At 36.2% G+C, this 72,089-nt stretch overlaps 1 protein-coding gene across 1 annotated transcript; it reads left to right on the top strand.

The window, feature by feature from the left end:
- Positions 1 to 26,890: 26,890 nt before the first annotated feature.
- On the top strand, positions 26,891 to 29,323 carry LOC125861877 (squamosa promoter-binding-like protein 6). The gene is made up of 3 exons (XM_049541784.1): positions 26,891 to 27,569; positions 27,707 to 27,843; positions 28,468 to 29,323. Exons 1-3 carry the CDS (start codon positions 27,127 to 27,129, stop codon positions 29,256 to 29,258), a joined length of 1,371 nt encoding a protein of 456 aa, XP_049397741.1. The 5' UTR covers positions 26,891 to 27,126; the 3' UTR covers positions 29,259 to 29,323.
- Positions 29,324 to 72,089: the final 42,766 nt, after the last annotated feature.

Raw genomic sequence — 72,089 nt, 5'->3', positions numbered from 1 at the left:
ATGAAGTTTGAAACCATGTATGACGAGGAAGTAAATTTCCTAGCTAACCAAGGCGGGGGCAACCGTTCAAACTACCCAAGGCAGGGTGGTAATCAAGGATGGGTTAGAGACAACGGCTGGAAGGATCGAGATCGTGAATGGAGGGACCGTAATCCAAATTGGAAGGAAGGGGAAAAGGATAGATTTGTGCCTCCCCACGAGCGTCAGAAGCGAAAGGATTCGGAAGGTGGTAGGTCTGAGGATATGCTCTTGCGTATCCTAAACAAAGTTGAAGGGTCAGACAAAATGCTAAAAGGTATGAAAGAAGACGTGTCTACCCTTAGCCAGACTGTCACCTCTCATTTAGTTTCAATCAAACAGTCAGAGACCCAAATGGGTCATATCTCGTCTCATCTCAATACGAGACAACAAGGGGGTTTGCCTAGTGATATTATGGCTAACCCCAAGAGTGAGGTCTAAAGGTTAACTTGCGTCGTGCCGCGATGTTAACTAAGGCACTGTTTGGGAGGCAACCCAAAACCATTTACTCGCCTTTTGTTATCTTGATAAAATAATAGTGTATTGTTTGTACAAATTGAGTAAGGAAAGTGCTTGAAAATATGTATGGAGGCGAGCAATAGTTCAGTTTGGCGGATCGCCAACAAGTTCGGCGTACCCAATTATTCCCACCATTTGATGCAATATATCTTAAAGGTTGAGTCTGTAAAACTCGACGGAGTATGAATTTTGTCGGTGCACCAATTGGCGATCTCGATAAAGACCGCCAATGCATTGCGCACCTGAACTGAAAACTCTATTATATACAGCAAGGACATTAGATATTCGGCGTTTCGCTGAGTGATTGAGCGAGATCGACTAACATCGTTGAATGAGCAGAAACTGGACGATCACAAGCCACTGGTTTAAAAGTTCCATTTCATTCACTTTCTTTCACTTTATCCCTTTTCACAAACTCACACTCGCACTTTAGCAGTTATATTTCTCACACTTTTAGAGTATTTTACATGTCGAATTGTGCTCGGATTAGGATCGCATTGCTGCCTAGCAATCCAGTACTATGTAATTTGGCATCAAAGGTTGGTGATCAAATTCCTCAGTTATTTGATCAAAAATTTTACTCATTTGCATAATTACTGAGAGTATAAATTCTCTGTTGAGTCTTTGAGTTACTGGGATTGTATATATTATTAATTAAGACTTGATATTTTCTGCATGATTTAAGGGACTACCACTTAACTTTGCTTTGAGTTGAACTGTTAAGTGGTAGGAATAGAAGTTTTTTTGGGTTTTCATTGAAATTCAGTTATATAAGCGTAAGTTGCATTATCTGGGATTGCGGGGTGAAATTTGAAAGGATGGGCTGAAATTGGACACGTTGAGCTGATCGGCGAGATGAACAAAATCCACCGAACTGCTCGGCGATTCGCCTAACATCCCCATTCCGTCTCAAACTGAATACTTTATGTACTGATCGATCTGTGATTTTTGATGGTCAATTTAATTCGCAAAATGCACTCGGAGACTCTCTGAAGGATCCCTTGCTCGCCCTTTGTCTGTGCCCTTGTATTTGTTGTACATCACTTTCAACGATTGGCCTAACAGGATAAGTACTTCGCCAACTAGCTTGGAGAAGAGACTCCACACCCAGAAACACCATTTTTCTCCTATTTAAAGTGTTATCTAACTTATCCTCGAAGTCTTTGCAGTAATGGCTAGATCAAAAGTCGTAGGGAGAAATGATCCACCCAGGCACATAAGAGCATGAGAGTTTAAGAAAGACGAAAAGAAAGCAGAGCTAGCCAGACAAAGGAAATAGACCAATGAAGCCAGAGCAAAGAGACGAATTCCCATCGACCCTAATATGCCTTCATGGGCTCGAAGTTTTGTTAATGCAATACGGGCCTTCGGAGCAGCTCAGGAGATAGATCAGATGATTGTAGCTAATCTTGTTGCAGAGGCCACGACAAAGGAAAACAATAAGGACTAAAACAACAATACTCCAGGAACCATGGTTTTACTTCAGGGAAATGCATCGAATGCCCCGACAGATAGAGAGGCTGCATAGACAAGACTCTTCTTGACCTCTTTCTATATCTTATCTTTCTTAAACTATGAGTACTATCATTATTCACATTTGAGGACAAACGCTTTTATTTGTGGTGGGCTGAGGCCCACCTTGTTTTGGTGTACATTTGGGTTATCTGTTTTTAATTGTGTTTTTAAAAAACTGATATGCAATTGTTTGAGCTTGTGGCTCCACTTATTCTTAATTGTAAACAATTTTTTACCCTTCCAAAAAAATTTTGAATTTTTCACACATTTTTTCCACCCTTCGTGAGTTGAATGTAGTTGTTCTTTCGCAAAAATTTGAGTCTCGGTTTCGATCAATACCGATGACTTGAATAGTGCTCTCAATTGAACGAACATGAATGTACAGCTACGATGAGGCCAAATGAAGTTGCATAGACAATATGTGAATTCTTTGCTTCTCGTTGTGATTAGCCATTTATCGAATTGATTCTATTGTAATGACCGTTGCACAATAGCGAAAGTGTGTAGTCTTGTTTGACTTAAGTGTCAATGCCTCGTGTGATTAGCTTGCTTTGAAACTTGTATGAATAAACTTAGAATTTGCCTTGTTAGTCTGATTAATTTAGAAAGGTGTCCTCTTGAGATGATCTTACGCAACTTTAAAGAGTGTGAGCCAAATTTGACATATACCTCTTTTGTGGCCTAACCATGAGTGTGTGAAACTCTTCTGAACACCCTTTAAGTCTTACCTTTCTTTGGAAGAACCTTGATGAACCCTAGACCTTACTTGAACCACTACCTACAATCCTCTTGAGTTATGGTTTAGCGAATAACCAACTTAGGCTTTTGGCCTAAGTTGGAGGTGTGGTGAAAGGGAAAATGAGAAGTCAGGAGGTGCAAGAAAAGTCCCCCTTAACCTATGGTATTGCATAAAAATGGAACCCCTTCAATTCAATTCAATTTAAAAAAAATGTAGAATAAAGTACAAAGAGAATCGGGTTTCAAGCAATCCATGGAGGAGAATAAAAAAAAGGTGACTTAGAAGCACTAGAAAAATAATTGATAAAGGAAAAGAAGAGAATGCCTTGAGAATACCGCATCCCACGAGGAAGGAGCCACTGAGCCTAAATGACCATACCTTTGCACTCATCCCCATTACAAGCCTTAGAAAAACCTTTTTGATCTTTAGTAAACCAAATCGAAAGTGGATTGGAAAATAAGGGCAAACCTATGGGTGAAAACATGCATTGTGTTCCTCTTTTTGAGTGTGAGCGTGCATCGGATTCCTGATCTTGAATTGATTAACCTATGTGTGTGAATATGGAATCATTCTTCATGTGAGGGCATTTAGACACTTTTTGTTGAGTTTGAACTTGCACAAGTAGCAAGTTTTGCGAGCATGAGAATCTATGATAATGGTGTGTCACAACTAGAATCTTTGAGTACACAATTGATCCTTGCATAAGGAATTTGAGTCTTGTTGTGTGCACTCATGATTGAGTCTTGTGTAGCACTGTTTGAGACACCCTTTTTGAACGGCTGAACTCAAGTTTGCTTGAGGACAAGCAAAAGTTTAAGTTGGGGGTGTTGATGAGTCCACAAACTGGACTCATTTAGGGATATATTTTGATAGAAATAGTGTCCCCGAATGCTTATTTTGTCTCAATATCTGATGAAAACTCTTAAGCTTCAGGTATTTGAAGTTTAGTGGAAGCATGGACACTTAGGCGCAAAAAAGTATTAAAAAGGCTGAAAAGAACGAAGAAGCTGAAGCATGAGCATTGCCAAGAACTTTGGCGATTCGCCAAAAGGACAGACTCCGCTCTTTGTTCCAGTATGCGAAGCCCTGAAGGAAGAGGATAAAAAAGGCGATGAAAGGAGCAGTCGGCGCTTCACCGAATAGCTCCACGAAGCAGTACTATACCACCCAATAGTCCAGAATGTGAAGATGCTGAAGGAAATCATGAAACGGCGATGAAACAGAAGAAGGGCGAGTCACCGAGTCATTCGGCAGCATCGACTAACTTCGCCGAAATATCCGCCAGCGCTATTTTCTGAAGTTTATAAATACTAAACTTGTTATTAATCTTATAGGTCTGAACCATTACTATTAATTTCAGAATAGAATAGTATGTTTTTAGATATTTTCTCTCAAGTTTGGAGAGGGTTTTGTGGGAGACTTGAAGAGAGAAGGATTTCATCCTCCCCAAGTTGGAAGTGGGTCTTCTCCATTCTTCTTCCTTTTCTTAAATCAAGGTTTAATTTCTTATACCCATTTGATTTTAGTATCATTTTAGGTGTATTTTGTTATTTCTTGATGTGTGTCTAAAAACCTCCATTCTTGGGGTGTGATTTAGCAAATATGTGTTGATATTGTTGTTGGGTTTTGCTTGTTGATAGGGTAGATGTATTTTAATGGTGATTTCACCTAGTGGTTGTGGTTTAGTTTAATGGGTTTGTAGTTGCAAATACAAAGTCACCCATGTGTTTTCGTCTTGCCTGAGAGGGAGGTCGCGAAACCAAAACCACTAGACTGATGGCCTAAGGAGTGGGTCGACATGAGATTCAGCCCGAGAGGGTGAACCCTAGTCCCATATCCTAACACTTAGCTCGAGAGAGTGAGTGGGGTAAGACGTAGGCTTCTCTTCATGCGGCAAATGAGTGTCTGAGAGGAACCCATTTGAAACGGGGTAAGTTGCCCGAGAAGGAACTTATTTCCATCTAAAGCTTAGCCTAGTCACTATTATCTTGCAAATTTCCTATTGAAAGCATGTACCCAACGATTTATCTCAACTTGTATTGCGGTCACACCCCAAGAACACTTCCCCATACTTGATTTTCTTGTTAATTTTTGTTGTTTTTACTACTTGTGACAAAACCCCCAAATTGATATTTGACACTTTCGTGTCACCCCCTTTAATTTACTATGTTTTTGTTCATAAATGTCTTTAGCTACGACTAGTTAGAGCTTAATTTTATTTTTCTATCAATTCTCAAAACCACTCCCTTGGGACTCGACCCCAACCTTTAGTTGGGTTACTATACTATCGACGATTGTAGACACTCATGCCGTAGGTTAGTGTCATTGGTCATGATAAGCATCAAGATGCAATGACCAAGATAAAACATCAGATAAATAGTTAGAAAACATGAGTCATAATATATGGTCAATGTACATAGTCATCATCTAAACATGTATGAGATACTTCCTTGAAGTAAACTTAGTTCATCATAGCTTGATTGTAGGAAGTAGCCTTAACTGACATATAATACTATGTGAGTTATTTACATGGAATCCAGTGTCTCCTATGCCAAAAGAGGTTGTCCTACTTACCAAGGTAAGGACCATTAACTTCTAGCTTATGTGGATCCACTAGTTAATTGCTATCTAGAGAATCATATGTTGGCACATAGTTTATAGGACACGGGTAATCACCACTTGTCCTCTCGGTACTAAGCTTAACTTCCGTGAAGTAGTTCTTAATCATATTCATCTTAGCTCTTGAAAGAACATAGGTAATTGCCTCTTGTCCTAACATCATGTGACATAGGTAATTGTCTTTTGTCTTTCAATTAGAGAGCATGGGTAATCGCCTCTTGCCTCAACATTAGAATGGCTCCTTAACATTGGTTCATTTTAGGTGAGAAAACCTTTCAACCATAAAAACCCTTATTATGTGAGAAAAACCTTTCAATATTCATTCATGAGGTAATTATGTGAGAAATCCTTTCACAAAATTAACAACAACAATCAAATACATCAATAGTTAAAGGAACCCATGGCATGGAAGAAAACCCTAACTCAATTGGGGAATTCGATTTTTATAAATTGGAGAATTTGGGAACTCCATGGAGGAAAGGGCTCCATGGATGAAAACGATCATATCTCAATGCCAAAAGCATGCCTTAAATGGAGCAATTGGAGGCTTGACTTGAAACCTTAGGTTGAATCCTTCTTCTTCAAGCTTTCTAAAGAGAGAAATATTTTAGAGGAAGACTTGTTCTTATATTCAGTAATTTTTGAGAGAATTACTTGAATGGGTTGATTTTGGGATTAAAAATGTTTATATAGGGGTTCTAGGTAAGGATAAAAATGACATAGTATCAAGATAGAATAATTAGAAAAAGACCCAAAAGACCTTGACTTAAAAGTGATGCAACCCTTTCATGTGAGCCACCACGGCTCGTCTAAGGGGCCACGAGCAGTCTTAGCACTCCTTGGAACAATGACTAGGGAGGACCCTTCTTGCCCAGGTCCTCCTCATGACCAGCTTCACGGATCGTTTTAACCTTCACGACCCGTCTAGAGGCCCGTGGGAAGAGGATGGCTTTGAGATGGGTTTTGCCTCCCCTACACGGGCATCATGATGCCCCGTATGCCTCCCCACGGGTCGTCAAGGCCCTCGTGGGAGGGATTCCTGCCTAGCATACCACTAGAGGACTTACCACGGGCCACCACACGAACCGTGGTCCCCTCCACGACCCGTCCGGTGGAGGGTCCCTAGTCCAGGTGTTGGCCTATGTGTCTTTCCCTTTATCCCCTTTTTGTCCTTTCTCTAATTTGAGGTATTACATTATCTCCTCCTTGGAATCATTTTTCCTCGAATGAGATTCAGGAAATCATAAGGAGGGTAGGAACTTAAACCTAACAACCCACATACATTCAATCACATAAATGCACATATCCAAGCAACTCCAAGCTAAAGCATGTTCAGAACACCATATCATGATGTCTATGTGCAGTCCATACTTAAATGCACATAAACATGTAGAAATCAATCAAGTTGACTCATTTTCTCAAAACTTAAGCTTTTCATGAACATGCATAAATGAGGAAATCATGGGAATATCTAAGACACATGACACAAAAAGAGTAAACCATGAGGGACTAGATACCTCAAGCTTGAGTAGGTATGGAGGAAAAGTTATGAGGATATCAGGACATCATATCGGCCTCGGCCTCGGCCTCTCAAGTATCAGTCTCAACCAGCTAATTCCTCCAAAGAACTTTTACGAAAGAAACTTCTTTATTTCTCAACTTCTTCACTTGCCGGTCTAAAATCTCAATCGAAACTTCCTTGTATGAAAGATTCTCTTTAACTTCCAAACCATCTAAGGAAATTATAGATGTCGGATCTCTGACACATTTCTTCAACAAAGAGACATGGAAAACCAAATGCACCGATGCCAAGTCACTAGGAAAATCAATTCATAAGCAACCTTGCCAATATGCCTCAAAATCTGATATGGGTCCATATATCGGTGACTAAGCTTTCCTTTCTTACCAAACCTCATTACACCTTTTATGGGTAAGATTTTCAAAAAAACCCAATCATTAACATTAAACTCAAGATCTTTTCTTCTAACGTTAGCATAGGACTTATGCCGACTTTGAGCCATTTTCAACCTTTCTCTAATAAGTCGAACTTTCTCCATAGCATCGTGTACCAAATTTGGGCCTATCAAAGCAACTTCGCCCACTTCAAACCAACCTACAGGATATCTACACCTCCTACCATACAATGCTTCAAATGGAGCCATACCAATACTTAAGTGATAACTATTATTATATGAAAACTCAATCAAAGGCAAGTGATCATCCCAATTACCCTTGAAATCAATCACACGAGCTCCCAACATATCTTCCAAAGTTTGGATAGTACGCTCCGCTTGCCCATCAGTTTGTGGGTGAAAGGTCGTACTGAGATTAACACAAGTACCAAGAACTATTTGAAAAGATTTCCTAAAGTGAGAAGTGAATTGGGTACCACTTCGGAGATAATGGATAAGGGCACTCCATTCAACCTCACCATTTCCTTCAATACAACTTGGCATAGTCCTCTGCCGAATAAGAAATCTTGACGGGAATGAAATGAGCCGATTTTGTGATCCAATCTATAATAACCCAAATCGAGTCATGTTATCGCCGGGTGCGAGCAACCCAATAATGAAGTCCATGTTCAAGTCTTCCGACTTCCAAGTAGGATTGCTAATTTCTTGGGATAAACCTTCCAGATTTTGATGCTCAACTTTCACTTGTTGACAATTGGGGCACTTAGCCACAATTCAGCAATATCTTTCTCCATTCCATTCCACCAATAGATCTCCCACAAGTCACAGTATATCTTGGTGGCTCCCGGGTGTATGGGATATCGAGAACCATGGGCTTCTGAAAAGATTTGTTCTCTCAAGTCATCAACATTAGGAACACACAAGTGACCTTGATATCGAAGTACACCATCTCCCACTTGGGAGAAAGTCTCTATAGACTTTTTAAGCACCGCTTCCTTCAATTCATCAAAGGCTGGATCAAGACCTTGCTTGGCCTTCACATCAGCCACAAAATATGATTCTGACCCATTGTGAACCACAACACCACCCTTGGTAGAGTCAACTAACCGAACACCCAATCAGGCCAATCTATGAACATCTCTAACTAGCTCTTTTTTATCATCTTCGATGTGAGCAACACTACCCATAGATAATTCACTAAAGCATTTGCCACTGCATTTGCCTTACTGGGTGATATAGAACACTCATCTCATAGTCTTTCAACAATTCAAGCCATCTCATTTGGCAAAGATTTAGATCCTTTTTGGTTAAACGCATATTGCAAAATCTTGTGGTCGGTAAAGACATCGACATGAACACCATACAAATAGTGCCTCCAAATCTTTAAGGCAAACACAAACCACTAGTTCCAGGTCATGGGTAGGATAATTCTTCTTATGAGTCTTAAGTTGCCTTGAAGCATAGGCAATAACTTTCCCATTTGCAGAAGTACACATCCTAGCCTAATTCTTGAGGCATTACAATAAACAACAAAACTATTAGTCCCTTCTGGTAAAGTAAACACCGGAGCGGAAGTAAGTCTATCCTTCAATTCCCGAAAACTCTTTTCACATGCTTCAGACCATATGAACTTAGCCTTCTTTTGAGTTAATGTTGTCAATGGAGAGGAAATCGAAGAAAACCCCTCAACAAGCCTCATGTAGTAACCAGCTAGACCCAAAAATCTCCTAATATCCGAAGGGGTTAGAGGTTAGGCCAACTTTTGACCACATCAGTCTTCTTAGGATCCACCTCAATACCCCCACCGAAAATAATATGCCCAATAAAAGCCACAGGCCTTAGCCAAAACTCATATTTGCTCAACTTTGAAAAGAGTTGTTGGTCCTTGCGGACTTGTAACACAATCCTTAAATGATCGGTATGCTCGTCTTCACTCCTCGAATAGACCAATATATCATCAATGAAGAGTGTCACAAATATGTGAAGGTATTGCTTAAACACCCTATTCATCAAATCCATAAATGTCACTAGAGCATTAGTAAAACCAAACGACATCACTAAAAACTCATATAGACCATACCGAGTTTGAAAAGCTATCTTCGGAATGTCATATTACTTCACGCTCAATTTGTGATAACCCGACCGGAGGTCGATCTTAGAGAAGTAGCTTGCTCCCTGAAGTTGGTGAAACAAATCATCTATCCTTGGGAGAGGGTACTTATTCTTAATAGTTACCTTGTTCAATTGTCAGTAGTCAATATGCATACGGAGCAAACCATTTTTCTTTCTAACAAACAAAGCTGGAGCACCCCATGGAGCGATATTTGATCGAATGAAACCCTTATCCAACAAGTCTTTCAATTGCTCATTTAGTTTCTTAAATTCGTTCAGATCCATACGGTAAGGAGGAATAGAAATAGGTTGCGTATCTGGGAAAAGGTCCATACCGAAGTCTATTTACCTTTCATGAGGAATACCAAGTAAATCATCTAGAAATACTTCCAGAAACTCATTTACAATAGGGATCGACTCAAGAGTAGGGGTCTCGGAATATCCCTCACCCTAACTAGATAATAAATACAACCCTTCAAAATCATCTTTCTAGCTTTAAGACAAGAGACAAACTGACCCTTAGGCATAGAATTTCCCCTTTCCACTCTAGGATAGGTTCATTTGGAAACTGAAACTTGACTACATGGGTTCTACAATCAATAAAAGCATAACATGCATGCAACCAATACATACCAAGGATAACATCAAAATCTAGCATATTAAGCTCTATGAGGTCAACATAAGTAACTCTATGGGGTAAGGAGACTGGACACTTTCTATAGACCCTCTTAGTCACAACAGAATCACCAATAGGAGTAGAGACAGAAAAAGGATCTAACAACACATCTGGAAGAATATCAAACCGCATGGCCACATATGGCGTCACAAAAGACAAGGTAGCACCGGGATCAAGTAAAGCATAAACATCAAGTTGGAAGACTTTCAACATACCGATAACTACATCAGGAGAACCCTCTTGTTCACCACGAGTCTGAAGTGCATAAATTCTATTTTGCTTCTGACTTCCACTAGGACTGATGAAGAATTAGGTTGAGCTCGTCTATGACTATCTCCCCATTCTTAGCAACTGAAGGAAAATCCCTTATTTTGTGGTCCATCTTCCCACAACCAAAGAAAGCATTGGAACCGTCTAGACATTTACCCTCATTCTTCCTTCCACACTTAGAACAAGTAGGCAATGAAGATCCATTACCATTTCCTCCTTGAGCCTTAGGGTTAGACACCCTATCTTTGTTTAAATTAGAAGGAGCATTAGAGGAACCTTGACCAAAAACTGTTTGTCAAAACTTAGAACGACCATACCCATCGGACTTTCAATGTGAGAAGCTACCATAACCGGTCTTAGCCCTCTTTGTCTCCCTAGACTTTTCCTTAAGTTTATCCTCTTCAATTTGTTGAGCATGAACTATGAGATGAGAAATGTCCATATCATTGACAAGCATAGCGGTGTGGCACTCTTTAACCACCATCTCTAACAAACCCGAAACAAACCTACTCATCATTGCCCTAGGGTCGACAATCATAATAGGAGCACACCTAGACAATTGTGTGAACTTAAAGCATATTCATTCACACTCATATTTTCTTGATGAAGGTTGATGAACTCAAGCACCTTTGCCTCTCTCATCTCAAGGGGAAAAAAGCTATCAATGAAAGCAACTTTGAACTTTTTCCAATCAAGAAGACCCACATCTTCTGCTATCCATTCTTTCCATTGGTTGAACCATATTTGGGCGACACCCTTAAGTTGGTAAGTGTCCAATTCCACTTTTTCCACCGGTGTCACTCCTATGATCATCAACACCTTGTAAAACTCATCAATGAACTCTTGAGGGTCTTCCTAAACCTTAGACTCATAAACTCTGGAGGATTCATTCTAGTGAAATCCCTCACTCTAGTTGTCATCGTACCTACGTTTGGGTTCACAGGAGCCATAACCTCCCTATTGGCTTGAGTCGTCATGGCATGAGAGAATAGTTGAAATTAGCCCTAAACTCTGCATTAGTCACTTGTTTGGCCAAAGGATCGACCAAAACTTTAGGAGCTTGAAGAGGAGACTCCTGATTCACATTCTCTTCCGCATTGCTTTTAGCATATACCCTTTGCCTGGCCATATCCAATAAAGCATCGGATAAGGATTAGAAGAGAGACATTATAGAGTTAAACTCTATCTCATGACTTTAGAGTAATGAAAGAAGTGGAGTTTTCCTAAACATTTTATAGACTCTCATTCATAAATGTGGCATGCTTCATACTCATAAACAAGACTCTACTTGACATGGCTTATGAGACTTCCTAGAACCTTTCTAAACCTTTTGCTCTGATACTAAGTTTGTCACGACCCAAGGTATCCCCTAGGCGTAACATTGCGTATAAGACCCCGAGAGGCCCTATACAAGCCACTTAGATTTCATCATACAAGAGATAGAATAAAGAGATTAAAAGACAGTTTCAACATATAAGAATGAATCTGGGTGTAGCCCGTACATCATGTTCCAAAACAAAAAGTAAAGAAGGACTGACAAAAAAAATGTCCGGTCCTCAAAACATAAGGACTCACCAAAGCTCGAAATCTCCTCAAAGAACTCTAGCCACAGAACTGTAACCCTGACTGTCGGACCCTACATTTAGAGAAATATAGGCAAAAGTATGCGTCACTACTAATATGTACCAAGTACAATAGTTATGCATAATATATTTAAAAATATACTTAAAGAAGATATGTTCATGAGATGCAATGACCAAGCTAAAACATGAGATAAAGAGTAAGAAAACATGAGTCATAAAACATGGTCAATGCACACATTCATCATCTAAACATATATGAGATACCTCTTTAAAGTAACCTTAGTTCATCATACTTAACCGACATATAAGACCATGTGAGTTATTTACAAGGAATCTAGTGTCTTCCACGCCGAAAGGGGTTGTCCTACTTGCCAAGGTAAGGACCATGAACTTCTAGCTTATGTGGATCCACTATCTAATGTCTATCTAGAAAATCCTATGTTTGAACATAGTTTATGGGATACGGGTAATCGCCAATTGTCCTCTCGGTACTAAGCTTAACTTCCACGGAATAGGTCTTAATCATATTCATCTTAGCTCTTGAAGTAACATGGGTAATCGCCTTTTATCCTTACATCATGTGACATGGGTAATCACCTCTTGTCTTTCAATTAGAGAGCATGGGTAATCGCCTATTGCCTCAACATTAGATTAGCTACTTAACATTGGTTCATTTTAAGTGAGAAAATCTTTCAACCCTAAGAACTCTTATTATGTGATAAAAACCTTTCACATTCATGTATGATGTAATTATGTGAGAAATCATTTCACATCAATTTACAACAACAATCAAATACATCAATAATTAAAGGAACCCATGACATGGAAGAAAACCCTAACTTAATTGGGGAATTCTATCTTTATAAATTGGAGAATTTGGGAACTCCATAAAGGAAAAAGCTCCATGGATGAAAACCATCATACCTCAATGCCAAAAGCCTGCCTTAAATGGAGGAATTGGAGGCCTTACTTGAAACCTTAGGTTGAAGCCTTCTTATTCAAGCTTTCTAGAGAGAGAAATATTTTAGAGGAAGGCTTGTTCTTCTTTTTGGTAATGTTTGAGAGAATGACTTGAATGGGTTGATTTTGGGGTTAAAAACACTTATATAGGGGTTCTAGGTAATGATAAAATGACATAGTATCATGATAGGATAATTAGGAAAATACCCAAAACACCCTAACTTAAAGTTGATACAAACCTTTCACGTGAGCCACCACGACTCGTCTAAGGGACCACGAGGCGTCCTGGTGTATGTGGTCATTGGACCAGTGTCTATAGAGGACCCTTCTTTCCCTAGCCCTCCTCACGACCAGCTTCACAGGTCGTTTGACCGTTCACGGCCCATTTATAGGTTCATGGGAAGAGGCTGGCTTTGAGGTGGGCTCTGTCTTCCCTACACGGGCATCATGACGCCTCGTATGCCTCCTCATAGGCCGTTAAGGCCCTTGTGGGAGGGGTACCTTCCCAGCATGCCCTTGGAGGACTTTCCACGGGCCACCACACGGACCGTGGTCCCCTACACGGCTGGTCTGGGGCTCCGTGGAGGTCCCTGGTCCAGGTGTTAGCCTATGTGTCTTTCCCCTAGCCCCTCTTTGGGCTTGCTCGAATTCGAGGTGTTACAATTTTTGTCTTAATAGTTTCACCTCAAACCGGTTCTGCAATATCAATTCCCGCTGGGTCCTTAGGCGGAGGCCTCTCCTCAGCAAATTCAAAGCAGAACAGTCATAACTAGAGCTCCTGTCTGATTCATCCCTCTCTTAAACAAGAAGGATACGTATTACTTCCTTGATATAGCTCTAGTCATGGGCCTAGGTACAACCACCTGGACATCCGTCTCAGAGTTAGTGGGCTCATCTTGTGATTATTGAGTTGATCTCTTTGGTATAACCCCACAGTTTGGTTTTAGTTTGGAGGCATAAATACCTATAGACCAACATATTAGTACACAAAGACATGGTAAACAATAAGACAAAATTATCTTTGAAATCTTCATGAAAGATCATGATCATGGCGGCTAATGTCTCGACTATGAACCTCTCCTCTATATATGCCTCATCAACTTCCTCTTTAGCTATATCAATCACCAGCACCACACTCATATCTCTTAGTTGTTTCATCGACTGGCACACATTGAACTTCACCTTTTCACTGTTCAACATGAATTTGAGCTCACCACTCTCTATGTCTACTAATGCTCTATCTAGGCAAAAAATGGCCTCCCTTAAATTATGGGGACCTCAAAGTCCACATCACAATCTAATATCACAAAATCTGCTAGAAAGATTAAACTCTCCACTTTTACCAGTACATCACAAAGAATTCCCACAGGCCTTCTTACTGACCTATCAGCCATCAACAACCAATAGTGGTCAGTTTGGGGGCACCCAAGTCCAACTGCTTGTAAATGGCTAGTGGCATGAGGTTTATGTTTGCGAATTCAAATGCACCAATTGTGAAAAGAATAGTGAATGCACCTGGGTCTTCTATATTTTGGACCAGAGATCTTGTTGAAATGGCACTACAGTGATGTAAGTTATCTACCGACTTAAAACTGATTGTCGTCTACTTTGTGATCAAATCCTTTATGAACTTGGCATACCCTGACATTTTCTCCAAAGCTTCCACCAAAGGGATATTTACTGAAATTTGGCGAATCACAGATATGAATTTCAAAAACTTATCGTCTTCAATTTTCTTCTTCAACCTCCACGGGAATGGAGGTTATGGCCTAGGAATTTGTGGCAAAGGCTATGATACCTCTGTTATTGGCTTATATGTTCCCTTAATCCCTTCTGCCTCTTTAGGACTAACCTCTACATCATCTTTCTTACCAAAATCAACCATATGGCTCATCAAAATCAACAAAGACTTCTTCATCAACCTCCTTCTCAGCTTGATTATCAGTTTCAACTTCAACATCTCCGTCCTTCTCAATACTTGTAAGTACTGTTCCTGGAAGTGATTTATCACTCTTAGTAGTAATACTCGTACATTTCCCATCCTTCTTTGGGTTCTGAACAATATCGTTGGGACGTGTACCATTCTTTATCTTATTTAATAAGGTTGATAGTTGCCCCATATGATGCTCTAACTGTTTGATCGATGTACAGTTTGAATCCATCAGTTGACTCGTGTTGGAGAGATCAATTTTTAACTCCTTAACCTCGGTGTCTGTAGATTACCCCATCGATAACACCTTAGATAACATATCTTCCATCTTGGATCTACCTTATCCATTTCCTGCTCTATCTCTATTACCGGGAGGTACATAGACACCAGTGTGATCACTTTTGAAACTATCTTTGTTCTACAAGTTCCGTTTAACTCGATTTCCAGCATTTTCATCGTAGCCATTTTCCTGAATTATAAGTTCAAAAACTCCCTAGTTGTTCAATATGGTTTCCTCATCACACTCAAAGTCTAGATCACTGTATCAACCTATAGCTGCTACACATTTATTGTATTTTTTTTTTAGTCTTTACTACTCTTCTTGAGATGACATTTGAAAAAGTGTGGAGTGATAGGTGTTCTTGTTCAAATATTTTTGTATTTTTGTTAGTATGGGTGCTTGAAGAAAATTATTAAATCTATTTGAGGGTCTCCATGAGAGCATGAAACTTTTGATAATGCACCTCATATAAACAAGAATTAAGCCTATTCATGAAGTTGAGATGTTTGGTTTGGATATGCACAACTTAAATTATGAGTTGAGTGCAAAGGTTGATCTATTTGACGTAAGGCTAGCAAACGGACAGGACCGGATCAACAGGACCGGTTTTACCGAAATCGGTCCTCGTTAACGGATTTCGTTACCGGAACCGGGTCTTACCGGAACCGGTTTTACCGGAAATTTCCAAAGGTTCCGTCCGGTCCCTTAGTTACCCGATTGGAACCGGTTTGGATTGGACCGGAAACCGGTTCTTACCGGATCATTGTGTACCGGTAATTTTTTTTTTATTTTTATTAACTTTAATTATTATATAATATTATATTATTAATTAATTATATTATATTATTAAAAAACTTCAATTTAAAACTTTAAACTTTAAAGTTTCAATTGAATTTAAGTTTAAACTTTAAACTTTAAAGTTTAAAATTGACTTTAAAGTTTAAAGTTTAAAGTTTATATTGAATTTAAAGTTTAAACCTTAAAATTCAATTTTATATTAAAGTTTAAACTTTAAACTAATATTAAAATAGTTGAAAATTAAATTTCTAAAATGACTTGGATTAAATATAAGAGACCAATTTAAAAGAAAATCAAGGTGAATAGCCGTATATTTATTCAAATAAATAAATTGTACAATACAAATATTAGAAAGAGACAAAGAGTACATAATCTAGGTATTGAATATTAATTATTGTACTAACAATTGAAACTCTTTTTAAAATCTTTTCGTAACTTTTGTATCATTTCAAAAGAAACATTTTTTGGAACTTGTATTTGTCGTTCTTCTTCCATTGCTTCCATACCATCATCACTATTATCACCAAATATTTCATCTATTTCGTCTTCTATTTGGCTATTTAATTGTGGTAGTCCGGTATTTCTTCTTTCGGCATTGACCCAATCTCGAAACAACACCGATATTTCCAAACTATGAATATCGATGATCTCCAATCATAAATCTCGCCGCACTAAAAGCTTGCTCTGAAGCGACTGATGATGCTTGAATCGCTAGCACATCTCGAACAATCCTAGCAAGGGTCGAAAATTGATTTTCACGATTCTTCCACCGTACTAATATTGGAGCTTGAAGTTGTCCTTCTTCATGCCTAATCTTTTCCCCTGCCTGATTGAAATATAAAATCAAAATCATTAGTAGTAGATGATTCAAGCTCAAGATAATCATCCATCCAATCATCCGTATCATCGCTTCTAGGTTTACAAGATGGAGGTTCAACTATTGGAATATTTTTTCCATAGATTTATATGTATTATATAACTCTCTAGCTTTTATATATATGCTACTTTTACAATCTTCAACACTAGGAGTTTCATCATCTTTAATTTCTAAATTTGCATAAATCTTTTCAACCATTCTTTCAACACCTTTTAATTTATAATTTGGGTTGAAAATAGTAGCAGTCAAATAGATTTGAGGAATAGGGAAAAAATATTTTTTGAATTTTTCAATCATAAAAGCAAGGGAATTTTCAAATCGATCTTTTCCTTTATATTTTGCAAATTCAGATGAAATAGCACAAATATTTACTAAAACAGAAGAAATAGTTGGATAAAATTGACCAGAAGCAACATTTGTTGCTTTATAAAAAACACTTAAAAATTCAATAAGTTCTTTTGTATTTTCCCAATCTTCATAGCCAATTCTCAAATTCAGGTCCGCATTATGAGCATTAAAAACTAATTGTACCGGCTCTTGATAAATATAAGCAACTTGAAGCATTTCAAATAAAGAATTTCATCTAGTGCATACTTCTTTTGGAACTTTTCTATATTCAAGTCCACATTCTTTACAACGATTTTTAAATTCTGTAATTCTAGCTTTTATTTTAGCTTTAAAAATCCAATTACAAGCAAGTCTAATTTTTTCACATATTCCATAAAATTGTATAATAGAGCCTATTTTTGTTGCTATATAAGCACCTGTTTTAGTTTCTTCAACATATTTATATCCTAATATTCGTTTTTGCATGTTCCATTCATGGTCAATCCAATGGACAGTAATTATAAAATAATCATTATCATTAGGACTACGTCCCATATCAGAAGTAATAGATAATCTACCATCATAATAAACAAATAAACAACGAAGAAAATGACAATATTCTTTTTGATATTTAAAAAGATCACTTTTAATTGTACTTCTTGGAATACCTTCATAATCTGGGTTATACAACTCCCCAATATACTAAATAAAACCAGGATGTGAAGGAAATGAAAAAGGCAAATCACAAACAGCAACCATTTTAGCTAATTCTCTACGATCTTTTTCTTTACTATATGTGCGGTGTGTGCTTCGGCTAGTCGGGTTAGTCATATTTAATACACTTTGAACCATATTAGAACCTCCAACTCCCATAGAATTTTCAGGTTGAGGTATTCCATTTCTATTAGCCCTTTCTATATCATCTAGGCGAGCAAATTCTTTATTATACTTTCTCAAATGTGTTCTTAGTCGTTCTGTTCCCCCTTGTGTACCCGTAGTTACATGTTTCATGATCAATTTACATTTCGTGCAAGTAACAGTAGTTTTTTCCTCATTTTGTACCAAAAATTTCCATACTAAAGATCTTTTAACACGTACGCGGTCTTTGAAAAAGTAGGTAAAGAGGGGACTTCATCTTGTTTCGGTAATTCGGTAGCCGGACTAGTAGGGGTAGGGGTCTCATCATCTTCCTCATTTATTTCTACTTCCCAATCTAATTCTTCCTCAAAATTAGTAAAACATCTATTTAAAGTTTCATGATCTACTTCATTTTCGGAATTAAATTCAATAGGTCGTGAGTCTCGTGTAAAAGAAGTTTCATCAACATGAGTATAATCATTAGTATTAATTCTAAATCTAGGAGATGGCAAATTTTTAGAATTAGAACTACTTCCTCCTCCCCTATTATTTTTTCTTTTCGACATTGGTCTTTTACCACTATATTTTTCAAAATTCATATTCAAGTTTAAAATAATTAATATTATGAAAAACAAGCAAAGATAATATAAAAAAAAATAACTTAATTAATAAACAAGTAAAAAATTAAAGTTGGAACGAATGTACCGAACGTCTACGTAAAAGTAGACGTATAACCAAAGCCGGAATTGAGAGATGCCAATTGAAGCTTCTGATTTACTTCAAATATATTTTCCGAAATTCGAACTCCAAGTCAATATCACAAAATAATAATTATGAATTTATGAGAGATTGAAAATTAAGAGATTTTATAAGATATTAATGAAATAGTTTGTGAATTTGTGATTTAAATGAAAAAATATGAGTATATTTATAATGTTAAGGGGTATAGAGGGGTGGGGAGCTGTTTGGAGCCGTTTTGGGCCCCAGCCCAACGGCTAAAAGGGCCCAACGGCTCTATAACGTTCAAATTTTTAAAAAAAAATTAAATTGACCGTTGAACCGGACCGGAACCGGTTCTTACCGAACCGGATCAACCGGATAAAAATCTGGGTTCCGTTTCGGTACCGGTTCCTTCTGGTTCAACCGCTAACGGACTTACCGGTACGGGAACGGATCGGAACCGGACCGGACTAGACAAAAACCGGTCCAATTGCCAGCCTTAATTTGACGCCCAACCAAAGTCATCATATTTTCCATAGCGTCATCCCTTTCTTCTGATATAATAATCATATTTGTGGAGGCCATACCCAAAGTCATCTTTGTGTCTCTTGTATGTCATGCCCGGTTAGTCTTAGTTATACGGTCTATCTAGCAACGCTTTGCTAAGTCGAAATTTATGATCCATAAGAGAATCACCCTAAAAATTATTTTCCTTTGACTTGTTGATGAATTTTAATGAACGATAGAAATTTTGTAACAAGACTTTGTCGAGAAATTTATGATTCGTACACATGACTAATTTGTTTTTGAATCCCAACTACACTTCATATAGTGGTTCTCTCGTCATTTGACGAAAGTTGGTGATCATGTCATGCAATTGTAATATTTTAGAAGGTGGAAAGAAACGATTAAGGAATGTTTCAGTCAACTCATTTCAAGAAGCAATGGACCCTTGAGTCAATTCTTCTAGCCACATCGTTATTTCTCTTGTGAGGGAAAAGGAAAATAACCTCAGCCTAACAGACTCTTGGCTAATATTTGTATTGTTAAACGACTCACATATCTTCACAGAATTTCTTATATGTCACTGGCATCTTCGTTAACATGCCCGCCAAATAAACTTTCCATTTGAAGGAGATGAAGCATGGTGCTTGTCACGTGAAACAAATGTATTTCCTACCATTGGGGTCATTCCATGGCCAATTGACTCATCTTCCTTGTACATAAATTCGTCTACACTAGCATTCTTGCTAGTGTGCCTCATTGTTCAACCCGCTCAACCAACACAAATTATAAGACAAAGTAAAAGAAAAACAAGATGCCAACAAGTGTAAATTCACAAACAAACAATGACAATCACATTTCTATCCCCGACAAAGACATCATTTTTAATAATGTCCAAGACAACTCTATAATTAAGAAGACGGCTACGGTTGTATGCAAAATAAGTATCCAACAAGAGTTGGAGTCAAATCCCACAAAAATTGAAGGTATGATTTTTCCTAAATTTGTGAATCAATTTGCAAGAGCATCCATATTGTATCAAAAATAAAGGTAAATGGGGGGGGGGGGGGGGGNGGGGGGGGAAGTTGGTTGATATCAACAAACTTATTTCAGATTTCAATGCAAAACAAAACACATATATTGATTCAACAAGATTGGAAAAACTAGGAGTGTGTATTTGATGGGGTGTTAATTTGGTAGATATTAGCTATCTTAGAATGAATTACTACATGGATACCTTCGATCTAAACTACGCTAAAAAAATTTAATATGATGATTGTGTTTCTACTTGAGTTTGCATCTGTGAGATGCAGGTGTGAACTTGCAGCACATAGGTTCCCAACAATCCTCAGCCACTTTTCATTCAATCCTTTCTCCACTAGCACCTGCGAGACGGAGGTACCAACTTGCGACAAGTCTAGATGTAGATAGTAAAGTCTTGTCAGATTTACTTAGCACCTACGATGTGCAGGCACCTTCTTATGGCACGCATGCTTACCGCATTTGCTTCAATACCTTGTTGTTATTTCCAATTCCTTATCATCTTGATTTTCAAGAAATGTCATCTCATAAGAGAACAAAGGCATAAAATCCTTCTAAATAGAAACAATGCAGACTTACGGTTAAGAGATAAATACAATTGTAAAAATACCAACTTATCATGTCTCAATAATTATCGATGCTACTTATATGAAAGATATGAAAACCATATTTCATGATATGATTCAAAAATATAGCAAAGTGTATGTGTACGAAGTCATCATCAAGTCCAATGAGAGTTCGAATCAATTTGATTCACATGAGGATGTTCTTTGATTGACTACAGTAATACAACTTGAAGCTAAACCCTACCAATTGTGCTTTTGGAGTGTCAATTGAGAAGCTATAGGGTTTTATAGTTAGCAGGATATGTATTGATCTTGATCCCTCCAAACTCAAAGCGAGTAAAAAATTACCTCCTCTAAAGACCAAGAAAAATGTAATGAATTTCTTGGTAAGGTTGAATTACATTCGTTGGTTCACGCATAAGTGCTCATCAATACACCTATATGAGACTCCTAATACCCTTAACCCATCACATAGGCAATTACCAATACATACACTTCATAAGAGTCAAGCAAGTCTCGACTACCTTAAAATTAAAATACAAAAAATATTGAATTACGGTCTTTCCCTTCCTTAAAGTCTCAAGGCGATGCCAATCTAGTCAAATGTGTAATCTACGTAAGGATATGAATTTGTGGAAACCCATATTTCTATAGTTTTATTTTTCACCCAAAAAGTCAACCTCAAGCCCTCAATGTCAAAATTGTGGTTTTATTCCAAAATTTATTTACCCATAACACAAGGGCCTCAAGTCTAGAAATTCATTGAAAGTCGAGTCTGAATCGACATTCAAACCAAAGGAAAACATATTTTACTTTCTAGGTATAAACACCTCAATTTCTAACACCCAAAATGCGGATTAAATTATGAAATCTAAGATGGAATTACGGGAATTAGCAAATACAAGGTTAAATTACTATGCACGAGTTAAGTCATGAATTTTCCCTTGAGATCGCCTCAATTGAGCTCCCAAAATCGAGTATAAAGAATAAGTTTGAATTAGGTAATTAAAAGGTTTTTTTCCAAGTATCTTCGCAGAAGTAGACGAACCATCCTAGGTGCGTCCTCACTCTTAAGGAAAAAATCCTACACTGACAAATACCTAAAGCCCAACCCAATATCGCGAGTGTAGAGCATCTTCTGTAGAAGTCAAAAGATGCATTTTGAACCTATTGAAATAATCAAATCGATCAAAAATCATTTTGACCAAATATTGACTGGTCAATTCAAAATGAACTAGAATGCAACTAATGACCCAAATCACTCTCGACCGCCTTGAGATCCCTACAAAATATCCAACCAAATCAAAAATCACCCTCTAGAGCTAATAAAATCAACAAAACTCATTTTTGAATTTGTTAACTCAAAATTTTGACTTTAGTCACACTTTCCAATTACTGAACTTTCAAAACTGAAAATCTTATGCAAAACACATTTGATCACCTCGAGGATGATCTTATTTATCTCTGCAAGTCATAAACAACATAATAAAGCTACATAAAGGAATAAGCCTTATTCCGGGTATCCCAAATTTGTGACACCTGAATGTGACACTACATCCACAAGCCTACCTAGCTCTGAAGCAACGAGATTTGGCATTAAACTATATCGGAATCGCGTAAGGATAAAGCCAGCCGCTATCGGAAAATTTGTAATTTTCCTCTTTATTGTTATGTAATATATGTAGATGTTTGTCAGTGGAAATCTTCATGAAGGCCAAGTTCAAAAGAAGTTGCTCCCTGGGCTTCAACTATAAAGAGTTTTCTAGTTGCTCATAGTAAACCATTTGATATTCATTCACTCACTAGCAATACATTGTTATCTTTTATTATTAAGATTTTAAGATTTATTAGTCATTGCTTTGTTCATTATCAATAACACCAAGCTTGTACGATGACGCTACCAAATTCTAGCATCAGACCCAAGGTCGGAGCCAACATATTGTTAGGAGTTCATATGAACCTCCTTCAGTGGAAAATATTATTATTTATACATGGTTAAAATTATTATTTTTAGATATATATAGTAGATGTTGAACCCCCTTCGATTAATTGGTGTGTTTACTTCTTCAGATTTTGAACCCCCTATTGAAAATCATGGCTCAACCACTGATCAGACCTCAAGTTTTTTTATTCTCTTACTTTATTATTTAATTTATTTTATTACGTGCTTGTTATTAATCTTGTTCGCATTAATTAAGCAAGTTATAATATCTAAAATTACATATTATTGGTCATCTCAATTCAAGTATTCTTGAACCACGTCAACGAATTCAACTATACCATTTTAAGGCTAAACTATTAGGGTCTGTTTGGAAAGCCATCATGTAGTTGGAATTGGTGTAATTACCAATGTAGTAATTATCAGCCTAGTAATTACCCTGAGCCCTCAAGTGAAAATTACAATAATATACTACTTAAGACTTTAATTAACAATATATACACATATTTCTATTTAATTACAAACATAGTTTTAAAATTACAAACATAGCAAAATAATTAAATTTTTGGATTTAATTTAATTTTTTATTTTTGATTTTCTTCTCTCCTCTTTTTGGGATTATTTGTCTAATTTTGGGATGATAATTATGGTATTTAATTTTCCTATATTTTATCTCTTCCAATTACTATTTTTAAGTCACACATTACTTTAAGGTGCCTATCCAATAATATTTTTATTTTTCAAAGTAATCTAAAATCCATTTATTTTACTACCTTTTTGATACAATCCACAAAAAGTAAAAGTTTTTACATCAAAGTAAAACCTTTTTACCTTCCCAACATTTTTATTCATTCAAAACATTAAATATTCCTAATTATTTTGCTAAAAGTTTTCACCCTTCTCTCTTCCATCATCTTCACCATTGTTTCACTTTCAGTTCTTCACTTTCATCTATCCCTTTCACCATTCTTAATTTTGTCTATTTCATATTTTGATTTCTATTAATAGAACGCCTCGAAAAAGTCCTATTTCATATTTTTTTTGTAGCAATTGTGGTTTGTATATATGTGTATTTGATGAGTATGTGTGTCGCGAATATATGAACATATCAATGACAAATTTTTATTCTGAAAATTTTCGATTGAGATATGGAGCATTACTTTGAAATTACGGAAAGAGGAAAATTGTACCGTCAGTGAAAGCGAAGCAACTGAAAAAAATCATCAGTTTTAGAGACAACAACAAAATCTCTAATCGAATCAACGAGTGTGTTGTTATTATCCTCATAATTGGTTGAACAAAATTATCCTCATGACAGCGATTGAGGATGAAATCCCCATTTCTAAAAGATTAAGAGTAAATCAAAATTTATAGTGTGAGTTTGGTTTATAATACCAATGTGTGTGATTGGTAATTTTCCATAGTATTATTACGAAAATGTGTTTTCATTACGTTAATTGTCTATGTTCATTGTTGTTTCAAACTATATATTCGAACTTAAGTAGTTGCTACAGATTGAATGTATGTTGGTATATAATACCAACATTTTTGTCACTATATACAACCATTATTATGACAGACTTTTTTGTATTACTCCAATATTATATCGATCTATTTTTACGTTTAAAATGTGGGTTAATTCTGATATCAAATCAATTTTTTTTACGTTAATTCATTGTTACATTGGTTTTTATATGCAGAATACCAGAATATCAACCAATATATACCTCATCATTTTTATCAATATTTGTGCTTACTCCACCACAAGTATACCAATTGTGTACTTGGTGGTTATGATATACAACCATTATTATTAACATTTTTTATTATTACTCAACTACTATATCAATTTTTTTACGTTAATAATGTGCATTAATTCTAGTTTCAATTCAAACCAAACTCGTGTTTGTGTATTCAATGTTCGTAATACCAAAATATCAGCCACTATATACCCCTAATTTGAACAATCTTTATGATTGTTTCACCAAAAATACACCAAATATGTATGTGCTAGCCATTATAACAACCATTATTATTGATTAATATTTTTTAGTATTACTCAAACATTATACCAAAATATTTAACTGAACATTGTGTAATAATTTTTGTTCCAATTACTCTAAGTAGTTGTTGTTCATATTCAATATTTAAGGTTGGTATTTAATACCAGTCTTTCAATCAAACACGTGAATACCAACGATATGTCAATTAAATCACCAATAATAAGAATACACTAATCAAGAGTAACCAAAGTTGGATAAAATTGCATTCATCATTCTTAAAAAATCCTACAATTTTTGCAAAGAAGCAAGAAAATATTAAGAATTTTTTTCGAAAATAATACATCATTGTTAATTCTGATAAGCAAACTTGGGGCAAGTCCTTTTGTTATGCCCTGATGTACCACATTTACTACAAATGACTTTACTCCTCTTGTATTTTCCTTCGTTGAATCCCTTCTTACGATCGTTACTTGGTGGTCTGCTTGGTTGTTTTCTTGTAATTGATGGTAGCATTGCCTCTTCAAAGTTGATTGTTTTTGGTGGTTTCTACCTGTTTCAAACCAAAACTTATTAGTAGTGCTTCCCGTCAAACAGAATGGTCATTTCAATGTATTCAACTTATATATAATGTTTTAAAGAATGTTTTTTGATGGCATGATAATGCTTAACTCAAATATGGTGTTTACACCATCATTATGTACCAAAATAGAATCAACATGTCCACCATCATCATCTAAAAAAAATATCAACTCTGAATGACACAAAAAATTATAAGAATTACACCAAAATTGAATCAATACGTACACCATCATCATGTACAAATAAATCAACTCCGAACGACACCAAAAAAATCAGAATTACACCAAACTAATACAAAACAATAAATTTCACCAAATCACTTACAAAAACACATAATCACTAAATAAGATTTTTATTATAGATCCCAAAATCATACAAAACAAACCAAAGAATTAAAAACAAAAAAACAATCATCATCATGTACAAAAAAGACAAATCTGAATGACACAAAAAAAATTCAAAATTACACCAAGCTAATTAAAAACAACTCATTTCATCAAATCACTTACCAAAACACATAATCAATAAATATAATTTATATTCTAAACCTCAAAACCATACATAACAAACCAAAGAATTAAAAAAAAATCAAAACACGAAATTGGTGAATAACAACAACAACCTATTTTTCACCATTAATTAAATGACTCATTATTGAAAAAATTCAATTTTATAAAATTGATTTTTAACTTCTTTTTTTTTCAACTGTAAAACAAAAAACCCATATCAAACATGGTATACTACAACAAAATCATAATGATTTTTCAATTAGAAATATCACATAAAAAACAAAAATTACATATTGAATTATCAATAAAACCTGATGTGTCCCAATGTCTTTTATGTTGAATTAGAATTGAATAATAGTTGGTATCCATGATTGAACAATCAACTAGAATGAGTAGAAAGAGAATTTTATTTTTGTTAAGAAACCTTTTATGGATAGGAGAGAATATAAATAACCAATTTGAGTAAATCATGGAAGGGTAAAAGATTTGAGGAAAAAAAGGAAAAAGTAGAAATCGTGGAGGACTATTAGACGTTTCTTTAATATTATATATTTTTTTTAATATTAAAACCTAACTTTGAAAAAAACTATTGTTATGTAGGCAAAAAAAAACTATTGCTATATAGTGGTAATTAAGTTAATTAATTTGTATATTTAATTTTTTTCCCTTACTCAATCTAGTAATTATGCTGACCTATTAGTTTGACACAATGTAATTACAAGTATACAATTTGGTTGTACAAGTGTAATCATAAGGTTATATTAAAATTAAAAATAAAAATTAATTATATTAGACAAATAAAGCCTTTATAAATTAAAAAAAGGCGTAGAAATTGGAGTTTCCTCGTTGGTAAGCAAAGTAGCAAAAGCAACACTCACCCACTCTCTGGGGCTACACTTTTATGGTTTTTCCTTGAGTGGTCTCTTCATGAGCTACAAATCACCTCATAATTTGTGGTACCCCCACACTCCCAACCCTCTCTTTTCTATATTAATAACTATGAGTTTGGCAGCTTTCTATTTTGTATTTTTAGTAACTGGACCACTTTTTCACTCACCAACTATAGCTATCCTTACCTTCCATACTTGGTTTGCTTCCATTAAGGAGGCACGTATTTAACTTGTCCACTACTTTCTTCCTCACACCTCTTTCTTTTTCAAGACTCTTGAATGAATTTTCTGCAAAATTTGGTAGTTTATTTGTGAATGTTGTTGACGGATTTGTGGAGTGTATTGGAGTATATGGATCGGAGTTGAAAAATAAAAATAAAAATGGAGTCTTGGAGCTATGTCTCTGGGGTTAAGGGTTTTGTGTCTGAGGAATCTGTTTCTGTTGATGATGGAATCACCCCATGCAGCTGGAGTCAACAAGGAGTGAAAAATCAACAAGTGGGTTCTCAAATTAGAGATGCTTTTGGTGGGGAAGATGAGTCTAGTTCCAATCACTCAAGTTCTACATATTCTAAAGATTCATTACTTATTGATTTGAAGCTTGGTAGAGGCAGATTTCTGGATGCGAAGAATTTCAATTTGTCTTCAACTAAGAGAAATAGAGCTGGAGGTTTGACCTCATTTTGCCAAGTTCAAGGTTGTGGGAAGGATCTTACTTCCTGCAAGGACTACCACAAGAGGCATAAAGTATGTGAGATTCACTCAAAGACTGCTAAGGTCATTGTAAATGGCATTCAACAGAGGTTTTGTCAGCAATGTAGCAGGTTAATCTCTTCTCTTCTAAGTCTTCTAGTGCTAGCGGCCTTTGTCAAAATATTTATGTTCTGTGGCTATTTTCTCTTTTATCAAAAAGATGTTTTCTCACAGCTAATGGATATAATTCTTGGTTCTGAACTTGTAGGTTCCATTTGCTAGCTGAATTTGATGATGGAAAACGCAGCTGCCGCAAGCGACTTGCTGGTCATAATGAGAGGAGAAGGAAGCCTCACACTGGTCTGCACTCTGGCAGAGCAGGAAAGCACTTTCAACCATTTTCTGGTAAAAAAAAAAAAACATCCTATCTTCCTCTCTCTAGGAAGATGCTTGACTATAAAGATTCTACAGGTTTACCTTATTCCATTCAATGTCTCAGATGACGTATCCTGTCATAATATCGTGATCAATGGCTTTACTTACCAGCAATTGCTTCCTAGAAATACATGCTTCTTGTAAGGGAAAAATGTTGAGCTATCTCGATAAGGCATGTTCTTGAAATCATAATTATATGCGTAATAGTTTGTTGTCTTTTATGTTTTAAAATAGGTAAAAATTTGAACAAGGGATGAGTAATTATCTATAGGGCTAAGGTGCTTCTATGGATTCCTCTGCATCACTTGTTTAATGTCTAAAGGGAATTGTCATTGAGGTTTCGAGCTAAAGGAGAATGGGAACTAGTAGTGCAAAGCTGCAAAGAGACCAGGATGCGTCCCTTGATATCTGTACTATTATGTATCATTTGTATTTTAGTTTATTTGTTTCCCACCTCTTACCGTTAGTAATACTTTGGTACTCTTGTGTTTCAAAGGAAAATTTGGTCACACCAGGCTTCTGTGTTTACTTCTGTGACACATTTTGGGGAAAAGTATATGCTGTTTTGGTAACACTCTTTAGGTTCTTCTGCAGGTACAAGGTTTCAAGGTAGTTCCTTTGCAACATCATCCTTCATTTGCCAGGATATACTTGGCAGCAGTCTTCTTCATCAACCAAAACATGATATGCATGACTGGTATAAGAATGTAAAGGTTGAACATTGTTCTGATTACAGTCCTCAACTCACCATGCCTTTTACAAATAAACACTCACAACCTAGACCCCTTTTCACTTCATACCATACTGACAAACACTGTCCAGCTCTCCATGATGAAGGAATAACAACTATAACAAGAAGCAAAAATAATGAAAGTAGCAACTCATATCTGAATGACATTGGAGGCTCAGATTTTGTTTCCCGCTCTCTGTTCCACAGCACCTCAATAGGGAGCGAAGTCTTGAATGTTATGGACTCGGCCTCTCCTTTTCAAGGGATATCAAACTCTGGCTGTGCTCTCTCTCTTCTGTCATCTCAATCACAGGACTCATCAAATTATTCATCTGTAGTTCCTCCTAGTGCTCACCACCTTATTACACCTCGCAGTAACACCCATTACAACATGACACAGACATCTGAATGTTTCCCAGGAGCTAGCCCAAAGGGTTCAACAAGTACAGTGTCCTATATTTATAATTTATCTGAAGTAATTTCTGCAGAGGGTCACCTGGAACAGATGCTAAGAAACAATTGTGGAAGTCTTCAAGGATCAGATTACGTGAACACCAGGAATCTACTTTCTTGTGAAGATGGTACCACTATTGATTTGCTTCAGTTGTCGTCGCAGCTTCATCAAGTGGAGCATCAAAGACATTCCATGAAATGAAGCAGCATGGCCACACTTTTTCCAGCCTCTGAATACTTGAGCAGGTAACTAAATAACGTTGGTACCATAATGAAACTTCTATTATGTTTCCGAGTGAAGTATAAGATTTCCCTTTTGCTGGGTGATAATGTGGAATAGCAGTAACTGAATAAATATCAGGTAAACCACTCAATGGAAGATAGGCCATCCTTGCAGTGCCGTTTCTAATGAGGATGGGTTTAATAGGAGCAAGTTTCTGACTCCTATGCTGAGCAAACAAGGCTGATCAGACTTGCTGCTGATTTACTAAAACTATTTTTGTCGTCTGTTGAGTTTCTTAATGTATGTTTGTAGGCATATCAATGAGAAGAAATGCAACATCAAACGTTTCAGAAAATTCTCTCTGGTTCGGGGGGTCAGGAGTTTACTCTTGTGTGTGAGGAATATGATAGATTTACCACCTGTGGTCAGTAGCTGCATTATATGGACATGCCACAAACCTCTGTTTAACACCTTGTAGGTCTGGATGAAAAGGAATTGTTTAGGCTCAGGGGTGAAGTTTCAGGGCTAATTTTTTCTTGTGAACGTTTATTTCCTGCTTTTAGTGTTGGACATCCCATATAACGGCATGTTCTTTGCGGAAAGAAGACTTGGTCATAGAGTTTAATTACTATGCAGCTAGGGTCTAATTTTTTGTGCAAATTTTCTTGATCTACTTGTTCCTTTCTCTCTCTTTTCCACTTATTTTGCTCAATAATTTATGCTTCCAGGTGGAAAAACAGATTGTTCTAACAACAAATTACATGGGTAATTCAGAATCTCCAGGATATGATGTGATTTTATAGCAATAAATCTTCTTTGCATGAACAACATACCCAATGTGATATCACAAGTGGGGTCTGGGGAGGGTGGGCGTATTCAGACCTTATCCCTTACCTTTGTAGTGTAGGTTGTTATAAATCTGTGTCTGCTAATTTCCACTTGTTCCTTGGGTATTTCATATTCAGCAACTTCGCTCCTTGCAAATTAAATTATATGTCTAAGATCTTCCTGAAAATCTGTCATCTATGTGAAGACCTAGGTTAGCTTGTTATAAAGATTTCTGCCTAATCATGTATTTAGTTCATCACTCGTCCTCCATTTGCTACTGTGCTTTCGGCAGATTGTAACAGATTTGTCTGACAAAAGTTGATATTTGCAGATACAAATGTACGTACAGACTAAAGTTCATATTGAAGTCTCTGCTGATATGCATAGTAACTCAGGCAACAAGCAGTATGCATTTCCAGCTAAGAGATATTGAATTTGTAGGAAGCAAGCTTAAGAACCTTGATGCCTATCGATTTTTTTTTTCTTCATGTGTTGCTGACAACAAGTACTCTCGTTCAATAATGAGTAAATGTATTTCTTTTGTGAGATGAATAGCAAATATAATGATTTGTTGTTAGTCAGGTTTATATATGTATGAGACCGTTCACCCCGTCTACCTTATTTTGTCATGGACTAGTTGATCACAATATTTCATGAACAGGCGAGTAATTAAATGTGTTTATTCATTTCAAACAAGCATATGGATGTGTTGTTGGGCCAAAGTAGCCTCAAGATACTCTTACATGGTGTGATATTGTCTGTTTTGGGTTAAACTTGAACAGTTTTCTCAAAAGAATCTTGCACCTTACATGTAGGTTTTTTTAATTTTTCGATGTGGGAATTAGTTCACACACCCGACAATCTCCTCCTTGAACTAAGTTTTACAAATCATCTTCGTTTATAGGCTAATTTGGAGATCAATTGTGCACCCACAACATCTTCAAAGTATTTAAGGACAACAAAGTTCGCTGCTACTTTGTGGTGTAAGCGTTTTTCAATCTATGTGAAGAGGTATTGTACGAACGTAATAGACGACGGGGAAAGATCATACAACCAAATTCCTACGTCATCATTCTATCATCTTTACTCGTCTCATTGAACCATTGATTTTGATACTAGTTGTTTGGCCAAAATAGCCAATGATATGTAATGACCCCTAAGGTTGTTATGGACAAACCGTGGAAGAAATTCGGTAAGAAAATGTTTGGAGTGATGATTTAAAAATTTTGGGTTGGGCTAGTCTCAGATGAAATCTGAGCTAGATGAGGTCTAGGGAAATCCGAGAATAGATTGGGTAAAATGTCCAAGATTTGGTCAGGTTTTCTAATAGATAAGACATTAAGGAAATCGTAAGGATTTTTGGAATCAAATTCGAGTGAGTAGAACCCTGATATAAAACTTGCCGTGAATGGGTTAGTTTAGAACGGTAGGTTCTAAGGGAGTGTGTTGCGAAATGGGAACTTTTGCAGAGAATTCCGAATTTATATCCCATGTAATCTGCTACAGCGGCTTTCACTCTGCTATATCGAGGATAGTCTCAAGTTTATGCAGAAATTTCCCCTAAACCTAGGATGAATTTCAACCAATTTCCACCAATTTTGTCGATAAGTATAAGTTACTTACTCCCCTATCTAGGTATTGTGGTTTTTAGGCCTTAGAATTCTTGTTGGCTGACCTTAGGGGGGGTTTGACTTGAATTAATGGTGGAAAGACCCTGGTTTGGGTAGGATGATCATGGAAATAGCCTAGGGTTAGGATTTTATTATAATTTGGTATTTTTAGGCCATTATTCATTGATTATGTATTTAGTTGTTATTTTAGACTAAGAAAAAGCTAGAAGTCAAAACACGGGGAATGTTTAGGTACAATAGAACTTCCAAGGCTTGATTCGAGGTAGGTGATGGTTGTTTGTTTTCCCGTTTATGTTATATGTGCTTGTTAACTGCTTCACTAGTATTACATGCATGATATATGATTAGGGAAAAGGAAAGAGTATGATTTGAAATTAAATGTTGTCCATCGCATGCAATGAATGTGCTTATTTGGGTGTACAATTGTGGTTGATACTCATTGTAGTTGTGATTGTGATGTGTGTTTGATGGTTGACTCGGGTGTCACGCCTGGTACATGATATCCCCGTAGGTTGGCTCAGATACCATGCCAGGTATATAGTAATAGTTGGCTCAGGTACCACGTTGGTACACTAACAGTTTGTGTGTGGGTATCGTGAGAAAAACCAGGTTGCCTTGTTGTGTAGTGGTTGTTCATGTTTGTTATGCATATCAACTCAGGGTGAGAACTGGGATTCCAGGCTATGTTATGATTGTGATTTAATTATATGTTATCTGTTTCATTAAGTTGTGTGCATGTTCATATTTTGCATAAGTGGAACTAGCCGATGATCCTGCCAGTACAATGTGGTTGTGTACTGATACCGCATTTGTTATTTCTTTGTTAAGTACATGGCATATTCAGATGGTTGCTTCGATACCTCAACTGTGAGACGCGTGATATTTGAATACAAGGGTAAGTTGCTTCTTCCAGGCTACCATGGATTCCTCTTTATCTTCTTAGTCCATCTCTTCAAACTTACAATTTTTGACTTATGTTTCTTGGTTTTTGGGGTTACATCCTTTTATTCTAAACAATTAGATCTTGTAGACGACTTTCAGTTTCTAGGGGGTTTTCTTCCGCAAATATATGATAAAAATGACTTAAGATTTTATGCAAACTTGGTTTCGAAATTATAAAACTTGTCTTTCATTTTAAAATTGGTTATTTTGATTACTTATAGAGGATTTATTAGTAGTTAGTTGGTTCTCCCATTAGGGGTTAGTGTGGATGCCACTCATGGAGGATCAGGATCGTGACAAATTTGGTATCAGAGTACTAAGTTTGTTGATCTCGTCATATCAAAACAGGTCTAGTAGAGTCTTGCGGAATGGTACAGAGACGTCTGTACTTTTCTTCAGGAGACTACAGGACTTTATGAAATTTCTCTTTTGTCTTCCTTCTTCGTGCTATAACTTAATTTCAGAGCCCTAGGTTCGTTGATCGTACCAAAACATTTCTAATTGAGTTTTGCGAAACGATACGTAGACATCTGTACTTTTCTTCAAGAGGCTACATAAATTTATGAAATTTCTCTTCTTTTTTCCCTTTTTCGTACTATAACTTGATTGCAATTGGTATCTGGCGATCCAAATTGATATCTAACCTTCTTCACTCTTCTGTCCTAGATTATTGATACTAGGTGTAACAACGTCAGAGTACCAGTTCTAGTGGCGGAACCGACAAGCAAAGGCAGAGGTAGAAGTATGAACAAGGGTAGAGGGAGGACGCCCGCCAAGGGTGGAGCTTGAGAAGCGGTTGGGCTAAGGACAACGACCCCTCCCCTACCCCAGAATCGTATTGAGGAAGAAATTTAGGTTCAAATTGAGGAGGATGCTGAGTCGGAGGTGGAAGCACATGTTGAGGGGTACAAGTCTTCCTCCTATGTCTTCTGAGGTGGTTCAACAAGTGCTAGATTTTCTAAGTGGGTTGGTCGATACTGGAGACACTTTTGTTGAACCAATTACTCAAGTCTTAGGTACTCATCCTATTGCTACTACAGCCCCATGAATAGATGAGGCTTCAGGTACAAAGACCTTCTTATGTTCGGTGTTAGGTCCCATTATGACTCGAATTGAGCATGGGACATTAACTAAATTTCACAAATCGAGGCCTCCATATTCCATGGTATAGAGAGTGAGGATGCTTTTGAGTTCATTCTGAATTGTTATGAGAGATTGTGAAAATTGGGTATTGTACATCAACATGGGGTAGAGTTTGTTACCTTCCGGTTGCAGATTGTAAGAAGGATGAGTTTATGGCTCTCGAAAAGGCAGCATGCTAGTAGTAGCATATGAGGTTAAGTTTCATGCCTTGTCTCGTTTCACTAATCAGCTTGTGAGCACCGAGGAGGAAAGGATTTGTTTTTTTGTTAAGGTCCTAAGTTCTGAGATGGAAATGTTGTTAGTGCACATGACTTCGACAAGAAAGAGCTTCAATGATGTGACTAACTATGTAAAGAAACTTGAAGGAGTTAGGAAGATGGGTGGGCTAAAACATTGGCTAAGAGGTCCAAGAATGTGGGAAACTACAGTGGTTCCTATTCTTAGGGTTTTGGTCAGCAAGTGTATTTAGCTCGCCTTATTCAATCCACTTTACCGACTTCTATGGGTGGTTGTTCAAGGGTCACACAATAGTCTTCGGCCTAGGGTGGTCAAAGAGCTTCCTACTTTTTATCCAACAGGTTTTCACTTGACTGAGGATGCTTCAAATGTGGTGAGATGTGTTACTTCAAAAGTGAATGTCCTCATCTTCTAGCAGGTAAGAAAGTACAGCAACAGACTAGAGATGTAGTTCCATCAGGTAGAGGTGGTAATGGCAGAGGACGCCCACGAAGTGGGTGAGGTAAAACTCAAGGATGTCGTCGGGGCAGAGGAAATGGTAATGCTGGGAGAGGAGTGACGTAGCCAGGTCGAGGGTTTGCTCGGAATGATGATAGAGCCCAGTGTTACGCCTTCCCAGACACGACTGAGGCTAAGGCATCAGATGTATTGATAATAGGTAATATTCTTGTTTGTGACAATATGGATTCTATCTTATTTGATCTAGGTCCCACTATTAATATGTGCCTGTTAAATTTGCATTGGGACTTCATTTGACTTGTGATATTCTTGATGCCAATGTTCATGTTTCTTCCCCGGTTTGAGAGTCTATAGTAGTAACCCATGTGTGCCGTTTTTCCTCTGTGATGCTTATGAGTCTTCAAACGTAGGTAGATTTTGTCATTCTGGATATGCTGGACTTTGATGCTATCTTGGGTATGACTTAGTTGTCTCCTTATCATGTTGTTTTGAACTATAATTCTAAGACAATAACTCTAAAGATGATGGGTGGGGATAAATTAGAGTGGGGAGGTGTGTACAGACCCAAGCCAATAAAAATTATATCCTAAGTGGGGACGGGTTGTTTAGCCTACTTAGTTCATCTCTGGGATGTTAGTGGAGAGCCCCCTTCTATTGAGTTAATTCTTATAGTTTCACAATTTCTAGAGGTGTTCCCTACGGATATGTCAAGTATGCTTCCGTAAAGGGATGTTGATTTTTACATAGATTTAGAGCTGAGAACTTGTCCAATTTTTATCCCTCCTTATTGAATGAGGCCGACAGAGTTGAGAGAACTCAAGACTCAGTTTCAAGTGCTTCTAGATAAGTGGTTTGTTCTTCCTAGTTCATCGCCTTGGGGTGCGCCAGTGTTGGTTGAGAAAAAAATGATGGTAGTATGAGGATGTGCATAGACTACTAATAGTTAAAAAGGATTACTATTCAAACTAAGTACTCATTATCTCACATAGATGATCTTTTATACCACTTTCAAGGTGCTTCAGTGTTCTCAAAAATCGATTTGAGGTCAAGGTACCATCAACTAAAGATCAGACTTGAGAACATACCAAAGACAACCTTTAGGACTCGATATGGACATAATACCATGTTTTCAAAGTGTGAATTTGGGCTGACTTCGGTGACCTTCTTAGGACATATGGTTTTGAAAAAAGGGGTGATGGTAGATCCCCAAAAGATCGAAGTAGTTAAGAATTGGGTTCGGCTTTGTTATGTGACTGAGGTTAGGAACTTTGTGGGTCTTGCTACTTGATACCGCAGATTTGTCAAGAACCTTGCTTCCATTCCTACACATCTGTCTAGATTGACTCAAAAAGAGGTGCCTTTTTTGTGGTCTGACCAGTGTAAGAAGTTCTTTGATTACACTCAAATTACTAAAACAATTCGAAGAGTAAGCCTTAGTTAGCAATAAAATTACCCAAAAAGAGAGTTGGGGTCGAATTCCACAAGGGGTGATATAATGCAATGAATTCAATTTGGAAATTAAAAATGCAAACCGATTCATTGTAGTATTTAGAACAAGTGGGTTGATGATTCCACCAAATTTACTAAAAGGATTTTTGGTATCAGTTATCACAATTAAACTAAAAACAAGGATTAAAACAAATAAGACACGATCTAGGGGTGCGGGGATTGGTATTGATGTCAAATAGGAGTACAAGTGTTTTCTCAATAATGCTATATGAACATGGATAAGTTGGGTAATCTTCAATGACACAAATCCTCTTTTGATCTCAAAGCATCATATCATAGAATCTTCTTTCGGTCCCATCTATGTGAATCATAAATAAACCTATTATCTTACTAAATTTTATCTTTTGAGTAGATTTGGAAACTAGGATTGAACTGCAATTTCTCTTTCGATCAAACTATAGAAATCAAACCTAAATTGCATGCATCAAGTTATTTACCCACTTCAATTAATCTCTTTCGGGCATCAATCGTAGATCTAGACTAGGATTAAGTTTGCAACCTTAACCCATAAATTAACCCATGCAAAAAAACTCAAATCCATGGATGTACAACAATAAAATAGAGAAAGACACAAGACCCACTAAATTAAATCAACACCCAATCCCATAATCACACCCCTAGATTTGGGATTTTAGCCGAGCATCATAAAAAGGAAAAAAATTATACCAATGATGTTCTCAGATATTAATGTGTTGATGATAAGCAATAATCTTCAACACCCACTTCAATTTCAACCCTCACTTGTCAATTACAAGAGTGTTTGAAAATCCCAAAACTAAGTAAAGAGTCTATTTCTCAATATCCAAAATGAAGTAAAAAGTGTAGTAGACTAACAATGAATTATGGAAAGATTTCCTCTTTATTTTCTTTTCTCTCTCTTTTGGGATATTTATATTTTCCCCAAAAAATAGTTTGAAATTCCCTGTGCAACGCACGACGAAGTTAGTCGACCTCGCTCTTCTTATTCGGCAGAGCATCTTTTGCTCTTCATCTCACCCTTATTTTGCTTTAGGCTTCATGTGTTTGAACCTTAGTTGTAGAACTCAATTGATTCAATCTTTTACATTCGGTGGATCACCGATTCTTCACCTTGTTTTCCCATTTAGTCTTCATTTTAAGTCAGGAGTCTGTAACCTTCAGCGATGGAACTTTTAGCTCGCCCAATGACTTCACCAAATCGTCGTTCTTACTTTGGTTCGCAGACCTGTCATGAATATTATCAAATGTGCACACTATTACTTTGGGTGAGGTATGGCCTGTTAGGTGATCCGCCCTTTTGGTTAGGCAATTGCCAGCTGGGAGTTTACTTTCCTTTCAACTTTTTTGGGTTCTTTTTCATTAATTCATCCTTGCCTTGTCTTTTAGAGTTCATAGCTTCAAAATATCAAAATATCATTAGATAAGGACATAAATAGTCATTGAGGACACTATTTATTGAAATAAAAAGGCTTCAAATGAGTGGAAATCTACCACTCATCAACACCCCCAACTTAAGATTTTCCTTGTCCTCAAGTAAATCAAGAACACAATTAGTTCAACAAGGGTGTATACACCGTTCTCATATGTACTTCCATCACAAGAATACTACAAAGTATATGCAATATCTAAATTATGCTCAAGAAGCTTCATATGATGACTACCTGGTATCAATACAAGCTCAAGCTCACCCATCCTCTATAATAATGCAACACCATGGTACAACAAAAGTATTTAAGTGTCTTCACATCAAAAACGATTCAATGCTCTCAAAAAGCACATCAACAAAGAAGTTAGGAACCAATACAACACTCACTCTCCTAAAGAGAAATACATGTAAGCTTCATCCTATAGGTTTTCCCATATTTTTAAATCATCACACAACCTAGTTTAAGCAAGATCTCAAGGGTCTTTAGGCTTGTAATGGGGCTGAGGGTAAAGGCATGGTAAATTTGGGTCAGTAATTTCACCTTTTCAAAGCATTGTTGTACTCATCTTCACCTCTTCTCAAGTTCTTTACATTCTTTTCATTCTTTTCATTTAGAGACTCAAACCTCTATTTTTTTCACTCAATTTATTGGAAATCCCTTTTATTTAATCACAACCTTCCTTTTCATGTTTTTTCTCACTTCTTTTTTTATAAGGAGGAGAGGTTGAGTCTCACTTTTCTCATTTCTTTTCACTTGGTTTTCTTTTCTCCTTTCTTTCCACACTCCCAACTTAGGCTTTTGACCTAAGTTGGCTATTCAAACAAGTCAATGCTTAGAAAAGAATTTATGGGTGAGAAGTTAGGAACATATTTGGCTTAAGAGGTTTCAACAAGGTTGACGACAAATGGTTTAGGCTCAAATGGTGCCAAGATAGTTGCACACCCTCACAAGGTAGTCACTAAAGGTATGAAGTTTTTTGTTTTTGGGTTCCCTCTCAAAAGTTTTGCCGAAGATCATTTCTTGCATTTACCAAGGCTAGACAATTAAACTAACGAGGCAAATTCGTCAAAAAACATACTTTCAAGTAGGGCCACACCACACATGACACTTCAAACACAATCATTTAACACAAATCTACAGAATTAAGAAGCTAGTGTGCGATGTTCATTGCAAGGCTCACATCAATACACATCTAGTCAACACAAGAATAAAAATGATCATTCAAAAGTAAAGCAACATTGATTTCCTCTTGCAATGCCAACACAAGACACACCTCTCATCATGAGCACTATCCAAGATAGCGATATTGAACAAAATTGATCCGCGAATATCAACAATGACTTCACAAGCAATAACAATCATCACAACTCCAAAACTCATGGGGCAATGTATATAGAGATTAAGTGAAATTGAAACCAACCAAATATCATAGAGAAAACCAAAATATCTCAAAATACAATTGAAATAATAAAATACAATCAAAATGGGGGAATATAGGCACATTGCCCTCACTCTACCAAAATAATTTAGTAGTGTCCTCAATGCTATCAAAATATAAGTACGGAAGGATAATGAGTAAAAGGTCCCCCTGACAGGCTATGTTTGTGAAGAAATCTGATCCTAAGGCTCATAGGAAATGGCATCATCTCAGGCATCAGTACCCGTCATCTGACACAGAAGACAACATAGTAGCATAACCTGAGGCATAAGTGCTTGGCACATAGGGAGGAGGAATAGTAGAGTCTAAAGAATAGACCCCACTAGTGCCAACCATGGAAGTCTCCAGACAAGAGCTCTCCAAAGTTGTGTGCACTATTAACTCTTTGATATCATGTAGATCTACTAGGGCCTCAGCACTAACCTTCTCATCATCTCTCCAAAACTCATCCTCATTTGTCTCCTCAGCTGTATCATCCTTAACCTCATCATCAAGTGTTGGCTGCTCAGCTACCCCAATAAGTCAATCATCTCTTGGATTAGTAAGAAGCACTGCCTCGGCATCTTGGGCAAGGGAAGATCACACCACAACATCAAAATATCTATGGACTTCTATTGGTCTTTATCCACCCAAAGAGAATCTATGTCGCTCTTCAACTCAGTCAAGTCGATAGAACTACCCTCATACTTCTCTCTCTCTCCTCAACACTAGTTGTAAAGTTGTCCAACCTCTCCCCATACGAAGCTAGAGTGGCCTTGTGGCTCACAACCTCAGCCCTAACAGGGCACATAGTAGCCTCAATCGCCCTAGCAATAATCTTGGGCATCTCTCTCTCATATGATAAATCAAGTTCTGAGTCAATGGAGGCTGAGATGCAGGGGGAGGTGTAGTCAACGTTGATGGTGCAGAAGAAATAGAAGGCACAGACAAGGGCAGAGTGATACCTGAGGGCTCCACCAAAGGAGCGGGATGAGTAGTGTCGCACTTTAGAGTAGTGGGATACACTGCCAGTGTGGTGTTAGGTGGTTGCAGCTTACTTATGGATGCATCATCCCTCAGATAGTCAGCCTCTATCCTCCTAATGTCACTAGATGAGGCTGGGGTCACCCGAACGTCAGATCTCTCTTGGAGTGTCACTCCAGCTGCCTCACAGAGTTGTGTGATCAAAATAGAAAAGTAAAGAAAGTGTGGTCATGTTGTGCTTGCATGAGAATCTCCTCCTATATGATGCCACCAACATGGACATCTTCCTAGTCAATAATATTGCCAACCAATACGACTTTTTGATGCCGGAGGATAGAATCATTCAGGAATGTTACTTAAAACCCGAACCAAAACAGAGCGGCGATGTTGATGTCCATTTTTCAATCCTTGCCCCATTAGCCATCTATTGGGGTGTAATATCAGAGATTAAGGGAGCTAACCATCACTTTAATGCATCCAAGTTGTGCTTCATCCTCAACTTGTACATTTTTCCCTTGTTGCCTTTTGTGCCCAAAATATCATTAATGGCACTCGCATGACATTGCACCTTTTTCCCTCAGACTTTGACTTCCTTAAAGGGTTTTCACACAACACCCTTTATCTTTTTAGGCAACGCCTTTGCATAGGTGTCATAGAACTCTTGAACCTACGACGGGACATATGGGAGTCGAGCTCGAGTGAAACGCTTAAACCCATGAACTTGATTGTGTCCCATATGGCTAGGTAGTCACTTATGACTCCATCTATCGATAAAAGCCTTTCCTCAAGAATAGTCCACTCCCCCGCTACTTTGAGCCTATTGAAAGCTCTTAGATCTATGATCGGGATCACTCTAGAGGCATGTGAATCTGGGTTTTGCAGCTACTTAGATGGGATATATTTCATCTTGTTTTCCACCACTTTCTTAGGTGCTTCACTCTCACGCGTAGAGGCATGCAGAGTGGCCTACTTTCTGCTCAGGAGGCTCATGTATTACTACCCCTATTCCTTTTTTAGAGAAGGAAACTCGTTCTCACAATCAAAGGACACCACTCTTTTTCCTTTAGAATTTCCCATTTATTGCAAGGCACAACATTTCAAAACAAAGATCGAGTGAAGGTTAATTGAACAGAAGTATACAAAAATCACAGTTCAAAAAATGTTCTGAGGCTCGCTGAATGAAAAGGCGATTTGGTTAACAAGTTAGGCGAGCTCAGGTGAGCTCGCCAAAGTTGAAAAAACAAAATGAAATTTCACTCACACATGATAGGCAGTGTTAACTCCAACTGGGTGATCCGCTGGTTGGTTTCGATGTTCTAAGACAAGCCTACCGAATGTGATAGTGCAAAACAAATTAGGACCAGTCATAAGGGAGATGTCAACTCCAACTTGGTGATTTGCTGATTCAGTTTCGGTGAGCTAAGATAAGCTCCATAAATGTGACAAGACCCAAGTCACAAATTCAAACTAAAAAGGCGATTAGGCCTTACTCGGCAATTCACCTAATCAGCTTGGCGAGCTAAGACAAGCCCATTGAATAGGTAATTTCAGCCTAATGCTTATTATTCTAAAATCAAACACAAAAATGCAACACTAGAAATTTTACATGTTACCCAGATACTAATCTGACCCAAGGTACTTAGAATTCCCCAAATTTTCAAAAGTATTGCCAAATCAAAGATTTGCCTTCAAGAAAGACGTCACCCTATCTATCATTGGGGTAGTACAAGTTTAAAGGACAACACTGGGCTAATCAGACTTCACCCAAGCCAAATTCAATACAAACCCATTCAATATAATAATATAATTTCAACTTTTACCTTCATAATAAATTTTAGCAGGTTCAGGCACAAAATCATTTATCCTAGTTCATAGGCATCATTCAATCAACAGAAATTAAGCTACCCATATGATTCTAACAACACAAAATCAATAATAACACTTAACCCAGTCAACATGCATCAATATAAAACAACAGCAACAAAAATAATCTCGAGAACCAACCTTTGACAAGCACAAATAACGACAATGAGGGAGAAAGGGTTTGGGGTTGAGAATCATAGTTACTTACTCACTCCAAGCAAGCCAATCAGCGCACATTGAATACACACTAGTATTTAGGTAAATGATTAAGAGTTTAGGAAGTGAAAATGCACAAAAAGATCAAAAGGCATCTTTTAAAATTTGAAAAGACTTTTGGCCTTTTTATGTTAGGCACATTCGATGGTGTGACACTAACGTTGAAAAACTTGTTCGACAAATTGACGAAGGATCTTAAGCTCACCGATGATGCCCAAACAAATACCACATGTGAAATTCAACTAGACGGACCCGATATAGTTCACCTAGTGTTATTCAATGAATCCCCAAATAGGTCTTTACACGCCGATGTTGACAACATCATTTTACAAAATAATTGGCTCAGAAGGTGAACATGAAAATATCCGCTAAACCATTTTGGTGCATCACCGACCGGGTACTTGCATCTCCCAATACATTATTTTCATGTTTTTGACTTTATCTCAACCTGCACTCGCAACACATGTTATTAAAAGCAATAAAATAAGCTTGGGTTGCCTCCTAAGAAGTGTCTTATTTAACGTCGTGGCACAACACCGTTCTTACTAATCAACAGTTATATTTGGGGTTGGGGATGGTTTTACTAGGCAACGCTCCATTTTGCCTTGGATTTAGATTGGCAGAGATCTGACACATTTAAGTCTCCAACTGCTTGATTGACACGGAATGAAAAGTAATTGTTTGAGTCAAAGTGGAGAAGTCATTTTTCAAATCCTTCAATACTTTTTCGAACCCTTCAACCTTGTTGAAGATCCTTGTTAGCATACCATCAGTTTTGTTTCCCTCCTATCCAGCTTGTTCTTTTGGCTTGGGACGATCATGAGGTGGGATATATCTATCTTTTTTAGCTTCACGATATCTCCAATTACAACTTCGATCTCTCCAATCTTTCAAACCATTATCTCTTTCCTTAACCAACCTTGGTTCCCACCCGATCAAGGATAATTTGGATGAGAACCCCCCCCCCCCCATTTGGTTCCCCATATTCATTGTACAATGCCTCAAATTTGGCATTCTCTAGGAACTACCCACTGCTTGTTCCAACTATGTTTACCATTTTGGATCCACCACCCATGCCATGTTTGGATAACAAATCGAGTTGAGTCACTATCTTGTTCATGTTTTCATCACGCTCATGGTTCTTTTCCATTTGTTCATTACTCATACATCATTGTAGAGGAGATATTTGATCCTCTCTAGTATGCCATGCTCGGTTAATCTTAGTCATATAATCAAGCAACATTGTTGCTACACCAAACTGTTGTCGCATTAGCCCACCTTGGATAAGTTGATCAACTATCCCTTTTTTTACCAAGTCAAGGTTACAATAAAAGTATTGCAACAAAAAAGTTTCTTGAGGAACACTTTGTTTAGTTCCTTTCATGAGTGATAGAATCATTTGGTAGCTCGGCCATCCATTTAGGTGCTTCCCACATTAAAGAGAAAGGGAACAACCTCAACTGAATAGATTCTTGTGAGATGTTCTTAGAGACGAAAGTCCCATAAATATCCATAAAACTTTGGAGATGTTCATGGGTCTTTTCGAGCAAGACGTCCAGACATTCCTCTCGTCTGTAGAAATTGTTACTTAGTTTCGATTACATGGAATATACCGCTCCTAGTAGTAGTAGGTACCTGAATTGCTCATTTTCTTTCAACGACATTCATATGCATGTCGTTCATATCTCTAATGTTATCATTCTGCCCATAGTTACTAGTAGGGGTGTCAAAAATTAGCCCAAACTTAATAACTCGCCCAACCCGCCCATACTTTTATGGGTTGGGTTCAGCATAATTTAGATTTGGGTCAGTTTTCAACTCAATCCAATAAACCTGTTTTAAATTAATTTTGAGTTGAGCCCAATACATTCTCCACTTCAACCCGCTTCTTTAAACCTATGTTCTACAGCTAACCCGCTGCTCTCACTTCTTCACAGAAAGATCACAACAAATTTCATGGAGTTCTTCTTTGATTTTGGTTCCAACCATCTATCTCACTTGGTGTAGTGAAAGTCGAAGACGATTTTTTTAGGTTCGAACCATCTTTCTCTCACTAACAAGATTCAAGCTTTCTCTCACTTTTTCTTTTGGGTTTCAACTACTTCCCATATTCAAGCTTCAATGAGTTTAAATTGATTTTTCTGTGACTTCTATGCTAATTAGAAGTTTTTATACTGTTGTATTCTTGTTAATTTCAATTGGGTTTTCGTTATTTTTTAATGGGTATAAAGTTTAGTACTAGGTTGATAAGGTAGAAGGTAGTACCTAGAAGAATTTGTGTTTTTTTGGTAAACAAGACATTGTTGCAGTAAACTGGACATTGTTATATTGATTTTGTGTTTAATTTTTGTAGGCTTTTAACACTTGTTATGGATCATAATATTGAAACATCTATTGGAGAGGTTCAAGGGAGTGCAACAAGTTCATCAAAACGAAGAAAACAAAGGTGTGAAGCATGGGATTTTTATGAGAAGTTGCCACGGGATATGAATGAACATAACAGATTAAGAGCAAAATGTAAAACATGTGGACTTGTGTTGCTGGCTGACTCGACTTCGGGAACTTCAAATTTAAATCAACATCACTCGATACACCAACAAAAGGCAAACATTCAAGGTACGCCATTAGATCATGAACAATATCGTGAAAAGATAGCTAGGGCTATAGTTAGACATAATTATCCTTTTAACTTTGTGGAGCATGTGAGGAATTAGGGATATTCATTTCTTCTTGAATCCTAATGTTAAAACTCTTTCAAGAAATACCGCAAGAACTGATATGTGTAAGCTGTACGAGAATCATAAAGAAATAATAAAGGATGAACTTGCAAGTATTTTTAGTAGAATATGTTTGACAACTGACTTATGGACTTCAATCACCTATGATGGTTATATGTACGTAACGGCTCATTATGTTGATACAAATTAGATTTTGCAAAAGAGAATTTTGATATTTCGTCACGTGCCTCCTCCTCATAGTGGTCCCGTTCTAGGTCCAAAATTGATCAATATGCTTACAGAATGGGGAATTGAGAAGAAAATATTTTCGATAACCTTAGATAATGCACGTTATAATGAAGGCATTGTAGAGAGGTTGATCGAACATTTTAATTTGATGGATTCTCTACTTTGTGATGGAAAGTTTGTGCATATTCGATGTGCAAATCACATATTAAATTTGATTGTTAAGGCAGGTTTGAAGACAATTGAAACTTTGATATGTAACATTAGAGAAAGCATCAAATATGTTAAAGGTTCAGAGGCAAGAAAAATAAAATTTGTAGAGTGTATTAAGAACCTCGGCTTGAAATTGAATGGGAAGGTACATCAAGATGTATTGACGAGATGGAATTCCACATTTTTTATGCTTAATAGTTCTATTCCCTATTGTCATGCATTTTCTGATTTTAAGGTACTTGATGCTGACTTTAGATGTTGTCCTTCAGAAGAGGACTAGGTTAAAGCTAAAAGGATTTCTAAGTTTTTGAAGCCTTTCTATGAAGTCACTACTTTGTTTTCAAGAAATTACTATCCTACTGCCAATATATGTTTTCATAAAATTTGGAAAATTCATATGATGATAATTGAAGAGAAGCAAAGTGAGGATCCTAATATCAAGGAAATGGCAATTGAAATGGAAACTATGTTTAAAAAATATTGGCAGGAAGACTATAGCCCGATTGTTTCAATGGCAATAGTCCTTGACCCTCGATACAAGTTAAAACTTGTAAACTTTTGCTTCACCAAACTTGATCCACTCACTCGTATTCAAAAGGTCAAAGTTGTTGAGGATAATATGCATGCATTATTCAAAGAGTACTTGAAAATTTCAATTATTGATGTTGATATGGTGGAAAGTAGTAGTGGTAGAGGTGATGTTGAAATGATGGATGATATGGAGGAGTATGATATTTTTGAAAGCCAATGAGAACTTGGTTCAGAAAAGACAGAACTAGATTTCTACTTGGAAGAGCCCGTGTTGGTTGGCAAAGGAAATGAAGATTTGGATGTACTTAAATTTTGGAGAGATAATAGAATTAAATATCCAGAGCTTTCATTGATGGCACGTGATTTGCTAAGCATTCCTATCACCACTGTTGCATCTGAGTCTGCATTTAACATTGGGGGTCGTGTTATTGGTAGATATCAAAGTTCAATATTACCCGAGAATGCAAAAGCAAAGTTGGGTTCGCGAGATTGGATTTATGGTCATCATGGTAAAATCTTGTCAATTGTTTAATGAAACACTTTCTGTATCTTGATAATTTGTCTCTAACATATATATTTGTAGCTTCTATTGACTCTGAAAAGGAAGATGGCATTGCAATAGACGTGGATAAAATTGCGACTAAAATATTTAACTAGTTTGGTGATATGTGCATCCTTCAGGTATATGCTAACTTATTCCTTCTTGTGATTGCTCCTCTAGCTATGTCTATGAGAAATTTATCATTTTTGTGTTGGATGGCTGGCTGCTTGTGTATGTATGTGGCTATTTTGTGTATATAACCAGTGTATGTTGCTTTAAGCCACCAAAAGTATTCAGACACCCCTGATTTCGTAATAGTCTTTCTTTGATTGCTGCAGATTTACTTCAAGTCTTTCTTTTTATTTGTGCACAAAGTAAGGACTTTTGAATTTCTGGTTTTTTAAAATCAGCTATTTGAGTCATTAGTTAAGAGTGGCAGAACTAAGTACTTCTATAAATTCAATAACATATTTGAGCCTTTTCCCTTTATAATTCAATTATTCCGTTTCTCAAAACAGACTCGACATGTTTTGGACTGTTTGTAATTCTTGTCATGTTTAGTATGAGTATCATAGCAAATGGGTGAACAAAAGACTGTCCTGTTAGAACTGTCATGGCCTCATGGCCCCAAAACCAGTACCTATCCATATAGAAAACGGCCATTGTGTACTTGAGAATGGAAATGGAAGCCATGGTTGTAGCGTTACATATGTCTCATCAACGTCTATTTGTTCTGTGAGTAATGATTCTGGACATGTTTCTAGCAGTTGTAAGCTAATGTTTTATCTATGTCTCTATTCTGGCATATATGACTTGCAGTACTATGTTATGAATCAAGATGTAGGAAACTGAAACGATTCTATGACATATTGCTTGTGTACAAGAAGAGCTTAAGCGCGTCTGAAATTCTCGAGTTTGATATCAAGCATAGAGAATATCACATAATCTAGAAAACATAGTACTAAGAATGAAAAACAAAATGAAGAGATGATAAACTATAGACACTTCAACGATGTACTTCAAGTTGACTTGTGTTTTTCAAATGGATCTTGGTATGTCTGTGGATGATTTTCTATATGTATGGATGTGTTTTAGTTTCTAGCTCTGAGGCCTTGCAAAGACAATTGCAACAGCTTTTCCATCAACATGAATCTGGTCTTGATCAAGCTTTTATTGATGCATTACCTGTCTTTGTGTACAAAGAAGTTGTTGATGGTCCTACTAAAGAGCCCTTTGATTGTGTTGTTTGTTTGTGTGAATTTTCTGAAAAGGACAAGTTTAGATTACTCCCAACTTGCAGCCATGCTTTCCATATCAACTGCATAGATACGTGGCTCTTAACAAATTCAACATGCCCCTTATGTAGAGGAACCCTTTTTTATCCCGAATTCTTAACAGGTTTTGATTTTGATTTTGATAGCCTCATAGAAGAAGATGGATGTGCTGGTAATAGAGATCATGTGTTGTCTGCTGCATAGAAAACAATTGACATTGAGGAAGTTGCAGTTGATAAAGCAACCTTTCTTGTTAGACTTGGTAAAGAATTGCAGAAATTGATACACTGAAAAGGAGCGTGCTGGATCAAAGGATTGTTGTTGGTATACCATTTAGTTAGTTCAGTCGTGTTCTTCACTGTGTCCAGCCTTGCCATGGTGAAAAGAATATGTTTCACTGATCCAATTGCAGAACTTGATACATTTTATTTGGAAGCTTTGTTATTGTCACATATACAAACAAATGTAGTATTGTTCTGTGGTTTTAAAGTTCATATAATACCACTTGTTTGCTATTTAATATATTGTTATTGTTTCTACTTAATATCATGTTGTATTGCTACATATATCGTGTTATTATTGCTACTTAATATTGTGTTGTATTGCTTTTTAATGTCGTGTTGTATTATTTTTTAATATCGTGTTGTATTTCTACTTGCTACTTAATATTTTGTTGTATTATTCTAAGGTATTGCTTAGATTAAGCGGGTCATGACCCAACCCGGGTGTTAGCCCATTTGAACCCAACCCATTTGAGCCCAAAGTAAATTTGGGCGGGTTATAACCCAACCCACTTTTTCATGCAGCCCATTTTAACCTCTTTAATTTCAGCCCAACCCGCCTATATGACACCCCTAGTGACTAGCATCGTTACTTCCTTCTTCGCTCATTGTTCCACCAGTGATTAGGGCACAACAACATCACCAAACAACAATCTACTACAAACAAACAAGTCCACAAACTAACTTCACAAACTGAATTCTTAGCCATCATTCCTTGGTAGTGATGCCATTTTTTATAACACTCAAATTACTCTCAAACAATTAGAAGAGTAAGTGTTCGTTAGTAATAAAATTACTCAATAAGAGAGTTGTGGTCGAATCCCACAAGGAGTGATATAATGCAATGACATCAATTAGGAAATTAAGAATGCCAACCAATTTACTGTAGTTATTAGAACAAGTGGGTGGATGACTCCACCAAAAATTTACTAAAAGGGTTTTAGGTATCAGTTATCATAATTAAACTATAAACAAAGAGCCAAACAAGTAAGAGATGATCTAGGGGTGGGGGATTGGTATTAATGTCAAATAGGGGTACAAGTGTTTGTTGAATAATGATAGACCAATATGGATAAGCTGGGTAATCTTCAGTGACACAAATCTTCTTATGATCTCAAAGCATCAAATCAAAGAATCTCCTTCCGGTCTCATCTATGTGAATCAAATCAACCCATTAACTTACGAAAATCTCTCTTTGAAGAAGATTCAACAACTAGAATTGAACCACGATTTCTTTTTCGAGCAAACTATAGAAATCAAATCTAAATTGCATGTATCAAGTTATTTACCCACTTCAATTGATCTCTTTCGAGCATCAATCAAAGATATAAATTAGAATTAAGTTTGCAATCTTAACTCATAAATTAACTCCATGCTATATAACTCAAATTCATGGATGAACAACAATAAAATAGAGCAAGACACAAGACCACTAAATTAAATCAACACCCAACCCCATAGCCACACCTCTAGATTTGGGGTTTTAGCCAAGAATCATAAAAAGGAAAGAAATTATACCTATGATATTTTCAGCCATTAATGTATTGATGATAAGCAATAATCTTCAACACCCACTTCAATTGCAACCCTTAATTGTCAATTACAAGAGTATTTGAAAACCCCAAAACTAAGTAAGGAGTCTATTTCTCAATATCCAAAAAAAAAGTAAAAAGAGCAGTAGACTAACAATGAATTATGGAAAGATTTCATTTTTTTTTCTCTTTTGGACTATGTATAATTTTCACAAAAATTAGTCCAAAATTCTATGTGTGACACACTCGGTGATGTTAGTCGGGATCGCTCTTCTGATTCGATGGATTGTTGTTTGTTCTTCAACTTGCCCTTCATTTGCTTTAGGTTTCATTTGTTTGAACCTCACTTCGAGAACTCAATTGAGTCAACCTTTTCCATTCGGCAGATCGCCAATTTATCACCTTGTTTACCCATTCATCCTTCATTTTAACTTAAGAGTTTGTTACCTTCAGCGATGGAACTTCTAGCTCACTTAATGACTTCGGCAAATCAACATTTCTACTTTGGTTTGCCGATCAACCTTGAATATTTTCAAATGTTCACACTATCACCTTGGGCGAGGTCTATCCTATTGGGCGATCCACTCTTTTGGTTAGGCGATTGTCAGCTGGGAGTTTACAATCCTTTCAATATTTTTGGGATCTTTTTCATCATTCATCTTTGTCTTGTCCTTTAGCCTTCATAGCTACAAAAAATCAAAAATATCATCAAATAAGGACATAAATAAGTATTGAGGATACTATTTATTGAACTAAAAAGACCTCAGATGAGTGGAAATCTACCACTCATCAATCTTTCAATAGATCAAGATACTTTTGACTACGGCTCCTATCCTGTCATTTCCAGTGGAAGAAAAAGACTTTATTCTATTTTTTGATGCTTTTCACATTCAAGTTTGGATGCTCTGTTGATGCAAGACAAAGATATTATGGGGTATGATTAAAGTCAATTGAAGGTCCATGAGAGGAACTACCCAACCTAATTTAGATTTGGCAACAGTAGTGTTTGCACTTTAGATCTGCTTATACTATCTTTATGATGTTAAATGTCAGGTGTTCATAGATTATCATAGTTTAGAAAATGTGTTTACTCAGAAGGACTTAAATTAGAGGCAAGGGAGATTGATTGAGTTGTTAAAATATTATAATGTAACTATTCAGCATAATCTAGGCAAAGCCCATGTGGTGGTAGACGCATTGAGTCGGAAGATAGTTAGCATGAGAAGTTTGGCTTGCTTGGGGTGTTTAAGCAAACCTTAGAAAGATTTAGATTCTAGAATCTATGTTCATGCGGTTGTGGATTTCAGGAAATGGTAACCCTTATCAAGAGAGATTTAGATTCTAGAATGTAAGTTCATGCGGTTGTGGATTTTAAGAAATGGTGGAGTGTTGGCAATATTGAGTTCAAGCCCACATATATAGAGAAAATCAAGGCTAAACTATTTGAGGATGAGAATTTAAGCAGGCCTTAGGACAAGGTGGTGTCTAGGGAGACTCCAGATGCTACACTGGACGTAAGAGGAGTGATTGGCTTCAAAGAGAGGATTTGTGCTCCTCAGATTGAAGACTTGGTCCAAAAGGGTATTCGATTCAACCAAGTGTAACCAAAATGTATCTAGATTTGAGGCAACTTTATTTGTAGTCTGGGATGAAAAATGACATATTTAAATAAGTGTCTAAGTGTAAGAACTGACAGTAGGTAAAGTATGGCTTTAAAGGATGCTCATTCCTGAGTGGAAATGGAAAGGATAGTCATGGACTTTCTGCCGGTCTTCCAAAGATTTTGGAAAATTATGATTCTATCTTGGTTGATTGTTGACAGGTTGACTAAATCGGTCCATTTCATTCTAGTTAAAGTAGACTATAACTCTCAACAGTTGGGTAAGATTTATGTCAAAGAGATAGTAAAGTTGCACGGGGTGCCCCTTTCTATCATCTGAGAAGAGGCGCTCAATTTACTTCTAAATTCAGGGGTAAGTTACACGAAGCACTAAGCACTCAGCTCGTGTTTAGCATAACCTTCCATCCTAAAATAGATGATTAATCAAAGAAGATGATTCATGTATTGGAGGACATGTTGAGAGTGTGAGTGATTGACATCCACAAAGTCACATTCCAAGATTGTCACGCCCTGAGCTACCCCCGAGACGCAGACACGGGACCTAGGATCACAAGTGACCCCAAGCTAACCCTGCTGGCATAATCATGAGCATACTAAAGATAAACTGAGAAATAAAACTATTGTGGAAGCTAATAATAAGTAAATCTGAAATGATAGGGAATACCAATATACTAAAAACTGAATATCAAATCTGAGAGTTTAATACAAAATAATCATCAAACAAAAATACTAAGTTAGATCTAGCTATGTCTGAAAATAGCCTCTAACTGACTAGAAGTGTTGGGACATGCCCCAGCTAAGTCTAGAAAAACGGAAACCAAAAGACTGAAATAATGAAAAGATAGCATGACTGCTGTCCTCGAAGAATGAGGACTCATCACTAATGTTGCTAAACTGGAGATCGGGAACCGATCTAAGCGTATCTGGATGCTGAGAATCTGAACCTACATCACAAGAAGATGTAGAACAGAGTATGCATCAGTACTTGAAAGGTACTGAGCATGTAGGATAGAATAAAGTTGAAATAGCATATAACTTAACAAAGAAATAAAGTAATGATATAATCTGAACATGATATAGATACTGAATACTGAGCTAACTAAATGCAATGACCAATTTATAACATGCTAAAACTGAATACTAAATGTACTGATAAATGGTCAATCAATAGAATATGAATGAACTGTGGGAGCTACTAGTAACCGATAATAAAATCACTTGAGCTAAATGTGGAGTTTGATGTATACGACCCATCGAGAGGACCCAATACACCCGGCCAAAGGTATAGAGGCATACTGGCGTGATCACTAAAATGATGCCCACATAAGGGACTTACAACCTACGTGGCTCGTAGTTCTGGGACTATATGGGTTACTGACCCTAGTCCAACTTGATATTATGCTACTCCCAATGGATTAAGTGATTAACACATTATGACTGAATTACTGTGATATATTGGATAGCTCAAACTGACATGCAAACTGAGAATGCGCATAAATAACTGATAATGACACATTTAAGACTGAGGTATGTATATCTGAAATAATTGAAATATCTAGCCTAACATGTGTAATTCAAGAACTAAAGAACTACATAGCTAGGGTTCTGAAATTCATGCAATAGACTGAATATTAACATACTAATATGATTTTGATCATTCTAACAACTAAGACTCCAATAATCTTAATCATTCAAGAAACCCTAGGTCTAGTCATAATAAGTGAATCAAGAAACTGACTGAAAACTAGGGACCTAATGGGTGAAAGGAACCCACTAGTGAAATCCCACATACCTGGTGACGAATTCCACGGAGAAATCTTTCGATTTCGGGGCTGGAACTGATAGAAACTTGTTGCGTTCTTGAACTAGGGTTGGTCGACCTTTTTCTCCTCTCTTGCTTCTAATTTTCTAAGTTTTGATTAATGATTTGACTTAGGTAAGTTCTAGTTATGTTTCTAGGCTTAATATGACTAAAACCTCATAATTTAAGGTCTAAACGACGTAGTTTAGGGGTCCAATGCATAGTGAAAAGACCAAAACGACACTGACTTAAAAGCTGTCGGAGTGACCGACGGACCGTGGTCCTACCTACGGTCCGTCCTAGTCCTTCGTTGTTTGGCTCAGATACTGGGATCTATGAACCAAGAATTACGGACCGTGGTCCAACCTACGGTCCGTAAGTGCTGGCCATGGGTCGGGATCTTTAGGTTTTCTGGGTACCTTGATCCACGGACCTGGTCCATGGACCGTGGTCCCACCTACAGTCCGTAGGTCCTAGTAGTGGGTCAACCCTTAACTGAAATTTTTGAGGCTCTTGGAGGAGGGTTGCAATGACCATCCACAGACCACCAGCACGGACCATGGGTCACCCTACGGTCCGTAGGTGGTGCCCATAGGTGGCACATGTAGCTTCTGAAATTCTGAATTTTTGTCTGTTTCGAATATGGGGTGTTACAAAGACATAATCAAAATAACAATGTGGAGAAGCCCCCTAGAACATGAAAAGTCATGTATCGAAATATCTATGCAGTCTAGAATGTGGAGATGCAACCTTAAAACAACAATAGTCAAGGTCCAAAAAATGGACTAGAGGGAAAAGAGGAATTCATAGTGGCTCAAAAAAATCAACTCTCCCTTAGATTCAGGAAACGCTAGAGTCACAACTGAGGTTGCAAAGCAGCCGTTGAAATATGCCATGTACTGAACAAACAAAAAGCAAGTGCAGTATCAGTACAGAAGATCCACAATGTATTGGTAGGATAATCGACAAACTTTAGTTATATGAAAGATGAACATGCAACTACAACTAGTTAAGTAGATAATATGCACAATAACCATGATTAACAACATTACAACAAGCCAATACGGTTCACTTATGGAACCCACACACAAATAATCACATGTACCAGATATGGTACCCGAGCCAACCATTAGTAATTTGTACTAGTGTGGTAATTGAGCCAACCATATAGATATCTCATACCAGGCGTGGTACCCGAGCCAATCGAATATATACCAAGCACGGTACCTAAGCCAACCAAGAGATATCATATACCTGTATAGTACCCGAGTCAACAGTTAGTATGTACTAGGCATGGTACGCGAGTCAACCAACAATCACATATCACAACAAATAAAAATTAGACTTGTACACCCAAATAAACACATTATTTACATGCAATTGACCACAAATTAATCATTTTAGCTTATTCTCATTCTATTTTCTTAACCATACATTATATAGGTAATACTAACGAAGAATTTAGCAAGAACATATAAAATAAATGGGAATCAAACAATCATCATCAGCCTCGAATCAAGACCAGAATGTTATATAGATATTGAGATTTCCCCTTGTTATGATACCTAGCTTGTTCTTGGTCTACAAACAATCAATATAATACCTAACCAGACCTAAACGACCTAAGAGCCTGTTTGGATTGACTTAAAAAGTAGCCTTTAAGTCAAAAAAACAAAAATTCAAACTTAAATGACTTTTAAGTCAAAAATTAAAAAGTAGGGAGAGTCCTATTTTTGGTTTTTAACATTTTTAAAGTCATTTTAAACTTATTTTAAGTTATTTTTAACCTTGCCAAACACTTCCAAAAGCTAAAAATGACTTAGAAGTAGGTTTGATAAACTTTTAAGTCAATCCAAACAGGATCTAAATACACCCGAATATCCTAATCTCAAACCCCTATCCATTGTCATGATTATCCCACACAAACCAGGATTTTTCCACCATTAAATTAAACGAAACCCTCTCATATGATCATCACCACATATTCTAAGTCTCTAGAATCAAATTACTAAGCTAGGGGAGTAATTTATTTACCTTTATAGATAATTACGATGGAAAATAGATCAAATTTGCCCTTCCTATCCTATTATCTTACCTAAAATGTCATTGCCAATTAATTAGCGGTTTTGAGAGATTTTCTGCATGAATTGTGACTAACCCCGCTATAGTGGCGATGCTGTAATGGGAGATCTCACTATAGAGGGAATTAAATCCACCGTTATAGCAGTATGTCACCTGCTATAAAGACTTGTATGGGACAGAGACTTGAAAATCCTCCAAAATTAGCCTATTTCATAACACACCTTCAAATCTTAACGTTCCAAACCAACCTTTATCGCAAAGCTCATTATTAGGAGTTCTGTGCATCCAAATTAACTTCTGAAGTCCAGCTGTAATGACATGTTCCTGTTTGTTATGAAGTTTTGTGCAAGCGGACCAACCGCCCATTGCTACTACTGTTCCCAAGGTGGTTGGAGCCCCAGGCACTGATGCCTTCTTCTGTCCCCTATTGGGTCCTGTGATAACGGGTACTGAGCATGAGATGTTGACTAAGTTTCTGAAGTTGAAGTCGTCTGTGATCCATGATTCTGAGAGTGAAGATGCCTACGAGTTCATTTTGGATTCTTATGAGAGGCATTGTACACCAGCATGGAGTAGAGTTCGTGACCTTCCAGCTTCAAGGTGAGGCTAAGCAGTGGTAGAGGGTTTATGTGGAATACAGATCGCTAGTCTTTCCCCCACTCACTTGGATGCAGTTCCATGCTTTGTTTCTGGGAAAGTATGTTCCCCGGACTTTAAGGGATCGTAAAAAGGATGAGTTCATTGGCTTGGAGCAGGGTGATATGACTTTAGCTGCCTATGAGGCAAAGTTTCATGCCTTGTCCAGATATGCTACTCAGTTGGTAACTTCAGAGGAGAAGAGGATCCGTCTATTCGTCAGAGGATGGAACCCTGAGTTACAGGTATTATCTGTTTATATGGCCTCTGCAGGTTAAAGTTTTAACGATGTGACATACTTTGTGAAAAAAGTGGAAGGATTTCGACGTGATGGGCAGGCCAAGGTTTTGGCTGAGCAGCCCAAGAGCACAGGTAATTTTCATGGTTCCTACTCCAGAGGTTCAGGTAGGCTGACCCTCGCAGCCCGGCCAACTCAGTCAGACATGCCCGCTTCTACAGTTGGTTACTCGAGAACTCCGCAGCAGAATCTTATTCAGGATATTCAGGGATCCGCACCTGCATCAGGCAGCATACCATATTTTGACTGCAGTTGCTACAATTGTGGAGAACATGGACATATGAGAAAAGAGTGTCCCCATTCGCGCATGTCTGACCCCGTGTGAAGCAGCAAACCAAAGCAGTGGTACCAGAGGGTAGAGGTAATAATGGTAGAAAGCGTCCACAAGGTGGGCGAGGAGGAAATAAGTGAGGCCATGGAGGCCGAGGAAATCGTAATGTAGGTAGAGGAGCAGCGCAGCCAGGCAAGGAGGTCACCGGTCAAGATGACAGGGCTCAGTGTTATGACTTTCTGAGCAATACCAAGGCTGAGACGTCTAATACAGTGATCATATGTACTATTCTTGTTTGTGACCGGATGGCTACTGTCTTGTTTAATCCAGGTTCTACTTATTCATATGTGTCAGTTCAGTTTGCCTAGGGATTTGATGCGGTTTGTGACTTGATGCCCTCATCCATGTTTCCACCCTAGTTGGAGAGTCTGTCATAGTCACCCATGTTTATCGTGTTTGTTCTGTCTTGTTTATGGGTTTTCAGACTTGTGCTGATTTGGTTATTCTATGACTGACTTTGATATAATCTTAGGCATGACTTGGTTGTCCCTCTATTATGTTGTGTTTAATTGTAATGCTAAGTATGTGACTCTAGAGATCCCGGGTAGGGAAAGGTTAGAGTGGGAAGGGGTGTACAAGCCTAAGCCAGCTAAGGTCATATCTTTCGTTCGGGCTAGGAAACTAGTGGGGCGGGGGTGTTTGGCACATTTTGGCTCATATTCGGGATGTTGAGGCTGAGTCTCCTTTTATTGAGTCTATTGATGTAGTGTCTGTATTCAAGGAAGTGTTTCCTACCGATTTTCCTGGTATGCCTCCGGATAAGGATATAGATTTCTGCATTGACTTGGAACCGGACACTCACCCCATCTCCATTCCTCCTTATCGCATGGCACCAGTAGAATTAAGAGAGCTTAAAGCTCAAATCTAGGAGCTTCGTGATAAAGGCTTCACCTATCCTAGTGCTTCCCCATAAAGTGCTCCTATCTTGTTTGTTAAGAAGAAGGATGGTAGTATGAGGATGTGCATAGACTACTGGCAGTTGAATAGGGTCACCATTTGAAATAAGTATATGTTGCCTCGGATAGATGATATTTTTGACCAATTGTAGGGTGCGTCAGTTTTCTCTAAGATTAATCTAAGGTCTGGTTACCATCAGTTAAAGATTAGGCCTCAGATGAACCCAAAACAGCATTCAAAACCCGATATGGGCACTATGAGTTTTTAATGATGTCTTTTGGGCTGACCAACGCCCCTGTAGCCTTCATGAGTTTGATGAATGGTGTCTTTAAACCATTCCTAGATTCTTTTGTTATTGTCTTTATTGATGACATTTTGGTTTATTCAAAGAGTAAGGAAGAGCATGCCGACCATCTTCGTATTGTTTTTGGTGTTCTTGGAAAACAGAAGTTGTATGCCAAATTTTCCAAGTGTGAGTTCTGGTTGACTTTCGTTGCCTTTTTAGGGCATGTGGTTTCAAATGAAGGGGTAATGGTAGATCCCCAAAAGATCGAAGCAGTCAAGAACAGGGTCCGGCCTAGCTTTGTGACTAAAGTTAGGAGTTTCGTGGGGTTCACCAGCTACTATCAACAATTTGTGAAAATTTTTGCTTCTATCGCCATGCATTTGAAAAGGCTGACTAAAAAGAAGGTGCCTTTTGAGGGGACTGACAAGTGTGAAGAGAGCTTCCAGAAACTCAAGACTCTTCTAACCACAGTACCTATTCTGACTCGTGGAAGGTAAAGATTTCATTATTTATTGTGAAGCTTCACATTCGGGTTTGGGTGTTGTGTTAATGCAGGAAATAAAAGTCATAGCTTATGCATCGCGTAGCTGAAGGTGCATGAGAGAAATTACCCAACACATGATTTGGAGTTGGCAGCGGTAGTGTTTGCTATCAAGATCTAGCGGTATTACCTTTATGGGGTCAAATGTGAGGTTTTTTACTGATCATCGTAGTCTACAACATTTGTTCACTCAGAAGGACCTGAATTTGAGGCAAAGAAGATGGATGGGGTTACTAAAGAATTATGATGTTACCATCCAGTATCATCCGGGTAAGGCTAATGTGGTGGCAGACGCACTGAGTCGGAAGACGATAAGTATGGGTAGTCTAGCTTGCTTGGGTGTGTCCAAGCGACCCTTGGCCAAGGAGATGGAGTCTAAGTTCATGTAGTTGGGCATCTCAGATAAAGGTGGGGTGTTAGCTAGCATTGAGATTAGGCACACATTCATTGAGGATATCAAGGCCAAGCAGTTTGAGGATGAGAATTTGAATGAGCTCAGAAAGAAGACCGGTAAGGCACAAGATGTGGTTCTTCATACGGGAGGTGTGCTCAGTTTTAAGGGAAGAATTTGGGTTCCTCGACTGGATGACTTGATTCAGAAGATGTTGTCAGAATCCTATGGTTCGAAGTATTTCATTCATCTGGGTGTGACCAAGATATACCGAGATTTGAAACAACTTTATTGGTGGCCTGGCATGAAGAAAGAGGTAGTTGAGTTTATGGCTAATTGGTGAAACTGTTAGCAAGTAAAGTATGAGCACCAAAGGCCTGCAGGTTTTCTTCAGCGAATGCCAATTCCGGAATGGAAGTGGGAAAGGATATCAATGGATTTCGTGGTTGGTCTCCCCAAGTCCTTGGGAAAGTTTGATTCCATTTGGGTGGTGGTTGACAGACTAACTAAGTTAGCCCACTTCATTCCAATCCGAGTAGACTATAACACTCAGCAATTGGCTAAGTTTTATGTGAAAGAGAGAGTGAGGTTGCATGGGGTGCCCCTTTCTATCATCTCAGACCGTGGTACGTAGTTCATAGCCAAGTTTTGGGGAAAATTGCATAAGGAGTTGGGCACTCAACTCACTTTTAGCATATCCTTCCATCCACAGACGGACGGGCAGTCAGAGAGAACTATTCAAGTATTAGAGGACATGTTGAGGGCATGTGTGATTGACTTTTGAGGGCATTGGGATAAGCTCCTACCATTTTGTGAGTTCTCCTATAATAACAGTTACCACTCCAGCATTGACATGGCACCGTTCGAGGCACTTTATGGGAGGAAATGTAGATCACCCATAGGGTGGTTTGAGACCGAAAATGTGAAACCTTTAGGGGTTGATTTGGTGAAAGAGGCACAGGATAAGGTGAGAAGTATCCAAGCTAAGCTTCTAGCAGCCCAGAGTCAACAGAAAATATGTAGACCGCAAGGTAAGGTCCATGTCCCTGACCTTGTGATCTACATACTCCTTTTGTCTGCTTTGAGGTACTTATTTTGTCTCAGCTCTGAGCTACCACTTGAGTCTATCGCTAGAAGAAATCTCTAGAGATATTGTCTTAGAATTACAATTTAATATAACATGATAAGTCTACCACCAAATCATACCCAGATTAGATAAAAAACTATCACAAAGCAAGAATGATACACATGGATTACAACTATAGACTTCCCAACCGGGGTGGAACAATAAATGGGGTTTATCAAGAATATCATAAATTAGATTCAGACACAGGTAAATTTAACAGGTACCTAAGAATAATTGGATCCCAGATCAAATAAAACAAAACGCATATGTTCATAGACAAGAATAGTACATGTGATCATTACATTGGATGCCTCAGCCTCGAACTCGCCTAGGATGACATAAAATTGAGCTCTATCCTCAGTCTGAGCAACACCTTCAATTGATTTCGTCGCTCCCCTTACCGTATAATCTCTTTTACCCTCATGGCCTCCTTGGTTATTACCTCACCCGCCCTGATGTCCCTTTCCATTGCCACCCCTACCTTCTAGAACTACATTAGTCTACTACTGCATCAGGTTACCTATATGTTTAAAAGGACATTATCTCTTAAAGTGACCATAATTACCACATTTCAAGAAACCTCGATCAAAAGATGGTCTACTAACAAAAGAAGAAGAAGCTCCTTGACCACTAGGAGCCTAAGTTTGTTAAGTGGCCCCAGAATGGCCACATGTAAAAGCCAGTAGGGGTGAATGAATATAATGGATTGAATAGCCCCACTGAATGGGACCTTTAGAATAAGATCCACTAAAATTATGTATACTCTTGTATTGTTTGGTCAGCACGTTAGCCTTACAAACCTGTCTAACCCCTCCAACTTCTTCACATAATTAGTTATCATATTAAAGCTCTTCCCTCAAGAAGTCATATGCACCGATAGAACTTGTAACTCAATGTTCAAACCTTTCACATACAGACAAATTCTCTCCTCCTCAATGCCCAAAAGTTGGGTAGCATAACAAGACAAAGCAAAAAACTTAGCCTCGTAGGCTGGAACAAACATGCTACCCTACTCAAGTGCCAAAAACTCATCCTTTTTGTGATCCCTGAGCGTACGAAGCACATACTTCTCTAGAAAATAGGGCATGAAACTGGGCCCAAGTCAGCGGAGGCCAAACAAGTGAACAACACTCCACATGAGCCCTCCACCATTGCTTAACATACCCTACATATGAAAAGTAACATACTTCACTCCATGATGATGTATAATACCTAGCTTATGCAACCCCTCACAACGATCTAAGATAAACTCAAAAGAATCCTTATTCTCAGTACCATGAAACAACAGAGGCTTCAGCTTTAGAAACTTAGAAGCCATTTGGATTAGCTTAAAAAACAACTTTTTAAATTACTGCAAGTTATTTAAAAAATAAGTAATTATACGTTTGGATAAAAGTGTTGCAGTTAAAAAAAAATTGTTGATGTGTTTGGCAAATAAGTGTTGTTAAACAACCTTTTTTTATCAAAATATTTGAAATACCCTTAAAGTTGTTAACATTATAAAAAGTTGATTAATTTAAGATTTTTATTTCTAAAAAAAATTAAAATCAAAATTAATTTATATTTCAATTCAATTTTAATGACTTACTATTTAAGTTAATTTTATATGCACAACTTATTTTAAATTTTAAAAATATATAATTTGAATAGATCACATGAAAGAATTAAGATTTATTTTTAATTACATATATAAGTAATAATAATTATTTATCATTCACATATTTTTTTATCATCACAAATCATTTATAAGAGGAATATAAATTTATTATTTAAGTTAATTTTATATGCACGACTTTTTTAAAATTTTGAAAATATATAATTTGAATAGATCACATTAAAGATTTAAGATTTCCTTTTAATTACATTCATAAGTAATAATATTAGTCTATCATTCACAAATTTCTTTATCATTACAAATTATTTATAAGAGGAATATATATATGTACATATATATATTTATATATGTACATATATATATTTATATATGTACATATATATATTTATATATATATATACATATATGTGTATATATGTACATATATATCTTTATATATATATATGTATATATATATCTTTATATATATATATGTATATATATAAATATATATATGTATATATATATATATAAATATATATGTATATATACTAGTTTTTTGACACGTGCGTTGCACGTGATTACCAATTCCAAAAATATATGTTATGGTAAATAGTATCTCTTATTTTACAAAGATTTGAATAATAAGCTTAGCAAAAAATAATATTGCAGATTCTTTTGTGAATGTTCAACGTGGATCATATATATATATATATATACTAGTTTTTTCACACGTGCGTTGCACGTGATTACCAATTCCAAAAATATATGTTATGGTAAATAGTATCTCTTATTTAAGCAAAGATTTGAATAATAAGCTTAGCAAAAAATAATATTGCAGATTCTTTTGTGAATGTTCAACGTGGATCGTCATATATATCTCTTATTCACGCAAACCTACGAAAATGGTCAATGAGAAATTTTATTAGTTAAATACAATAATGTAAACATATTAAAATAATATATTTTGAAGTTAGAAAATCTTGTTAACTTGATAATACATTTGTAACATGTATAATACTTTAATTTAAATACAAATACCTATCCAAGTATAAATATATATTTGCATTAATGAAAATATTTATCTCATAAAATTAACTATTAAATAAATAATAAAAATTAAATGAATACAAACTTCAGCTAGCGTTATTACAAGTCATATAAACTTTTCTTCGTCTAAATACTGAAATATTAAGGAATGGTAAATAAGTAAAACAAAAGGGCAATGTTTATATTGTAATAACATTTTGAAGCAAACTTCATGAGAGTATAAATCACAAAATTAGCATTGATAAATAAAGTCATTTTTTTGTCTTGAGCATCAAAAACAAATCGTGAAAATTCTCTATAGTTTGGAAAAGATATTCAGAAGCATATATCTACATCGCAAGAGAAATTGTTGACAAAAATAAATAAATTTAGACTACATCATGATAACTTCATATTGGAACATTACATACTAATGTATATATTAAGCAAAAAAATAATTATTATATCATCAAAATTATTTTCCTCAAGTACTCGAGGTTATGGAATATACCTTCTTAGGATAGAACGACTTACTTCACCAGAATGGTGGTACCTCATATTCCGCTAAACTTCGAACTAACTCAATGACGATAAATCACAGAAAAAAAATTTAAGATGCAAGAAGTAGAGTAGAAGATTAAAAAAATTGTGGTTAAAAATGAGAGGAAGTCCCTCTATTTATAATCAGCAAAGGGTAGTATGAACAAATGTTTTTTGTGTCTAATCTGAAAATTCATGACCTTTTCCAGAAGTCACAACCCTTTGGAAAAGTCACAACATATTGAAAAAGTCACTACTCTTTGGAAAAGTCACAACTTATTGAAAGAGTCACAACTCATCGAAAAATCACAACCCTTCGAAAAAAGTCACAACTTATCGAAAAAGTCACAACTCATCGAAAAAGTCATAACCTAAGTTAGGGATATTATAGTAATTTAAGATTAAAGTTAGGAGTTCATGCTTTTAATGTAATATATAGGAGATATATATATATATATATATATATATATATATGCACACACATATTCATATTTAAAAAAATAGATGGTTTGGTTCACTTTGTTATATCAAAAATGGCCATATCCAATAAGTATCACTTTGTTCTTCTATATTTTTTTCTATATTGTTAATGCTTGAGTTTGTGCCAAATTCGGAGTCAACCGATAAAATATATCTCTCATTCTCAGATATTTGAAATGCATCATCCATATTCAATTTTTTAAATATAATTGTGAATGCCATAGTAGAAAGTATGATGTCCCTTTGAGAGTCAATGTTATAGTAAGGCGTATCTCACAAAATATACCACCTTACTTTCCAAACACCAAATGTACGCTCTACTATATTTCGACATGAAGGATGCATATATTTATATTTTTCAATGTGTCCACTTGGCTCTCGCAATTGTCTTGTTGCACCACGATGAAAGTCGGGAAGATGATATCTCACATTATCTCTATAACGATCCAAAAATACAAGTCGTGATGGAACCTATGTTCCAAACCGATAGGTAAGCCAATCCAATAATTTAACCAATTCAACTTAAAACGTGAAGAGGTAAGTAGAGAACAAATATCTCAAATACTAAGTCAAAAAAATAAAGTGCAAAAAACTAGCATACCACCCCAAGATTTAGTATCATGAGTACATGAGCTTCTACACAATGATACAAGTCCAAAATAAATGACAAACCTACACGCAAGAAAAACTTTGTCCGAATACTAAGACAACAAAATAAATTCAGAGCAAAATAAAGCTTTGGGCCACAAATAGCCAAGCATCTCACCACAACTTCAAGGTGATCCAACTCAACCCAAATAGCTCCATGAAGTGTGCTCATACTCAGAATCTAATTTGCACTATAAAAGAGTGCAACAAGTGTAGTATGAGTACAAACCATGTGTACCTAGTATGTATCATAGAACGAAAACAAAAAAAGTAGTAATGAGATGAAATGCAATGAAACACCATGAAATGATATGTCTCATATTCCAAGTATTCTTTCTTAACCATGTATATATGATACTTCTCAAAAATACATCGAGAGTTTGTGACCCATGGGGGACTCCGAGGTTTATATATTGATACAGACTGAGTGTCTGTGTGAATGATACCAATGCACTATCATAAAACCAAAAAAATCCCAACTCAGATGACCTCCACTATCCTAACTTATAATCATAAATCAATCTAAATATGGGTGATCTCCACATGTCAAACCTTTACTTATACTCAATCTCATATCAATGCATGTTTACAATATAATATCAATAAAAGGGGATGATAAAGCATCTCAATAAATTCAAATGTCACAATAACATATAATCACCTCAATTATCACAAGTATACGGGTTCAATAAAGAAACACAACCACACAAAAGAAACCAAGTCACTAATACATCAGTTAATGCCCACATGCTTTGACATTCTCATATTACAATCTATCATACTATAGTAATAAGCTTTTCCTTTAATAACACCGCTACTCGTATCATTGATCGTCACACCATTGGTACGAGACCCCCATCTTTCGCTCCTACCCATTCTCTATTCCATTTTTAATCTTTAATTAGAAAACGTTCCTCAACTAAGTCTAGAAAGTTTTAACATACCACAAAAGTTGAACATGTCCCACCAATCCTTAAGATATCATATTTCCCTTTGTAAAGCTTTTGAACGTTTCCAATATATCAAATATAAGTCCGTTGACACCCATATTTATATATTAGTTCCGGCTCAAAATTGGGTCAAAACGTCATTTCGAGCCATCAAATTCCAATCTAAAATTTTCTTTCAGATTATGTTCACTCATGATAAAATAAATTTGCATGCAAAGTTTTAGCTAAAATGGATTGTTATTCGACCCCCAAATAAAGATTTTGTTCTAAGATCCTAGGGCTATATTTTCTTAATTCAGCCCAAATTCTACACGTTTCTACCCTAAAAATCTATTCATAATCACATAAAAGTTTAATGGAAAGGACGAGAATCATTACCTAAACGATTTGGGGTGAAAAACTCAATTTTTTTCTTTCCTTTCCCTTCTTTTTCTCCCTTTATTTTCTTTTCTTCTATTGCGCTAACTGTTGCTACGAACAAAAGCAACAACATTATCCCTTCTTCTTTTTTTCCAATTGGCCGTAGCCCCTTTTTAAATTTTTCTTATTTTTTTTTCTCTTTTGGGCTTGCCCTTTTATTTTCCTCTTATTATTTAATAAAACTTAAATAACTCTTAATTTATTTAAATATTGCATCACTCATTCCCGCAAGTCATAAATCACATATAAAAGCTATGAGAAGGGTCAAAATTAGAAATACATGTAAAATTCATAAAATTATTAAGAGGGTCGTTACATCATCCACCACTAAAACACACATTCATCCTCGAACATAAAGAGAAAGATAGTACCTGGAGTATCAAATAGTTGAGAATATATTATTTGTATGTTGGACCAGCGATAGACCTACAGTAGGTAAAGGGGGTTCATATGAACCCACTTCATTGAAAAATAACACTGTATGTACGTTTGTTTAATCAGTATTTAAACTTTTGTAGGTATATATTAAATTTTTATTCTAGTAGCACAAGTGCGACGCCTAGCCTAGCGGTTAAGAGGGTACAATTTTTCCAGCCAACCCAAGTCTGAATCTCGCTTGCCACATTTCAACATTAATTCGTGTTTTTAATATATAAAACGTCTAGACACTTTTATCCTTTTAACTAGGTTTAACTTTTGTCCTTTTAGTTTCTTTGAAACTATAAAAGGTACATAAGTCTTTTACTTTAACATTTAAAAGTCCAATAGTCAACAACTTTTATGCTTTTTGTTGTTAGTTTCTTTTAAAATGTTTATTGTTACGTTATTATTATATACCTTAATAGTAAAAAATAGAATTCAACTAAAAAGGTACAAATCCCTATTATTCCTCAATTCTCAAAACCTTTGTCTTTTTCTTTGTTGAACGCTTGAGCCTCTCTCGCCTTCTATCTCCAAAAATTTGAGCGATTATTTTTGTTGAAGTAAGAAGACTCTCTCCGTCTCTCAAATCTCGCATCAATAGCTATATATATATATATAAACAAGAGAACCCTAGGCCCGCCTACGTACGCCACCACAAACCAGGATTCCCATTTAATTTATTTATTTTCAAAACCAGCCTTTTCCTTTCATGAAAAGTTGTGACTTTTATTAAAAGTTGTGACTTTTATTTAAAGTTGTGATTTTAATGAAGAGTTACGACTTTTATGAAAAGTTGAGACTTTTATGAAAGTTGCGACTTTATGAAGAGTTGTAACTTTTATGAAAAATTGCGACTTTATGAAAGCTTGTGACCTTTCCGAAATGTGACTTTTATGAAAAGTTGTGACTTTTATGAAAGTTGCGACTTTATGAAGAGTTGTGAATTTTATGAAAAATCGCGACTTTTATGAAAGCTTGTGACCTTTCCGAAGGGTTACAACTTTTCTAAATAGTTGTGACATTTCCGATAAGGCACAATAAATCACACTACCCTTTGTAGTCTATAATTAGAGGAATTTCCTCTCATTTTACAACATAAAAAATTCTGAACTATTACTACTACTACTACTTCTTCTTCTTCTTCTTAATTAAATATTTGTGGACTTTGATCCTGTTGAGTGGTTCACTGACGCCATTGCTTATGTTACAGATACTGGTATGTATTTTTACAGTCATTAATTTATACTTATGTTATTAACGATAAATGATAAAATGTTATAATTTTCATTTTCATTTACATTATTAATGTTTGTTACTATATAATCTATTATGTAAGATAATATAGCTTTTAGATTTTAATGACATATAGGTTTTAAGTATTATTTTATAAATTTTGTGATATTAAATGCCCTTTCGAGGTGCGGGTAATTTTACTAGTATATATATATATATATATATATATATTAGGTATTATTTCTATGTATTCGTTTTTGAAATTAAGGTTATAATTAATTTGTTTAATATTTTGATTTTATTTGTGAAATATTGAGTGAGGAGAAATCATTCATAGTATTTTTTTTTATCTTCTTGGTTTATATTGATAAATTGAAATTCCATTTATTTAACAATGTTTTTTAAATTATTTTTTAACTAGAATTTTAATTTGGTAATACAGGTTCAAAATCAAATGAAGAGATTTTTCTCTCCTATATCCTCCAAGTTTCCACAATCAAGTTCATCCGCTCAAAATGCTCCTCGAGTGGAAGAAAACTTAAACCAATTAGAAGAAACTCATCATTCTACTAAAATCAAGGCGTAAATTTGGTTTCTTTACCGACGGATACAAAGAAAAGGATATCCATTCGAGGCTATCATCCGGATGAACGTGATGAGATTAGGCGAGCATATATCCAAAGAGGTCCTCATCAACCTCGAATTTGCAAATTTCCTCAAAGTGATATTTATGAATTTAAATGTCATTTTAATAGCATATGGTTTGAAAATATCATGATTGATTGGAGTATAGTGTGACCGAAGATGCATCTTATTGTTTGTATTGTTATTTACTTCAAGATGAAAGCATTCATCGAGGTGGAGGCGGAACATTTTCAAGTATAGGGTTCAATAGTTGGCACAAAAAGAAAAGATTATATATGCATATTGGTAAGTCAAACAATGCTCATAATCAGGCAAAGAAGACGTGTGAAGATCTAATGTGACAAGAACAATCAATTCAAGCCGTATTTGTTAAGCTATCCTATCAAACCAAGCTTGAGCACAAAATTTGTTTAAAGGTTTCAGTTGAAGTGGTGAGACTTCTCTTGAATCAAGGATTTGCATTTCATGGACATCGTGAAGGTGAATCATCACTAATAAAAGGTAACTTTCTTAAAATTCTTTCATAGTATGCGAAGCAGTGTAATAAAATTAGTGAACTTGTATTGAAAAAGGCTCCAAGAAATAACCAGTTGACTTCTCATAAAATTCAAAAATATATTGTCACTACATGTAAGCTTGAAACAATTAAAGCTATTATAGAGGATCTAAATGGTGAAATTTTTTTATTGTTAGTTGATGAATCTTGTGATATATCATGTAAGGAGAAATTGATAATTGTTTTACGTTATGTTGATAGAGACGGTCTCTGGTGGAATTATTTATATGAATTATTAATGTTCATAACACTAGTGTTTTATGTTTGAAAGAAGCAATTGTTAACTATATTGCTCAACATTCTTTGAGTTTATCTTTTATACTGGGACAGTGATATGATGGAGCTAGCAATATGCAAGGGCGTCTAAGTGACCTTAAGTTTTTGATTCAACAAGAAAGTAGATCAGCTCATGCAATTCATCGTTTTGCTCACCAACTTCAGTTAACTCTTATTGGGGTACCAAAAAATGTCTTCAAGTCGGAGAACTTGTATTGTTGGTTTGTAATGTCTTAAATGTATTGGGAGGTTCTTTTAAACGTATGGATGAATTTTGAGAATCTCAAGCAAAAAAATTTCAAGATTGAAAGTGGTAAGGGATTGAATCAAGAACTTGATTTGCTAGAGCTGCCAATTATAATCGGTGGGGTTCACATTATAAATCTTTCAAGATCTTCATTAGTATATTTGGCTCTATTACTGATGTTCTTGATACTATTGTTGTTGATATTAGATCTTTTGAAGAAAAAGCTAAAGCAATAGGATATTTTAATTCTGTCTAACATTTGAGATTGCTTTCATATTGCATTTAGTGAGAGATATTTTAGCGATCCCAAATGAGCTTAATGAATCTTTACAAAAGTAAGAACAAGATATTGCAAATGTCATTCTACTTTTAAAGTGGTGAAGAAACGATTGCAAGATTTAAGGAATGAAGAATGGAATCCACTTGTCGAGAATGTGTCTACATTTTGTGGCAAGTATGATATTTTGATACCTAATTTTGATGAGTTCTATGTTAATTTTGAAAGATCTCGACGTAAAGTTGTTGAGTATACTATCTTACATCACTATCATGTGGAAGTATTTTTTAAGATTATTAATTGGCAGCTTCAAGAACTCAATGATCGTTTTAATGAGGTTAGAACAGATTTGCTTATTGAAGTTGCTTGTCTGAATCCAATTGACTCATTTTCTAGTTTTGACATCAAGAACATATTGAGAATGGCTGAATTATATCCCGATGATTTTGGTGAAAATGTAATGGTTACTCTTAGGAATCAAATAGAGACTTATATAGTTGATGTCCGTGATGTTGATAAAAGGTTCTCCAATCTAAAAAGGCTTAGTGATATTTTTGAAAAACTAGTTAAGGTGAAGAAACATTTAAATTATTCTTTTGTGTTTCGCCTTATAAAATTTGTGTTGCTCATTGCTACTGCTACAGTTGAAAGAGCTTTCTTGGAAATGAAGTTGATCAAGAGTAAATTGCAAAATCAAATGGATGATGATTTCATGAGTAATCGTATGGTGCTGCTTTATGTAGAGAAAAGGATATTTAATACTATTTTTTATGAGAGTATTATGAATAGGTTTCAAGAAATGAAAACTCATAGCATAGGATTGTAATGATATATTTTAATTAATCAAAATTTGTTTTGTTTTCTTTTTTTCTTATTTATTTTTAATATCTTGAACCCACTTCGTGAAAATCTTGGATCCACCATTGTGTTGGACTTCAACCTTTCAAGTGGATTTCTAACCTGCCTATACATAATAACTATAGGACCTTCCTCAAATGTTAAATTCTTGGTTCAGCTCTATTGAGTCACATTGAATCAAATGACAACTATTAACACAATACTTCTTCAACATAAAAACATGGAAAATCAGATGAACAACTGATAAGTCTTGTGGCATATCCAACTCATAATTCATTTCTCCAAAATGTAGAAGTACCTCAAACGGATCAATGAATCCAAGGTTGAGTTTGTCCTTATTTCCAAACACATAACACCCTTCACGGGCTATACTTTCAATAAAAGTTTCTCTCCAATCATGAACTTCGGATCACAAATCTTTCAATCCGTATAACTCTTTTTCTCTTGGGATATGAGAAATCTATTTTGAATCAGCTTGAACTTATCTAACAAATTTCTCAAAGATCAATGTCCTAAGGTCTAACCATGAATGCTTCAAATCAACAAATCGAAGAATAACATCTTTTATCATACAATGCCTCAAATAGGACCATCTGGATGATGAAATGGTAATTATTATTACAAGAAAATTCTTCACTGACAATAATTAGGCCTAATGAATTCCCAAATCAATCACACACATATGTAACATATCCTCTAACACTTGAATAAACCATTTAGACTAACCATCTATCTATGTATGAAAAATTATGCTAAGCTCTACCCGAATACCCAACACATTATACATAGACTATCAAAAATTAGATATGAACTAATTAAATCTATCTGAAATGATGAAAATAGACACACCATGAAAATAAATTATCTTTTGAATGTAAATTCTAACCAAACTCTTTGTATGTATGAAGTCCAAACCGACCAAAAGTAAGCTTATTCGATCATTCTATCCATGATAAGTTAAATATCACTAATCTTTCTCAAAATCTTTGTCAATCCTATCACAAAATTCATGGAAATTCACTCCAACATTCACTCATGTATATACATCTGCTGAGTCTCACCACATAATCTCTGGTGCTTATACTTTACATGCTGGCAGTTCAAACATTAAGAGGTATACTCTATAATGTCTCTCTCCATTCGATATCACCGATAATTCTTCGAATCATAATACATTTTCACTACTCCTCAATGAATAGAATATTTATAATTATAAATCTCTTTCATAAGTAACTTGGTCAAAATAGCAATTCTTAAAAGACAAATATGATTCTTCATTCTTAAAACACATTTCGAATCTAACATTTCAACTTTATAATCATCCTTTAACACCTTGTTTTGAAATATATTCAACTTCTAAACTTCGAACTGTCTAGCCTTGATCTAATCCACTAGAAAGGACTGTACCTCAATAGACGCAACAATCATATCAGGATCTGAAATATCAAGTCTCATAAATCTATTAGCCAAGTATTGAACATCTATTCCATTTGCAATAAAATCAAGTTGTTCATACTAACTAACCTCTGACTCAATGTATTTGCTACTATATTTGTCTTGTTCGGGTAATACAAGATAGTAATGCCATAATCCATAAGCAACCATAACCATCTCATCTGCCTCAAATTTAGATCTCTCTTACTAGAAATATATTAAATACTGTGATAATTTGTAAACACCTCACATTGGTGTCCAAGTAAATAATGCCTTCAAGTTTTCAAAGAAAAAAATTATCATGATCAACTCTAAATAATGAGTAGGACAGTTATTCTCCTACACCTTCAACCATCTCAAAATATACGTTATTATCTTACTTTTTTACATCAAAACATTCTAAAGATTAACCCGTGAAACATTATAATACTTCATGAACTCTTTATCTTTCACTGATAAGGTCAAAATCAAGTATGAAGTCAACAATGTCTTAGGTTTTTGAAAGCTCACCTCACACTCCTAAGATCATTGGAGAGTCAAATTCTTCTAGGTTAGTTTTTTCAATAGAGACACAATAAAAGAGAAGTCATCCAAATTTCATTTGTAGTAACAGGTCAAACCCACAAAGCTCTTATCTCAAAAGGTGAAGTAGACCTATCCCAATCTCTAACTATCTCAATACTCTTCTCATCTACCATAATATCATTCTTAGTCACAATAAGCTCAAAGATGTCATGAAACTGAGCTAGAACTCACACTTAGAAAACTTTACATAAAGTCACGCTTTCTTCAAAAATTATAGAGCATGATTCTCAAAGTCTATTCATGCTTCTCTGTTACGATAGTAGATCAAATATCGCCAATGAAGATTATACAAAGAAATTCAAATAGGGCATGGACACTCCATTAATCAACTCCATATATGTCGTTGGGGTGTTAGTCATCACAAAACTCATAATTAAGAGCGCATAATGTCATAAGAGGTCTTGAAGGCTATCTTAAAGATATCCTTCGTCCTAACCCTGAATCGATAGTATTCAACTCTCAATTCAATTTTTGAGGTTATCAAAACTCCTAGACAAGTACTTAATACACGAAATATGATATTTTTCCTTAATAATCACTTTGTTAAAAAATTTATAGTCAATGCACATCCTTCTTTTTCACAATTAAGACTAAAAAAATTCAAGTAGAAATACTTGGTCGAATAAAACCACTTA

This window comes from Solanum stenotomum, chromosome 4 (assembly GCF_019186545.1).
Source record: "Solanum stenotomum isolate F172 chromosome 4, ASM1918654v1, whole genome shotgun sequence".
Classification (NCBI taxonomy): domain Eukaryota; kingdom Viridiplantae; phylum Streptophyta; class Magnoliopsida; order Solanales; family Solanaceae; genus Solanum; species Solanum stenotomum.
This window is presented reverse-complemented; position numbering and strand designations above follow the sequence as displayed.

Excerpts from the sequence above, each read along its gene's own strand:
- LOC125861877 (XM_049541784.1), top strand. The coding sequence starts at position 27,127 with ATGGAGTCTTGGAGCTATGTCTCTGGGGTTAAGGGTTTTGTGTCTGAG. Across the intron at positions 27,570-27,706 it reads TTTTGTCAGCAATGTAGCAG|GTTCCATTTGCTAGCTGAAT; the intron begins GTTAATCTCTTC and ends CTGAACTTGTAG. Across the intron at positions 27,844-28,467 it reads GCACTTTCAACCATTTTCTG|GTACAAGGTTTCAAGGTAGT; the intron begins GTAAAAAAAAAA and ends GTTCTTCTGCAG.